The 70,119-nt window shown below is 52.5% G+C and overlaps 2 protein-coding genes across 2 annotated transcripts; one reads left to right on the top strand and one right to left on the bottom strand.

Annotated features, from left to right (window-relative positions):
- Window positions 1-11,981: 11,981 nt before the first annotated feature.
- Window positions 11,982-12,896, bottom strand: LOC129131461 (olfactory receptor 14A16-like). The gene has a single exon (XM_054650454.2). It carries the CDS (start codon window positions 12,894-12,896, stop codon window positions 11,982-11,984), a length of 915 nt encoding a protein of 304 aa, XP_054506429.2.
- A 12,559-nt stretch (window positions 12,897-25,455) lies between these two features.
- On the top strand, window positions 25,456-38,012 carry LOC129131480 (ciliary microtubule associated protein 1A-like). The gene is made up of 5 exons (XM_077182682.1): window positions 25,456-25,655; window positions 36,047-36,159; window positions 36,513-36,634; window positions 37,055-37,192; window positions 37,917-38,012. The coding sequence occupies exons 1-5, from the start codon at window positions 25,456-25,458 to the stop codon at window positions 38,010-38,012; spliced, it is 669 nt and encodes a 222-aa protein (XP_077038797.1).
- The last annotated feature ends 32,107 nt before the right edge of the window (window positions 38,013-70,119 follow it).

The following is a 70,119-nucleotide window of genomic DNA, read 5'->3' as shown; positions in this document are numbered from 1 at the left end:
TTGGTCTCACAGGGCCCCACAGTGGCACAATGGTCCCTTGGTCTCACAGGGCCCCACAGTGGCACAATGGTCCCTTGGTTCCATGGCCCTGTGCTGCTGCATTCCCCCCTCCCCTTCTCAGGCTGCCCTGCCAGCTGAGAAATGCTCCTTGGGGCTCGGCCTTGGCCAACAGCCCCTGGGCTCAGCTCCTCTGCAGGTCATCACCAACACTGTCTGCTCCAGGCTCTGCTGCTGCCCAACCAGCTCCTGCTTTCTGTAGGAGCAGCCCTGGGAGCTGGTTTTGCGCCCTCAGTGGCACAAGATCCCTGTTCTCACCCTGCCAAAGAAAGCTGTTGGTGCCCAGTGCGGCCAGGATGAGCCATTGCTGGGACTGAAGCCCCTCTCTTGGGGCCCTGCAAACAGCGCTCCAAAAGGAGCCCTTGGAGCTCTCCTGGGCCAGCGACTCCCTCTGAGTGGGGCCTCTCCCAGCCGGGAACTCTCCCGTTTGCTGCACTCGGGGATCCCCAACAACGACGGAGCCTGGGCCGATCCCCCCACTCCTCCAGGCTCAACCCTTCACCCGCTGGGGAGATGCCAAAGGATCCACAGGGAGCATTTCCTGCCCTCAGGGGAATTGCTCCCAGGTGCCTTGCACTGACTCTTTGTGTCTGTGTGCACACAGGAGTGCCTGTGCTGGGGAAATGTGGCAGAAATGCTGCTCTCTGAGGAGTGTGAGTGCCATGGATAGCTGAGCCAGTCAGGCCTGTAAGTGAGGATAAGTCATGAGGTCTAAGGGAAGTTAGGCGCTGTAGGATCACAACAGATCTTTGTTTCCATGAGGCCCAGTGATATAACAATGGTCTCCTTGGCTCCACAGTGGCACAATGGCCCCTTGCTTCCATGAGGCCTTGCAGTGTCAGAATAGTTTCCTTGTTTCCATGGGACTGAAAATGCCACAATGGCCCCTTGGTTCCATGAGGTCACAGCGTCTCAAAATGGCTCCTTGCTTCTATTGGGTTCCCCAGGGTCACAATGTCCCCTTGCTTCCATGGGGACACACAGTGTCACAGTGGCCCCTTGCTCCCATGGGGACACACAGTGTCACAGTGGCCCCTTGCTCCCATGAGACCTTGCAGTGTCACAGTAGTTGCCTTGGTTATACAAGGCCCTGCAGTGTCACAATGGCCCCTTGGTTCCAGTGGGTCCTGAAATGTCATAATGGTCTCCATGGTTCTGTGAGGCGCCACAATGTCACAATGGACTTTGGTTCCATGAGCTTTTGTACTACCAACAACAGTCTCTTTGGTTCGATGGTGCCACACAGTGTGACAACTGCCCCTTGGCCTGCCAACACTCCATAGTGTCACAATGATTCCTTGCTTCCATGAGGCCTTGTAGTGTCACAATGGCCCCTTGGTTCAGTGAAGCCTTTGGTGTCACTATAGTCTCCATGATTCCATAAGGCCTTGCAGTGTCACAATGGACCATTGGTTTCACTGAGCCCCACAGTGTCACTGTGGTTCCCTTGGCTCCACAAGGCTCTGAATTGCCTCAATGGCCCTGTGGTTCCATGATGCCCCAGAGGGTCACAATGGTATTCTTGGTTCCACTGGACCCTTCATCCCATGGAGACCCACAGTGTTCACTATAGTCCCCTTGACTCCATGAGGCCCTGCCACGCTGTTATGCCTCCTTGGTTCCAGTGGGTCCCAAAGTATCAGAATAGTGTCCATTGAGGCCCTGCAATGTCACTGTGCTCCCCTTGGTTCCCCAGGCCCCCACAGTGGAACAATGGACTCTTGGTTCCATGAGGTTCCTCAGTCACAATGGTCTCCTTGGATCCGCAGTGTCACAGTGGCCCCTTCACTCCATGTGGCCACGCTGTGTCACAATGGCTCATGATTCCATGAGGCCACAGATTTTAACAAGGGACCCTTGGTTCCATAAGGCCTTGTTGTGTCACAATGGATTTCTGGTTCCATGAGCTTTCACACAGCCAACAGCATCTCCTTGGTTCTGCAGTGTCACAATGGACCCATGATTCCACAAGGCCTTGATGAGTCAGAATGGCCCCTTGGTTCCAAGAGGTTTCTCAGGGTCACAATGGTGTCCTTGGATCTGCAGTATCCCAATGTGGTGTATCACAATTGGTTCAATGTAGCCCCAATGTGCCAAAATGGTTCCATGGGGTTCTGCAGAGTCCCAATGGACCCTTTGTTCCATGAGTTTACACAGTCTCACAGCTGACTCCTTGTTCTGTGAGGCCTTGCCATCACCAAGTCTCTGAAATATCAGAATAAGGCTCCTTAACACTAATTTCCAATTTAAGAGGGTATCATTTATTCAGGCCTGAGGTCTAATGAGGGATAGCCCCAAATCTTATGTGGACATGTAATTCTACCAGCGTTGCTAAATGTGTATCACAATTTACCCATTACCATAAAATCCACCCCAAGTTCCCAGTTTCAGTCTTTTTTTCTGCCACGACATTCTTGAGCCAGATGTCTTCCTGTCTTCCAACCATCCTTGCTGCGAAAGCAGCCCCTGCATGCCTTGTTCCTGTGCTAAAAGTTCACAGGCACAGGAAAAATTAAATTAACCCTTTTGGTATCGAGGCCAAGGCTTTGTGTGGGCAGGCAGAGGAAGGCAGGAGGCAGAGCTGTCAGCAAAGGAAGGGCCCAGCCAGGTGGGGCAGCCAGGGGATGCCGACAGCCTGCAGGGACAGAGGCGCAGGGCAGGGACACCGTAGGACAGCCTGGGCTGCACAGGGCACAGGGATGGGCAGCAACTGCAAGGCAGCCCTGACAGAGCCAACTTGAGCAGCACTTTGGCCATGGCAGACACAAAGAGCACCAAAGCCCCAGAGGCTCATTAAAGCCCTTGTGCTGTGTCTGTGCTGCTGAGCTGGGCCGGGCTCCTGGCCCAGAGGCAGCTCCTGGCAAGGGCAGCAGAGCTGCAGAGAGACAGCTCTGGCCAGGAGCAGCTCCTGTGCACAGCCCAGCAGGGCTGGGGCACTGCCAGGGCCCCTCAGGGACACCAGCAGGGCACAGACAGAGCTCCCAGGGGCTCAGCACTGGCAGGGGCTGTGGCATGTCCCAGAGGGGGCTGTGTCACAGCAGCTCCTCTGTGGCTGTGTCATGGAGGCACAGAGCAGCTGTGATGTCAGCAAGGGGCTGTGTGACAGCACAGAGTGGGCTGTGTGAGGTCACAGATTGGGCTATGACATCACTGAGTTTGTTGTGTGAGGTCATTGAGCAGCTATGGCATCATAGAGGGGATTCTGTGACATCACAGAGCATGCTGTGACATCATGGCATGGCTGTATGACATCATAGAGGGGGCTGTGAGGTCAAAGTGTGTGCTGTGACATTAAAGAGTGTCAGTATGACATCACAGAGAAGGTTTTGTGGCATCACTGAGGGGGTTGTGAAATCATAGAGATGGCTGTGACATCATAGAGTAGGATGAGGGGCCATAGATCAGACTCTGCCATAATAGAATGTGGCTCTGTGACATCAGAGAGTGGGTTGTGACATCACAGGGAGGCTGTGTGACATCACAGGGGCTGTGTGAGGTCACTGGGGAGGTCACTCTGCCCCGGCCCCCCTCACAGTTCCCCCCAGAGCAGTCCAACCCTGCTCGTGCACAGCGGGGTCCCCTGTCCCCCCAGGTCCCCCTGCCCCCGGCCCCGCAGCCTCCCCCAGAGGATGTTCCACGAGATCGACCCCAGAGCCTGACACGGGGACGGGGGGCCGGGGCCCTGGGGGTGGTACAGGGGGACAGGGACCCCCCAGCAGTGTCCCCATGTCCCCCAGGGCCAGAGCCTGGGCCAGGGCTCCTTCACCCTGGTACCAATGAGGCCTTGAGAGCACTGAAAAAATCCCCAGCAAGGGAGCAGCAAAAACCAGATTGAATATTAAGGGACAGCAGCACAAAGTTCCTTGGCAAGAGTCACTCTGCTCCTGACTGGACACTTCAGGCACACCAAAGAAACAAAGCAACAACAAAACCAAACCAAATCCTGGCAATCAAACCAGAAATGAACCAAGAGCTGTCCCTGTGTGTGTATGAGACACAAGGACAGTGAGGGTAAAAGGAATATGGCCCAAAAGCTTAACAGAGCCCAAACTTAATAGGACTTAACATAACCTAAACTGATACCTTTAACTTCACAATTTAGCAAAAGAACAGCACTTAACAGTATTTAACCTAACTTTTAACTGATGACTTTGCAATTTAACAGAGGAATAACATTTAACTGTATTTAACTCCGCTTATAACTTATATTAAATAACTTAGCAAAAGAACAACTCTTCACAGCATTTAACTTCCCTTAGACCTCATGACTTATCCTCACTTACAGGCCTGACTGGCTCAGCTATCCAAGGCACTCAAACCCCTCAGAGAGCAGCATTTCTGCCACATTTCCCCAGCACAGGCACTCCTGTGTGCACACAGACACAAAGAGTCAGTGCAAGGCACCTCTGAGAAATTCCCCTGAGGGCAGGAAAAGCTCCCTGTGGATCCTTTGGCATCTCCCCAGAGGGTGAAGGGTTGAGCCTGGAGGAGTGGGGGGATCGGCCCAGGCTCCGTCGTTGTTGGGGATCCCCGAGTGCAGCAAACGGGAGAGTTCCCGGCTGGGAGAGGCCCCACTCAGAGGGAGTCGCTGGCCCAGGAGAGCTCCAAGGGCTCCTTTTGGAGCGCTGTTTGCAGGGCCCCAAGAGAGGGGCTTCAGTCCCAGCAATGGCTCATCCTGGCCACACTTGGCACCAACAGCTTTCTTTGGCAGGGTGAGAACAGGGATGTTGTGCCACTGAGGGAACAAAACCAGCTCCCAGGGCTGCTCCTACAGAAAGCAGGAGCTGGTTGGGCAGCAGCAGAGCCTGGAGCAGACAGTGTTGGTGATGACCTGCAGAGGAGCTGAGCCCAGGGGCTGTTGGCCAAGGCCGAGCCCCAAGGAGCATTTCTCAGCTGGCAGGGCAGCCTGAGAAGGGGAGGGGGGAATGCAGCAGCACAGGGCCCATGGAACCAGTGAGACCATTGTGACCCTGGGAGTCCCCACAGAACCAAGAGACCTTTGTGACACTCCAGGGCTGCATGGAACCAAAACTCCAGGGTGACACAGAGGGGCCTCCTGTCATCAATGGTCCATTGTGACACTGTGGAGCCAAAGGACACCATTGTGACACTGCAAACCCCCAGGGTCCAAAGGTCCATTATGACATTGCAGGGCTCATGGAACAGAGGAGTCCCGTGTCATTGTGGGGCCTGGGGAACCATGGAGACCATTGTGACACTGCAAGGCCTCATTAAACCAAGGTGTCATTGTGACACTATAGGGCACCATAAAATTAAGGGAATATGGAACAGGTTGGGCTACTTTGGCCTCTTGGTCTCCCTTACGGATCCAGCTATCCATGGCATAGTGAGGGTCTCTTCTCATCTGCTGCTGAAACACTGGGGCTCCATGCTTTCCTTCCTATGGAAAAGAAGTGTCCTTTTTGGCCAGATGCCCATGGCCAAATTTGGGTTCCACCTCCAACATTCCCTGTTGTGACAGACTGGAGGAGATTGTTAGCTGGAAACATTTCATGTATGGGGTATGAAAGGGCAGGTGCAGCCTTGCCCTGCCCTGTGACCCCAGCCCTGCCCTGCCCTGGAACCCCAATCCCCCCAGAGCCTCTATCCCAGCCCAGCAGTGGCTGCCAGTCCCTGGCACAGCACAGGCAATGCTCCACAGCCACCTCTGCAGCCCCAGCCCAGCTCCTGAGGGACCAAATGAGCCCAAGCCCCACCTGGGGGAAGGGCCCAGGATGACCAAGGGGTATTGAGGGCTGACCACAAGGCAAGCACACATCTTGACCCTGCATCCTCTTGGAATTTCCATCGGAACAGCACTGGAATCCAGGAGCTGGTGGCTGTGTGTGTGCTTCTCTAAATCTTATTTGTCTTTTTCTTATTCCCTCTTCTTGCAAAATTGGAGTAACTTAAAATGGAACAGGCTTAGAGTTTGTGAAGTTGAATGAGCAAAGTAAATGTTACGAGAAGTGTTTCTTGTTGAATAAATGTTGTAATAAACCTTTTGCCAAAGTTTCTCTGATTTTCTAAATTTGCCAGTAAAGTTCCTGTTTTGTTGCTTTGAGCTCCTGACAATCCCTTGTTCATATTTCTCCAGCACATCCAACTCAGAGGACACAAACAATTGTAATTCCTTTTAAATGTCTCATTGAGAGAGTTGTTTGGGGGATGGGGTCAGGGCTTGTGTGTGCTGCTTGGCCCAGCCCAGGCAGGGCTTTCCCAGCCACATTCCACACTCCATTGCCCAGCTGGAGCCGCTGGTGCCTCTGAGTTGTGCTGCCCCAGCCCCAGGGACGCTCTCCTTGTCTGCCCATTCCCCCACGGTCTCTGGGCAGGGATGGCCTCAGTGGGGGCTGCTGACATCCTCAGCAACTTGGAGGCTGCTGCTGAATTTCCCTGCTCCAGAGGCTTGTTCAGCCTTCAGCTCTTCAGTGCAGGAATTCAGTGTCCCAGGGCTCATTAACAATCAGAACACCTGAACATGACAAGCCTCTGGGAATCATTTGATTTTAATTTTTACTCTTTTTTGGTTAATTAGACAGATCTCAGTAGTATATCAAAAGCGAATGCAATATATTTAAAAAGGCTGTGAGAAAAGATTTTTCAGGTCCTGTTTAGGTTTTTTCCCCCGTTAATTCATTGACATGAGCAATCTCCAATTGACACTGAATCCAAGTACCTCCTCATGCAGTCTGAATAGATATGAAAATCAAGACCCTTCATGGCTGACAATCAATCAGACTCTGTCCCTACCCCCACCCCACCATTTCCCCCATCCAAGCCCTGGCACTCAGAGCAGCCTTGTGCAAATCTCAGCTCCCTCCAGCCCAGGCTGCACCTGCAGCTTTCAGCTCCTTGGCTCCAACTCCCACCTGCTTTCCTTGGAGAAGGGGCTGCCCGAGACACAGAGGGATGTTCATTTCTTGTCAGCCAGCAAAGCCAAGGGAAGGAACTGCTCCATCAAATGCAAAAGTCATTCTTCTCCCTGGCTCTGCCCTGCCCCTGATCCCCCCCATTCCTTCATCCCTCCTTTGCCAGGGACTCTCTGGGACAAGGGAGCTCTGCTCTGGCTATGGAGCAAGGTCCAAGTGCAGCCCCTGCAGTGGGCACCACAACTCATCAGGCTTGTCTCCTTTGACGGACCCGGAACTGGTGAGACTCAGAAGCACAGAAAGTTTCTCTTCATGGCCAACAGACCATACTTGAACAGGACACAGTTTAATAACAATTACTCTCTTCCCTGAGCTATGTGCAACATCCCAGCAGCATCTGATGAGTTCAACCATCCAGAAGTGATTTCCATAATAAAATTAATTTCAGACAAATGTTGTTCTGAGATAGATATAAGCACAATTTAGTTCTTGTATCAGGATGCTCATCCTGGTGTAGGCGATACAGCTCCAACAATTCCTGATTTGCAAAGCTGTCAGTGGTGGATGGAGAAGGGAGGTCAGGCTGCTCTTGGTGCTGAGGAAATGCTGAAACCAGCCTGACTCATTTCATCTCCTCTCCTGGCTGATCTCCCCTCTTTCCCCTCCCACCCATTGGCTTTTGTCTCCCACCAGGCCCCCGGTGAAGAGCCTGGCTCTGTGTTCTCCATCCCCTCCTCGCTGGCACTGCCAGGCTGGGATGAGGAGCCCCTCAGCCTTCCCTGCTCTGGGCTGGACAAGCCCAGCTCCCTCAGCCTCTGCTCACAGCCCAAGGGCTCCAGCCCCACCTTGGAGGCCCTTCCCAGACCCTGCTCCAGCTGCCAGACATCTTTCCTGCCCTGGGCAACCCAACCCAGGCCACAGTGACCTGGATAATCCCCGTCCTTGATGTCCTGGTCACACAGCCTGGGCCCCTTGTCCCCATGTCAGGGTCTGGGGTGGATCCTGTGGAACATCCTTTGGTGGAGGCTGTGGCTCCAGGTGGGCTGGGGGGATCCCGGGGGACAGGGACCCCGCTGGGCATGAACAGCATTGGACTTATTGGGAGAAACTGTGAGGGGGAGCTGGGGCGGAGTGACCAACCCAGTGAGCTGACACAGCCCTGCTGGGATGTCACACAGCCCCTCTGGGATGTCACACACCCCTCTGGGATGTCACACAGCTCCTCTGGGATGTCACAGCCTGCTCTGTGAACTCACAGCCCATTCTCTAATGTCACACAGCTGGTCTCTGATGTCAAAGCCAAATCTCTGATGTCACAGACTGCTCTGTGATGTCAGACCTCTGCCCTGTGGTGTCACAGCTGGCTCTGTGATGTCACAGAGGCAGTCTGTGATGTCATAGCTGATCAATGACCTCACATTACCCACTCTGTGATGTCATAGCCCACTCTGTCACCTCATGTTACCAGATGATCAATTGTCTACACCAGGTGAGCTGACACCTGGAGCTTGTTCTCCACAACCCCAGGCCTATGGAAACCACACAAGGCCCATTGTGTGAGAAGGGGAACTGAAGTTCAGCAGCCTCAGGGTCCTGCCAGCTCAGCCAGGCCCACTGGAACATTGGGGTTTTCAAGTTTTCAATATTCTGGGTAAGAAAGAGAGGCAGTAACAAAACTTGTACACAGGAATTCGGAAGGCAGACTTTGGCCTGTTCAGGATGCAGATTTGGGGAGTACCAAATCAGGTACTGATTTTTTTAAGGGAAACAGCCCTTAAAAATAAATGGGGTCCAGGAAGGATGAACACATTTCAAGAAAGTAATCTTAAGGGGGAAGGAGCTGCCTGCTCCAGTGTGGCAAAAGATGAGCTGGTGATGAAAATGACTGTCCTGGCTGTCCATGGAGCTTTTGTGGGAAAAGGGGAAAATGGACTGACAACTCAGGAAGTGTTTGAGGATATCATTAGGTTACGCAGAAAGAAAAGTTGACACTTGAAAACTCAATCAGAACTTAACCTTTCAGCTTCTGTAAAAATATAAAAATGTTTTTTAAAAAAAATTTATAGCAAAAGGAGGGAGAAGGAGAACCTCTACTCTTCATTGGATGCAGCGGGGAATATAGTAACTAAAGATAAGGAAAAGGCTGAGCTACTTAACACCTTGTTTCTCTCCAGCTTCAATATTAGGACAGGTTGTCCTCAGGACAAGTGTTCTCCTGAGCTGGTAGATGGGCACAGGGAGCAGAACAGCCCCCTGGAATCCAGGAGGAAGCAGCTGGGGACCTGCTGAGCCACTCAGATGCTCAAAGGTGTATGGGATCAGATGGGATCCATCCTAGGGGGATGAGGGAGCTGTGGATGAGCTCCCCAAGCTGGTCTCCATCATTTACCATCAGTGCTGGCTCAGCAGGGAGGGCCCAGAGCACTGGAGGTGCCAGTGTGAGCCTATCCCCAGGAAGGGCTGGAAGGAGGAGCTGGGGAACTCCAGGCCTGTCAGCCTGACCTGGGTGCCCAGCAAGGTTATGGAACAGATCACCTTGAGTGCCATCACAGGGCACCCACAGGATGGCCCAGGGATCAGAGCCAGCCAGCTCAGTGGATTTAGGGCTGGCAGGTCCTGCCTGACCAACCTGGTCTCCTTTTATGCCCAGGTGACCCACCTGTGGATGTGGGAAAGGCTGTGGATGTTGTGTGCCTGGACTCCAGCAGAGCCTTTGACTCTGTCTCTGACAGCATTCCCTGGAAAAGCTGCAGCCCATGGCTTGGGCAGGTTCCCTCCTCGCTGGGAGATTTAAGAGCTGGCTGGAGGCTGGGCCCAGAGAGTGGTGGGGATGGTGCTGCACCCAGCTGGTGCCCAGGCACTGGTGCTGTCCCCAGGGATCTGTGCTGGGCCCAGTCATGTTTAATATCTTCACTGATGGTCTGGGTGAGGGGATCGAGTCCAGCATTCACAAATTGCAGATGGCACCAAGCTGGGTGTGAGTGTGGATCTGCTGGAGGGTAGGACAAGAAGACCCAGCCTTGAGCTGCACCAGGGGAGGCTCAGGCTGGACAATAGGAAGGAGTTCTTCACAGAAAGGGTGAGTGGGAACTGGAATGGGCTGGCCAGGGGGGAGGTGGCAGAGTCACTGTCCCTCTCCAGTGGCACTCAGTGGCATGGTCTGGGTGACAAGGCAGTATTAGGGCATTGGTTGGACTTGATGATCCCAAAGGTCTTTTCCAGCCTATTTGATTCTGTCATTCTCTGATGATTGGGACACTCTGGGACCATTGTGACACTGCAGGGCCTTGTGGAACTAAGAGGACCATGGTGGCACGGTGCAGCCCCACAGAACCAGGGCTCCATTGCTGTGCTCTGGGGCCAAATTGAACCAGGGAGTCACCGTTGACACTCTGGGTCCTCATGGAAGCACAGAGGCCATTGTGACACTGCAGGGCCTTGTGTAACCAAGGGGTTTCACCATTTTGACACTGCAAAACCAAGGAGACCATTGGGAGACTGCAGGGCCCAGTGGAACCAAGGGGCCATTCTGACACTGCGGGGCCTCATGGAACCAAGGGGACATTGTGACACTGCAGGATCCTGTGTAACCAAGGGGCCACTGCGACACAATGGGGCCTCAAGGAATCTGGAAGAACGCTGTGACACTGTGTGGAAACAAGGAGTCCTTTGTGACACTGAGGGGACTTGTGGAACCACAGAGACCATGGTGACAGTGTGGGACCTCATGTGGCCATGGGGCCATTGTGACACCCTGGGGCCCCATGGAACCAAGGGGACCATTGTCACATTTTGAGGCCCCACGGAACCAAGGAGACCAGTGTGACAGTGCAGGGCCTGGTGTAACCAAGAGGCCACTGTGACACTGAGGGGCCCCATGGAACCAAGGACATCTTCGCAAATGTCACCAAGCTGGATGTGAGATTTGATCTGCTGTAGGGTCGGAGGGCTCTGCACAGTGACTTGGACAGGCTGGATCCAGGGGATGAATCCAACAAGGTGAGGTTTAACCAATCCAAGTGCCAGACCCTGATATTTGGCCCCAGTGCTACAGGCTGGAGACAGAGTTCCAGGACAGCAGCCAGGCAGAAAGGGACCTGCAGGGACTGATGGACAGCAGGCTGGACATGGGCCAGCAGTGTGCCCAGGTGGGCAAGAAGGCCAATGGCTCCTGGCCTGGATCAGGAATGGTGTGGCCAGCAGGAGCAGAGCTGCTGTGCCAGCACTGATCTGCCCCCAGCTCTGCACACAGACATTGCTGCTGCATCTCCAGAGAAGGGAACACAAGGGGATCACTGCAGAAAACATTTCTGGGAGATCCTTTAGTTCCTTTAAAGCCACACGGAGTGCAGCCCCTCACCGACACAATCAGTGGCCACAGGGAAGATGGAGAGAAACAAAATGAGAAATGGCAAAACCAATGGCTTTTCTTTTTGGACAATATTAAAAAACTGAAACATGGGGAAAAAAAGACCAAACCCACAACCAAACCCAAAAGAATTATCAAAGGTGATTTATATTACATGGCCTGTCCCTGCTGCAGCCCCGGCACTGCCACCCCCAGGGCTGTGCCCGGCCCCGAGAGCACTCAGGCCCTGCAGCAACACCAGGGCCACCAGGGCAGCGGGGCAGGGCCACGGCAGCAGCACTGGCAACACCAAGTGCTGCTGCTGCTGCTGCTGGGCACAGCTGCTGGGCCAGCACTGATCTGCCCCAGCTCTGCACACAGACATTGCTGCTGCAGCTCCAGAGAAGGCAACAAAAGGGCATCTCTGCAGAAAACTCTGCTGGGAGAGATCCTTTAGTTCCTTTAAAGCCACCAAGAGTGCAGCCCCTCATTGACACAGTCTGTGGCCACAGGGAAGGTGGAGCGAAACAAAATGAGAAATTGCACAAGGAATGGCTTTTCTTCATTGACAATATGAAAAATGTAAAACAAAGGAAAAGTAAAAGTGAAAACAAAGGAAATGAAACCAAGAAGAAATATCAAAGTTGAGTTTTATTACAAGTGATTTGCAGAAATTGGCCAGCATTTTAATGTTTCCAAAACCATCAAGTCATCAGTCTCCACACTGCAGCCTTGAGCTCCTGGTTCCTCAGGCTGTAGATGAGAGGGTTCAGGGCTGGAGGCACCACCGAGTACAGAACTGACAGGGCCAGATCCAGGGATGGGGAGGACATGGAGGGAGGCTTCAGGTAGGCAAATGTGCCTGTGGTGACAAACAGGGAGACAACAGCCAGGTGAGGGAGGCAGGTGGAAAAGGCTTTGTGCCGTCCCTGCTCAGAGGGGATCCTCAGCACGACCCTGAAGATCTGCACATAGGAGAAAACAATGAACACAAAACAGCCACATGATAAACAAAGGCTAACTACAATGAGTCCCAGTTCCCTGAGGTTTGAGTGTGAGCAGGAGAGCTTGATGATCTGTGGGATTTCACAGAAGAACTGGCCCAGGGCATTGCCATGGCACAGGGGCAGCGAAAATGTATTGGCCGTGTGCATGAGAGCATTGAGAAAGGCAGTGGCCCAGGCAGTTGCTGCCATGTGGGCACAAGCTCTGCTGCCCAGGAGGGTCCCGTAGTGCAGGGGTTTGCAGATGGACACGTAGCGGTCGTAGCACATGATGGTCAGGAGGGAAAGCTCTGCTGAGATGAAGAACATAAAGAGAAAGAGCTGAGCAGCACATCCAGTGTAGGAGATGTCCCTGGTGTCCCAGAGGGAATTGTGCATGGCTTTGGGGACAGTGGTGCAGATGGAGCCCAGGTCGCTGAGGGCCAGGTTGAGCAGGAAGAAGAACATGGGCGTGTGCAGGTGGTGGCCGCAGGCTACGGCGCTGATGATGAGGCCGTTGCCCAGGAGGGCAGCCAGGGAGATGCCCAGCAAGAGGCAGAAGTGCAGGAGCTGCAGCTGCCGCGTGTCTGCCAATGCCAGCAGGAGGAAGTGCCTGATGGAGCTGCTGTTGGACATTTGCTGGGGCTGCACATGGGCACCTGTTCATGGAGAAAGGACAGTGAAGAGTTAGAGGAGACACCTGTAACGAAAATCAAAGCCATTTCCCATTTACATCCTCTCTAGCATACATGGACTTTCTTTTGTGTTTAGGAGTTCTGAGGTTTTCATTTTAATCCTCCCCCATGTCTCTCCTTGTATTCTTGGATAGCAGAAACCCTCAGCAATTTTGCTGCCCTGCGTAGAAGAGACTGAATTCTCTTTGGCAAGATGATGAGTGCAGAGTGAGGGGCGATGGTCTGTCACTTCATTCCCTTTGGAGTTTCTCTGGGCTTTCCCTTTTCTCAAATGGAGAATGTTCACACTCCCACATTTCTCTTAAAAATCCCCAGGTACTGCTGAGGGCATATGGATCCACCACAGCTCAGCTCCACATTTGTAGCCAAGGACTCACGTTGCTCATTTCACCAACCCAGCAGCATTTTCAGTGTCACAACACCTCTGCCTTTCCCCATCAATCTACTAACTCAGAGATGCTCTGGGAAAGGTTTGCACCCTGGATTGAGGCTCCCAGCTTGGACTGAAATCTCAAGGAGATGTCCAAGTGTCCTTCTGATGGCATTGGTTTGTGGGAGATGCAGCTCCTTCCCTGGCTGCACTGACAGCATTGCCCAGAGCCGGGCACTGGGGACAGCGTCACCCTGAGCCAGCTGTGCCCCCTGCCAGAGCCCCCAGGGCCGGGCAGCTGCTCCCAGCCCTGTGCTCTGCAGAGGGACCTGGGCCCGGGGCTGCAGAGCTGCCCCACGGCTCTGCTGCAGCTCTGCCTGCACAGGAGGGGCTGCACGCCTTGGAGCCCCGGCCCTGAGGGCAGAGGCTTGGCTGGGGCACAGGAGGGAGGGGGCTTGTTCAGAGGGAGGGGCTGCACTGCAGGGGCTCCTGTGGGCATCTCTAAACTCTCCCTGCCACAGCATTGCTGGAGTTTGTTTTCTCTCATTGCCTGATCTTCTCTCTGCTTCCTGCAGATTTTCCTCCTGCAGGTGTTTCCCTGTGCCTGATCTCTCTGTGCCAGCACTCACAGAGCCCAAATCTCTGTGCGCTCTCCTTGGCCCTACAGAACCCTGCCTGTTTGCAGGGCACTGGCTGGGGGCAGGTTCTGTTTGCAGCTTGGAGAAAGGACAGCTCAGACTGAGCCTGATGGCTCCAGCAAAGTTGATGCTGCTGCAGTCCATGGGCAGAGTGGCTGAAAGCACATTAGGGATCTCCTGTGAACCTACTGATCACTGAAAGCAAGAGTTCGGATATCTGAAGCTCTTGTCAATATTCATAATTAATAATTCAGAATTACCTTTAATATGTATCCCCTCTTCCCTGCCATTCTCCGGTAGTAGGAAGCTGAATTCATAATCTTAAGAAATTTCCTCATTTTTTACAAAATCCTTGCCCTGGAAATATTCTATGACTGATCAGAACCCCTCAGCATGTGAGAGTTTCATGAGCATTTCACCTCCCCGGCACCAGAAATACCCAGAGTTGTACTCACAGGCTCTGCAGGCATTGGGATGTTCCAGCTTTAGGAGATGGCTCCAGGAGCTGCAGCTGCATTGTCCTGCAGCCAGAGGTTCCTGTGCCAAGGGCTGGCAGTGATTGTGCCCCAGGCACTTCTCAGCCCCTTCCCAGCCCTGACTGATTGAAGCTCTCTGTGCCTCTGTGCTGCGCCCGGGCTGGCTGCAGGCAGTGCCCCAGCCCTGCTGGGCTGGCACAAGAGCTGCTCATCAAGAGAAATGTGCTTTTGAAGCTCTTCTTGGTGAGCAGGAGCTGCCTCTGTGCCAGGAGCCCAGCCCAGCTCAGCAGCACAGACACAGCACAAGGACTTTAATCAGCCTCTGGGGCTTTGTGCTCAGGCCCTGAACATCAGTCCCTGAGAGGCAGCTGAAGAAACCTCTGCAGAACTCCAAGGCAGAATCCAACTCCAAAGTTTCTTGGACTTTTAATGGGTCCCAGAGAGGGACACGACTGAGCAAGTGTCCCCAGACCCCAGGCAGAGCAGAGAACTGCAGGCAGTGATGACAGGTGGGGACAAAGAGAAGCCAAGTCTTGGTGCCCTGGGGCACAGCAGGGTCTGTGCCAGCAAGGGCTGGGAGGAGACACCTTGTCCTGAGGCCCTGGGGCCTCCTGGCACAGCCCCAGCCAGGCTGGGCACTGTCAGTGCCTTGTGCTGCCCTCTGCATCCCCCCCTAGCCCACATCCCAGTGGCCTCAAGGATCTGCTGCAAGGAGTCCCTGGGGAGCCTTGGCCAGGAATGGCCCTGGGGGCTCCTTCATGCTCCCTGCAGGGACTGCAGGTTTTTCAAAGGACTTTGGCTTTGGCTCTTGCCTTGGAGTCTCTGAGAGGTTTGTGCAATCCTGGCCTCCAATTATCTGCTGTAATTAGTCCCTGGAGAGGCTTTGTCAGTAACAACACTCAGTGGGGTCATTAATGCTTCAAGGTACTTCAGTTATTTTAAGGTACTTTTCGTTTCCCTTTTCATACAAATTCTATGAAACGTTTGTGCAATCATGGCCCCAATTATCTGCTTTAATGAGTCCCTTGGGAGCTTTGTACTGACACTCAGTGGAGTTCATTAATGCTTGGAGATACTCCAGGTTTTTAAGGTAGTTTGGATTTTCCTTTCCACACTGAGTGTCCAAGAGATTTTTGTGCCATCCTGGCCACCAATTCTCTCCTCCAAGGAGTCCATGAGGAGCCTGTGTTGGGGATGGACCTCAGTGAGACCTATTATTGCTCTGAGACACTTTGGAGTGTTCTTCTTACTTTGACTCCTGGAAAGGTTTGTGCCATCTCCTCCCAGGCCCTGAGGTTCAAGGGCTCAGCTCCAAATGCACCACAGGACTCATTGGGATCAAGCAAGTCCTGACAAACCATGGCTCTGCCTTGATTTCCCTCTGCTCTAGTCCAGATGATCAGGAAGGTTTCTGTAGTGGTTTTGGTGCACCAATATGAGATTTCTCAGCCAATGCATCAGTGTTGTGGGTTCACTGTTGGCTAATTACCAGTGCAGTCATTAGAATATACTTACTCATTTCCTCCTGTGTGGTAGGATTAGGAGAAAGGCAAAGTAGGCTTAAAACTTTAGAAGGTTATAAAGAAAAGTTTATTAATAGTAACTAAAAGAAACAGTAGTAAGAACCTGAACAAAACTTACCACTACAAACAACTTTTTCTTACTTACTGAGAATGTAAAGGGGCCAAACCTAAATTTGCAGTCAGTTTACCACATCTTTCTTCAGTTCCCTTAGGGAGAGGAGTCTGTCTTTCATGCTATGGAGACTTCTCCATAAGAAAACAGTTCTCTCATGGCTCTTAATTGCCATGAACAGCAGCCACCTAGAAAATCTGCAATAGTGAAGTCACTCCCATTTTTTCACAGCTTTTCCCACAGCTTTGTTTATGGGCAATGTCAACTTATGTAGTATTAGTTTAAAGATCAGCTGTTGAAGAGCAGAGGTTCTCTTCTGAAATCTGTTTCTGAAATCATCTTCATCTCTGGGAACAGAGGTCTTCTCTCTGTGAGGGCACAGGGTCTCATCACTCTGCTCTCTTTCGATGTTCAAACTTCTCATTGGATCACAGCTACTTCAACATTTGCTTACTTTACCATGGAGGCCTTTGGTGAAAAGTCATCTCCCCATACTTTTCAAGGGATTATAGGGAAAAAGAGAGTCTGATGTATCAATTCCATCCTTCTCCATAGCTTTACAAGAGGATTTCAGCCCCAAAATCAAGGCATTTCCTAATCTCTCACATCTGGGACTCAACTTTCCCTTCACTGACCTTGGTATCTTCATGTTGCTCCTCTGTGTGCCTGCACTTTGTCCTTTTCTCTCACTGGAGGGAGGATGGAAGCACTGAAAGAGTTCATCTCTCACCCGGGGCCTGCAGATGGTTCCGTGACCCCGGCCGGGCTCGGTGCTTGCGGCCGGAGCTGTTTTACGATGGAGGTTTCTGCAGCAGCTGCGCTGGGGCTGTGTCAGGATGGGCCGCACTGGGGCAAGGCCAGGATCTCAGCAGCCAGGCCAGAGCACAGCAGCAGCACGGCCGGGGGCCGATGGCTTCTCCTGCCCCTGCCCGGGGCTTGCGGCTGAAGCCCAAGGGTGGCAGAATCTTGGCCGAGCCGGCCCGGCCCGGGGCTGCTCCTGGGGCCCGGCGGATCCTGGCTGGGCCCGGGCTGGCGGCGGGGCAGGGCTCAGCAGGGCCCAGATGTTCCCAACTGCAGCCATGGCCCGGCCCGGCCTTGGCCCCGCGGCCTCCCCTGCCCTGCCCGGCAGCCGATGGGGCCTGGCGGGGTCCCTGGGAAGGGGCCCGGCCCCACGGCAGGAGCCGCCCGTCCCGGCCTGGCTGAGACGGGGCCGGGTCAGCCTTGTTACCTCTGTGCCAGCCAGAAGGGAAAGAGACCCGCCCAGGCTTGCCCATCTTTAACATGTGTCTTCACAGAGGCGTGTTCAGTTTCCTTCGTGGTTTAACAGATTGTCAGTTCTCAAAGCTAATTACTGATTGGCTTTTTGTCAGACATGGAAGAAAACTGCTATCAACTTCTTCTAGGACATCACTTCCGTGATGCAAAACCACCACAACTGCACAGAGCACAGAGCTCCTTTGTCCATATGTAGTGCTCATGTGCCCGAGGTTTCAAAATACCTCCTTGGGAGATCTCTGGGCCCTCCCCAAGGTGTTTTCAAATGAAAACATTCAGCTCAGTGTCTAAGAAAATCACCAGAGGACAGGACCAGCCTGACCTGTCTGTCCTGGCTACTTTTGTCTGGGATCAGTCCTTGGACATACAGACTTGAGAGGCCAAATTCTAATTTTGGCCATGGTCCCTGGACATGAAAGCTTGTTCTTTTCCATTGGAAGGAAGGAACAGAGCCCCAGTGTTTCAGGGGCAGATGAGAGGTGGCCACCGGAGGACAAGGCCAGACAGAGCAAGCAGGATTTTGTTCTGAGTGATACCCTTGCATATAGGAATTGTTTGAGGGAGAGTTCCAATTTTGGCAATGGGCATCTGAAAAGGGGGACGGTTCTTTTCCATAGCAAGAAAAGCAGGGAGCCCCAGTTTTCCAAGAGCTGATGAGAGGCAGCCCTTGAAATCACAATATCAACCAGACCTGTCACGTGGCACCTGGGAGGCCAAGCCAGCCAGACCTGTTCCATGTTCCCTCAGTTCCATGGGACCCCACAGTGTCCCAATGGTCCCTTGCTTCCATGTGTCCCTGAGGTGTCATAATGCCCCCTTGGTGACATCAAGCCCTGAAGGGTCACAATGGTCTCCATGGTTCCATCAGGCCCCACAGAGCCATAATGGTCTCTGGGTTCCATTATGGGAGCCCCGCTGTGTCACCATGGCCCCTTGGCTCCATGGGCTCCAGTGGTGCCACAATGATCCCCTTGGTTCCATGAGGTCCCCACAGTGTCCCACTGATCTCCATGGGAAGGAAAGCACCCAGCCCCAGTGTTGCAGGGGCAGTCACCAGAGGCCAACGCCAGCTAACCTTAATGGTATTGGCAGATTTTACCTGGGAGCAACCCTTGGATATACAGAAATTTAGAGGTGGAATCCTAATTTCAGATATGGACACCTGGAGAACAAAGATGGTTCTTATCCATAGGAAGGAAGGCACAGAACACTGATTCAACAGTGACATTTGGGGATCTGTGGGGGTTATTGGGGCTCCTTTCTGAACCTCGTAACCCAACAGGAGCTTCTCTAATAAACTTTGCCTGAAGCTCCCACTGTGCCCATGGCAGGAACCCCTGTGAGTGTCTGGGACATCCCGGCCCTTTGGCAGCCTGGGGACTCCTGGGATGTCACCGTGGAGCCCCCGTGAGTGCCTGTGACAGATGGGTGCCTTTGCAGCCCAAGGTGCCCTGGGATGTCACCATGGAATGGCTGGGACTGCCTCTGACCACAGGGCTCTTTACCATCCCCAGAAAGCCCTGGGAGGTCTCCATGGAGCCCCTGTCTCTGTGTGTGACATTCCAGCTCTGGAAGAGCCTGGAGACTCTTGGAAAGTCCCCATGGAGCCCCTCTGAGGGCCTGTGACAAATCTGATCCTTAGCAGGCAACCATCACCAGGCCGCTGTTGCTATGGTCAGTTTCCATGGCAACCATCACCAGCCCCCTGTTGGTATGGTCAGTTTCCATGGCAACCATCACCAGGCCCCTGTTGCTATGCTCAGTTTCCATGGCAACCACCACCAGCCCCCTGTTGCTATGCTCGGTCCCTTGGCAGCTCCATGGAGACCCCATGCCAGGGGTGGTTGCCATGGACACCAGCTCAGGCCTGCAGCCAGAGCCCATTGCCATGGCAACCATTGGCAGCCCCATCCCCAGGCTGATGGGATCCCAGAAGCACAGAATTGGCTGAGCTGGGAGGGACCCATCAGGATCCTCCAGTCCAACTGCTGGCCCTGCACAGGACACCCCAACAATGCCAGCCTGGGCATGGCAGCGCTGGCCAAACGCTGCTGCAGCTCAGAGAGCCCTGGAGCTGGGACCCTTCCCTGGGGAGCCTGGCCAGGGCCCCAGCAGCCTCTGGGCAAAAACCTTTTCCTGACATCCAACCTGAGCCTGCCCTGACTCAGCTGCAGCCGCTCCCTCCACTCCTGTCCCTGGGCACCAGAGGGAAGAGGTTCCCACAGCCCCAGCCAGGGACCCGCTCCCAAGGCTGCTGCCATGGCCACCAGGGCTGCCACCAGCTGGGATGCTCGCTTTCCACGGGCCGGGCTTCAGGAATGGGATTCCCCAATTTCCTGCTCCTGCTAAAACCGCGCTGCCCTCGCTGCCCTCCCGCCTCCCATGGAAAACACAAAAGGCAAAGATCCCGGGCTGGGATAAGAACAATTTATTGGGAACAGCAACCAGATAAGGAACAAACAGGAATAAAAACAATATTGTCAACAGAAAGGATAAGAAAAACTATTTACAGGGAAAAATACAACATCAAAAACTGTCTCTTCCTGGCCACATATTTCATCCGGTCTGGAAAGGACACCCTTCTCCTCTGGGAGAGAGAGTCCCTTTCCTGCCCCTGGCAATGACCTGAGGTGGGAGCGATTGTAATGACAGGGCCATGGCCAGACCCTCACGTTCTTCCATCCCACATCATGTCATTAGCAGGGGCAGGAAAAGAAGCAGGTGTCTTCCCAGCATGGATCACAGGGAACATGGATCACCAGGGCTCTGACCAACGTGGGGTCTCCCATGGGGGATGAAGCTGGAGTGGTGCATGAAGCTGTTCCTGCAATCGAGGCACTTGCAGGGCTTCATTTACTGGTGGCTCCGTTGGTGTCTGGTCAAGTGAGAGGTCTGTGTGAAGCTCTTCCCACACTGGGGACACGCGTAGGGCCTCTCCCTAGTGTGGATGCGCCGGTGGGTGATGAGGGTGGAGTTGTGCTTGAAGCCCTTCCCGCAGTCAGGGCAGAGGAAGGGCCGCTCCTCTGAGTGAATTCGCTGGTGCTGGAGGAGATCTTAGCTGATCCGAAACCTTTTCTGACACTGGGGACACTCGTAGGGCCTCTCCCCAGTGTGGATGCGTTGGTGGGTGATGAGGGCAGAGCTGCAGCTGAAGCCCTTCCCACATTCCCAACACTCATAGGGCCATTCCCCAGTGTGGATCATCTGGTGGCGGATCAGGGTGCTGCTCTGCCTGAAGCTCTTCCCACACTCCAAGCACTTGTGGGGCTTCTCCTCATTGGGAAGCTGCCCATGGACCACCAGCTCTGAGCTCTGGCTGAAGCTCTGTCCACCTTCCTGGCTCAGGGTGGGTCTTTCTTCCTCAGAGCACACTGGGCTGGGTTTGGAGCCCCTCCTCCTGCAGGATCTCTGTGGTTTTTCTTCCCCATTGGATTCCTGTGCCATGGAGCTGCTCAAAACTGCTTCTTCCACGAGGTTCTGCCAAGGGGATTTGTCCTCCCTGGTCTCCATCCTCAGCTCCTTCTCTGGGGGAGGAGGGACAAGGAGAGGATGGGATTTGCCTCCATGCCACAGGGAAGGGGAAGGAGATCCCCAAGTGCATGCCCAGCAGGATGGGGTTGGCAACAGGGTTGTCCTGCAGCCGGGGGCTGTGCTGGGCTGGGAGATGGAGCAGGAGAGAGGGGGAAAGGGGCACTGACTTCCTCCTCACCTGCCTGGGTGTCCCAGGGCTCCATCCTCTTCCTCGCAGCCTCCTACTCCATCCAATCAAAGTTTGGGAATGAGAAATCCTATTTTGGGAAGAAAACAAAGGGTGCGCAAATTGTCTTTTGTACTGGTTTGAAGGCAAACCTGGGGGAGGGTCTAAGCCAGAATTGCAATTCAATAAGAAAATGAAGATCAAGGCAATGATACAGAAACACTGCCTTAAACTGACAGAGTCAGGATATAACCTGACACCCTGTTGCTGCTCAGGGTGGTGCCAGCAGTCCCATTAAATGGTGGCTGCAGTCCTGTTGGAGTGATGAACGTGATTCTGTCGAGGCAGTGATCCTGTAGAAGGGTCTGGTCTTCCTCTGAAGGTCCAGTGGTGATTCTGGAGGTCTTGTCCTCTGGGAATCCAGTAGGCAAGCTGCTCCTGGTGTCGCAAGGCTCAGCTTATATCCAGGTAGGAATGCTTGGTTCCTCCCCCTGGGCAGAGCATCCCACAATGGGATGATGGAATTTTATCAGAACTGCAGTGACACTCAATGGCCCATTCCCAGAAGATCTCTCCCCTGGAGGGCGTTATCAGGGCTGAGTCATGGAAGAGATAAAGAGCACTGCCCCACCTGTTTATAGCAGTTGATGAAGATGGGGATTGAAAACATGCATTTGGTTCCATCTTACATTGCAGCCTGAAACAGTGGGGGAATCCCTGCTCAGGGGGTGAACACCACCCCCCCTTACCCAAACTGGCTCAGGTGTAAAACCCCCACCCCAGGAAGGCCACACACACAGGGGACAATGTCACACTTGCCCTGCCCCAGGGGAGGTGTCTGTCCCTGTCACTCCCTTGCTCTCCCCCCTTTTCTCTTTCTTTCCATCTCTCTCTCTACCTCACATTTAATGTTCAATAAAATCTACCTTGGATTTGGTCTCATTAGCACCTTAATTGGGGCAGAGGCATCTCTCTAATAATTTTCTTAACCAGATTGCCACATTATTTTGGCACAGTGAGATCAGGGAACTGTTCTCTGGCCCCAAATGCCTTTGACAACAGCATAGGTCCCTCCTCTGAGGAGGTTGTGGTTCTCTCTGGAGGAACTCTTGGAAACTTGGATGCAGCTTCCTGTGAGAAACTTACGGGAGAACTGATGAGGAAAATGGCTGTTGTGGGTGGCCAGTGTAAACAAAATATTTTAGTTGTCCTTCCTTGAAAAGCTTGTTAAAATCACTGGAGGAAAGGGAGCAAATGATACTCGCAAGTTTGGCAATGTTCATTCACTCCAAGTTGAGGAACACAAGGCTGCAAGAAGTCCCACAAGAAGCCCAGCTCAAGTAGCTAAACTCCCAAATAACTCCTGAATTCCCAGGCTTGGGGGCTTTGTCAAATGTGAGAATCATTATTCTCTTCATCCCTGTCACCTTTCTGACAGCTACACAGAGCTTCCACTTCCTTTTAATAATCTGTATTGGGCCAAATTTCCACTTTTCTTTTATTGCAATCTGCCAGCAGCTGAGCTGGAGCTGTGCAGGAACTGATGAAACTTGGAATTGCCACATCACTGCTTGGGTTGTCAGTTTGTTCATGTATGGGATTTGTTTGCACTTTCATCACAAGTTACTTGTGGGAAGAGCAAATATTCTTCAAAGTGATTTATGCAGAGCTAAGTTTCATTTCTGCCAAGTTTATTTTCTCCAGTGCCCAGGAGATGCTCAAGGGGTCTCTGTGCCTCTTGTCCTGGGAGATGCTTGGGAGGGGCTTGGGAGGGGTGTCCCTGTCCCTGTCACCCCAGGCCATTTCCCTGGGGGTGTCCCTGTCCCTGTCACCCCAGGCCATTTCCCTGGCGGGTCTCCCTCCCTCTCGCCCCTGTGCCAGGGGGTGCTCGGGGCAGTCTCTGTCCCTCTCAGCCCAGGGGATGCTCAGGGCTCTCTGTCTCCTCACCCTGGGGGATGCTCGGGGGGGTCTCCATCCCTCTGGCCTCAGGCAATGCCTGTGCAGGGCTGGGCACCAGGGGCTCTGTGTCCCTCTCACCGCTGAGGCTGCTCGGGGCTGGGGGGGCTCTGCCACCTCCTCACCCCTGGGGAGGCCGGGGGGGTCTCTGTCCCTCTCAGCCCTGCTGTGACCCCACCCAAACATCATCGGGGTCATAGGGACAGAGACACCCCAAACCCCCAGAAGGGCTGAATGTGGGGGTTTGGTTTGGAGCTGAGGATTTAGGAAGGGGCTGGAATTGGGGCTGGGATTGGAGTTTGGACTAAGATTTGCATTAGAGCTGGGATTGGGGTTAAGGCAAGACATGGGATTGGCTTTAGGGCTGGGGTTGGAACTGGGTCTGGGGCTAGACGAGTTTGGAACTGGGATGTGATTAAATACAGAACTGTGAGTGTGTCTAAACATGGAGTGAGATTGCGACCAGGATCAGGGTCAGGTTTGGGACTGAGCTCACCCAGAGCAGGACAGGGGGGATGTCACTGTGGGATGTCCCTGGCATCATCCCAGTCCACCTCAGGCGCCTGCAAACATGGGGGGCAGCTGGGTGCCCCAAGATCCAGGTGCTCCCACCCTGCCCCTCAATACCAGGCGAGCATTCCCTGAGGGCAGCCCTGACTGTGACCCTTGGGGCTCTGGGATCAGCCCTCACATCCCTGTGGGAGCAGCTGCAGACAGGACAAGAGATTTTGCCCCCCGCTTCCCTGTTGGTGGATGAAGCCCAGCTGCCCTTTTCTTCTGGTGCCTCCTCCTCTCCTTGGCCAAGCACCACCCTGGGACAGGGGTGAGAGGGAGGGAGACCCCCCCCCCCCCCCCCCCCCCCCCCCCCCCCAGGCATTCACTGGGGTGAGAATGATGAAGACCCCCTGGCGAATGGCCTGGGGTGAAAGGAGCAGGGACACCCGCTGGGGAATGGCCTGGGGTCACAGGCTCAGTGACAACCCTCCCAAGCCTCTCACAAGCATCCCCCAGGGTGAGAGGCACAGAGAGCCATCGAGCCATGAACCTCCTTTCACCACACACTTGCAGGCACGGGTCCTTTCACAGCTTTGCTTCCCAGGTGTCATGGTTTGACACTGGCACAATGCCAGTGCCCCCATGAAGATACCCTCTCCCTGGTAGCTGCTGTGAGATGTGACCAGGAATAAGCAAAGCAGGCTCCTACTTAGGAAAGAAAAGAAAACAGAACTTTATTAACTACTCTACAACTATAGATAAAAAGGAACACACACACACAGGGAAAATGAAAACCTCACAAATGCATTTCCTCCTCCCCCCACCAAATTTCCAACACAATACATTTATTCCTCAAATCACCAACTCCTGGTCTAGCACCATCCTTCAGACAATCAATCCTCAGTTCATCAAGAGGAGAGGAGTCCTTCTTGTACTATGGGCTTCCCCTGGCTGGAAACAATGTCGAAGCCTTGTGTGTTTCAGTGTCACTCGTGGCACTGCCCAGAGTCCATCTGCTGTCGTGACCTCTTCCTTTCATGTCCAGTGCTCTCACCACTGAACACAGACCAGAGCTGCTTCTAGGGTTGTCTTTTAAGGATGCTCTGTCCCGATCCAAAAAGGGCACAGTCTCTCCTTTGGGACACCTGTCCCCCCCCTATTTTTTCACCCCCTGGGGCCGAGGGGCACCAACACTGAACCCTCTTGGTTCTGTGGCCATTGCCTCCCCCTAGATGCAGTCTCTGTGTCACAAGGAACATGGTTCTGTCCATAGCTATACAAAAAGAGTCCAGCAAAAGCCACTCCATCATCTCTTCCCACTAGGATTCTTCTCTACTCTTCTACTATCTCTCGCTCGCCCAGACCTCTCTCACACTTGCACATTTCCTTCCTCATCTTCCACTCTATCTTCTAGGAGAGGTCAATGATCTGTAAAAGGGCTTAAAAGCTCCTACAAGTGGCCGGCTGAACACCCCCCTTCTTCTCCTTCCCAGCCGTGCTGCCGGCACAGGCCCACGTTTATCAGGTTTCAAGGTTACAGTCTCAGGCAGCGGCTCTCTCTCCTCTCTCTCTCTCTCTCTCTCTCTCTCTCTCTCTCTCTCTCTCTCTCTCTCTCTCTTTGTGTCGCTCAGGTGTGGCTGCCCAATGGCTCCCTCTCTCTCTTTCTCTCTTCTACCCTTCCACCCCCTGGCTCAGGCCTACCTCTCCCAGCCACATGGCTTTTCCCCTCCCCCTGCCCAGCCAGCAGCTGGGCCGGGGCAGAGACCTGAACTCTTTCCCGCTGGAAACCCAAAAGGACCCTCCCAGGGGAGAGCTCTGCTTTTAACCCCGTGTTCTCAGAGGCGTGTCCATGTCCTAATGGCCAGGTTAAATGCCAATATTAAAGCCGGAATATCCATTGGCCCAAAACACAGCATCCCAAAAAACACATTTCCTGTCAAATCACCACACCAGGTCATATGGCTCATGATCCCACCAAAGACAGAGCCCCCGCACACTCATTTGCAGGCAGCAATGCTCCCTCCGCAGCAACCTGCTCACCAGGTGCTCGCTACTTCCTCCAATCATCCATCACCAAGACTGGGAAGCAGGTGGCTCCATCGGCACTTGTGACAGCACGTCCCAAGAGCAAGAGTTTGGTCACCCCTGGACCCAGTGAGTAGCATTTCTGCAGCCCTTCATCCAGGCCAGACAAGCAGGCCTTACTGTTGCCCTGTGCCACTGGGGCACAGAGCCCTCTGCTCACGCCCTGAATGGGCTTCAGAGAGTTCCAGATAGAAAAGAAGCAAGACTGAGCACCTCCTCCAGCTCCTCCTGACTTCTCCTCTGTGCCTTGCACTTAGGCTCCAGCTTCACTTTTCTTGTCTCCTTCTGTGTCCCAGGTGACTACACTACAGATGCTGCCAGCAAACGCGTCTTCCGTGCTGCAGCGGCCCATAGGCTGGCATCCTGAGCCAAGGGTTTTAGAGATTTCCAAACACCAGGTATGGAACTTGGGGAAACAGACGCTCTTCCAGCCTGCGTGTCCCGCAGGGAGTATCTGCAGCTTCTTCAACAGGCCTAGCAAAAAGCCTGCGCAGCAAGAGGCAGTGTGCGCTCAACAAGCTTTGTGCCGTCCCACAGGACCAACTTCTCCCATCTCACACAAGAGCCGGCATCTCTGCTTTCAAACAGCCAAGGCACACCACATGCAACAAAAGCCAGAGGCACTGGCATGAGGGGCAGGATAGCCTTCCTGCTCCTCACAGCCAGCTTGGCAGGCTGACTCTCTTCCACTGAATGCATTGCACCCTTTCCCACAGGGCTGACCTATGCTGTCTTCCTATTCCGTTTCCAGCTCCTGGCACCTACAGCTTGCCCAGGATTCTGGGACTCAACACAGCATACACTCCTGCTGAACCATGCTACTTCATTGTTGCGGGTCGTTTTGTGCTTGTTCTGTTCTTCCCCATTGTTATGCTGAAGGGTCCTGTCCTGATTCAGTTAAATGTCAATTCCCAAACCCCTCCCCAGTTTCATAGTTGCGATATGTATCCTTTTGGTTCTCCACCCCCGGTGTCCTGCCTGTCACTCAGCACCCCTGCCTCTTTTTCCAGAAACTTCTGGCCAGAGTGTCAGGTGATTGGCTCATGGACCGGGGCCCCTCCCTTAGTTATGTATGATTGGTTTTGTCATTATGTCAGTCTTCAATGTATCCTTCCCTTCTCGCTCCTGATTTGTTACCACCCTCCCCTCCCACGTTCCTTATAAACCGAAGTTTTCCCCTCCTCGGGGCTCTCAGCCTCGGGATTCATTGGGAGTGCTTGGTCCCTCTGGGGCCTAATAAACCCGAATGCACTGAGAGACTGAGAGACGCCTCTTCTTTCTCCTGCAGGTTGGAGTTTCAGCGGCCAACGTCCACAAGGCAGTTTATTGCCTTAGGTGTGGTACCTGACTACGAGTTGGTGAAGCGCCCCATCAGCTGGAGACGGGCTGGTCACCTAGCCTGGGTGTTCTCTACCAGCCACACCGCTCCAGTTCTGGCGCCCAACGTGGGGCCCCTCTGGACTGCTCCTGACCAGCACAAAGGTCAGTGGAGTGCCTAAGGACACTGTTCGCCGGACCCCACGGACAGGATTCGTTCAAATCCCATTTGGCCGCGGAACTACCCCAGGGTAGAGCAGACCCCGTTTTAGGGGTGGCGCTCCCCGGGAATCAGAGACGGTAGCTCTGCTCACCCGAAGAGTCGTCTCGTCCACAGGACCCCGACGTTCCAGTTTTTCGTTGGCCACTGCTGGATTTCGTAAGTTTTTTTCTCTTTCTCTCTCTCTGTCCCTCTCTTCGGTGTTTTGTCGCCACCCGTCTCTCTATTTTACTTCGGACAGGGGCCGGTGGGTGGCTCCCTTATTCTTTTTCTTTCAACTTTTGCTGGAATGGTGGGGGCTTTGTAGCAGCTGCCATTGTGAATATCTAAAGTATGGGTGCAAAGTTTTCGGCAGCCCAGAAGGGGCTTTATAACCACGTTGTGGGTATCCTTATTGGGGGGGGGGTTTCCATGTTCAGAAATCTGAAGTTAAAAAATTAGTTGGTTGGTTACTTTCCCAGTTCCCTGAAGTCTCTCCTGACTTAATCAACGACCCTGCTTTTTGGCAGAGGGTGAATAACAAGTTACTGAGCTTGATTAAGTTGGGAGACACCTCGCTCTCCCAATTCGCCTTTTGGATCCATCAAATTCGGACTATTCTAAAAGCAAAAGGGAACTCGGGAAAGCCCCCTGTTGGCTCTAGTTCACGCCCCAGTTTGTCCTCTACCCCTGCCCCTAACCCTCTTCCCCTTCCCTCTCGACCTAAAACCGGGATTCTGAAGGGAGCATCTCGCACCAGCCCGGCGCAGGGTGTCCACCAGTCCCCTGGGTCCCCTCGGGATCCTCGGCCCCCCCACCCTAAGAGTCCTGGCCAGACTCTTAGGGGCTCCTCTCCTTCCCTCCCTGCCCCAGTCCCGAAGTCCCCAGTTAAGAAATCCCAAGTTCGTTCCCAGCTCCCTCCATCTCCCCAAGATGGCTCCTATGGAGCCCAAGATGGAGGGGACCTCGTGGCTGAGGCGGGAAAATCCTCTCCTTCTTCCCAGAATCCCTTTTTTCCCAGTTCCAACCCCTTCCTGCCTTCCGGCCCCTCTCAATGGTCCACCCCTTTGTCCCTCCTCCCTCCTGGTCCCTCCTCCTTCCCCTCCAGTTCCTCCTCCGTGTTAGTCCCTGCTATGGCTCCTCCCACGGTACCTCCTTTTCCACCTCCTGTTTCCCCTGTTTCTCCTCCCCCTGCATTTAATGAAGTCCAGGCCCCTGACTCCTCCTCCTGGGCGGGCACTCCCACACCAGGCCATCCTGCCCAAGTTCCTTGCCACGCCCCTGCCCTCCTCTCTTCCGGTTCCCACGCTCCTCCTTCCAGTTCCCACGCTTCGGGGTCCGGGGTGGGGGGGAACAGAGAACCGAGAACCGGGGCCCGCCGCCATTCCATCCGCGGCCCCGGACTTTTACCATCCAGAGGGAGAGGGTAGGATGCGTAGGCAATGGGTCCCATTTAGCCAGGCGCAGATTAAAGATTTGTGCAAGGCCCAGAAAGATTTTGGCCGAGAAAGTGAATATTTCCGAGGGCTGTTGCAGGCCACCTTGTCGGAGGCCGACATCACCCCCTCTGATCTCAGGCGCCTCTTCACATGCCTGCTCAATCCAACCGAGCAGGTCATGTGGGAGGGGGCCTGGAGGAGGGAGGTGACGGAGGCTCTCCCTTCATTGTGGGAGCAGCCACGCACGGGCCTGGATGCAATGGGAAATGTCATCTCCATTGACCAACTTTTAGGGACTGGGAGCTGGGTGTATGGTCACCTGCAGGCGGGTGCCATCCCCTCGGAGGCCCTCAGAGAATCCGCCAGGACGGCAGAGAAGGCGTTCCTGGCTCTGCCGGGGGCGGCCCCCCTCCTCTCGTATTCTAAGACTTTTCAGGGCACCAAGGAACCATTCATAGACTTCGTAGAGAGACTCCACAAAGCTGTAGAGCTGCAGGTGGGGAGTGAGGGTGCCAGAAACGACATCTTGAAGGAAGTGGCATCCGCGAACGCAAACACTACGTGCCGGGACGCCATCTTTAGCCTACCAGTACACTCTCCCCCCACACTGCAAGCTATGCTAGAAGTCTGTGCCCGGAAAGTCCTGATACCACCAGCCAGAGAGTGTGAGAGGAGGAGCAAACCGCCACCCCAAATTAATGTAGCAGAAGATTCGCCAGAGGACGCCTTCACAGAAACATCACACCGTCCACCCGCCTCCAGATCCACCGCTGCAAAGGCCTCCCCATGCCACCTCTGCGGGAAGCTAGGGCACTGGATGCCCGATTGCCCCCTGCGGAAGGAATTCTATGAATTTAAAAGAGGGCAGGGACTTCGGGGGAAGGCCCCGCCAAAAAACTAGCTTCAGAGTGCAGCTCCCCCCTGTGCAACGACAAAAATAAGGCGGGCCATGTATCATCTAGCAGGGAGGGGAAAACAGGAGGACCGCCACCTGCCGCCAACCAGACTGACTCAAAAACACCGGACATGTCATGTTTACTATGCCTCCAACCTAAGCCAATTCTAACCACCTCTTCTACTTCTAGGCCTTTCAGGCTGCAGCTCACGGAGCCACTCCACCTTAAGGACTCCGATTTCCATCTAGCGACGGTCTGCCCGGAGTGCCCAGAAAACTGGGGGCGGATCAAGTGTAAGTACGTTGTCGTCGGAGACACAAAACACACCCCATTAGAGGTGAACATCGTCCCGGGTCTCCTAACATCGGACCCGGGACAGTTCGCCATTGGACTGTACTGTGTCCATCCCCCCTCTTTCTTGCCCAAAGGACAGGTGATTGCGCAAGCAATCCCTGTTCCTGAGCTGACTTGGGTCCCGGGGTCCTCCCCATCCAAAAACCAGGGCCCAACAGTACCTTGGGCCCAAGTTTTGGGGCAAGAAAGACCACGCATAACTTGTCACCTTTCGAAAGGGGGGGAGCAGAAGCCACTCCAAGGCTTGTTGGAAACGGGGGCAGATGTGACGATCATTCCTTCCCGGGAATGGCCGTCACATTGGGAATTGCAGGACGCGTCGGGTCACATCCGAGGTGTCGGGGGTTTACAATTGGCTCGTCAATCCAGGAGCACCGTACAAATTATGGGGCCGGATGGGCAACTGGCTTCAGTACGCCCATTCGTGTTAGACTATACGGAACCCCTGTGGGGGAGAGACCTCCTTGCCCAGTGGGGAGCCCGAATTGACCTTCCAGCGGCTCCCCAGGTTTTTCGGGCAGCGGCCACTGAAGAGCGCCCTACCTGGAAGCTGAATTGGAAATCTGATAAACCAGTACAGGTAGCACAGTGGCCGCTCAACAAGCAAAAATTAGCGGCACTCAATGAGCTCATCAAGGAGCAGCTACTGAAGGGCAACCTGGTGGAGACCATGTCCGAATGGAACTCCCCAGTGTTTGTCATCAAGAAACCCAACAAAGACAAGTGGCGGTTCCTTCACGACCTCCGTCAAATTAACAACATCATTGTTGATATGGGGCCTCTCCAACCAGGGATGCCGTCCCCAACGATGCTCCCCCAAAATTGGAATTTGGCTGTCAGTGATATAAAAGATTGCTTCTTTCAAATTCCCTTACACCCGGATGATGCTCCGCGTTTTGCCTTCACGGTTCCTGCCATCAACCGTGAAGCCCCAAGCAAGCGCTACCATTGGCGGGTCCTTCCACAAGGAATGAAGAACAGCCCAGTGATCTGCCAATGGTACGTCGCTTCCTTGCTGTCCCCAATCCATACAGTTGCAGGGGATGCCATCATTCACCATTATATGGACGATATTTTGATTTGTGCTCCGACCGATGACCTACTTACCCACGCACTTGACCTGACAATCAATGCATTGATTGCTGCAGGGTTCGAGCTACAGCAGGACAAGATTCAGCGGATGCCACCTTGGAAGTACCTGGGTCTGGATATAACAAAGCGGACCATTGTGCCGCAAAAATTGGCTATTAAAACTAATATAAAGAACCTGGCGGATGTCCATCAACTGTGTGGGTCCTTAAATTGGGTAAGGCCTTGGCTAGGTATCCCAACTGAAGACCTATCCCCCCTTTTCAATTTATTGAAAGGGGGAGAGGAGCTTAGTTCTCCAAGGTCCCTTACCCCAGAGGCCCAGACAGCGCTGGAGAAAATCCAAGATTCTATCTCGGCCAGGCAAGCTCACAGATATCAGCCGGGCCTGCCATTCAAGTTCATCATTTTGGGTAAGCTGCCACACCTCCAGGGTGATTTTCCAGTGGGACCATACTATCAAAAGCAAGGACCGAGGCTCGGGGGATCCCCTCTTAATCATAGAGTGGGTTTTCCTCAGCCATCACAGGTCCAAAAGGATGACACAGCCATCTGAGCTGGTGGCAGAATTGATCCGAAAAGCGAGATCCCGGATCAGAGAGCTGGCAGGTTGTGACTTTGAATGCATACACATTCCTATTAAATTTGACTCGGGCCATCTCAAAAGAAAAATGTTTGACGATCTTTTTGAGATTAATGAGATGCTCCAACTAGCTTTGGATAGCTACACTGGCCAAATTGCAGTAGATCAGCCGGCCCATAAACTATTTAATCAGGATGTTCAATTTACTCTAACAACAAAAAGGATTCAGAGTAGAACCCCTTTAAACGCTCTGACAGTTTTTACAGACGCATATGGAGCATCCCATGAGTCAGTCATGACTTGGAAGGATCCTCAAACTCAGCGGTGGGAGTCAGATGTCACCGAGGTAGAAGGATCACCTCAGGTTGCTGAGTTGGACACTGTCGTCAGAGCTTTTGAGAGGTTCTCTGAACCATTTAATTTGGTTACTGATTCAGCGTATGTAGCAGGTGTAGTATCCAGAGCCGAAAATGCCGTATTGCAGGAGGTGTCAAACATGCCTTTGTTAACTTGCTCTCTAAGCTAGTAACTTTAGTCTCCCACCAAGAGCAACCTTTTTATGTGATGCATGTCAGGTCACATACCGATTTGCCGGGGTTCATTGCAGAGGGCAACAGGCGTGCTGACACCCTTGCCACTCCAGTTGAGGTCTCCCCGCTCCCTGATCTGTTCGGTCAAGCAAAGATCAGCCACCAGCAGTTCCACCAGAATGCCCCTGGCCTTGTTCGGCAATTCTGCCTCACACGCAAGCAGGCCAAGGCAATTGTGGCTACATGTCCCCAGTGCCAGTCCCACCAGCTCCCATCAATACCTCTAGGAGCTAACCCTCGAGGATTATCCAGCTGCGAGGTGTGGCAGATGGATGTGACACACATCCCATCATTTGGCCGACTCCAGTTTGTTCACGTTTCTGTGGATACTTTTCTCCGGCGCAGTCTATGCCTCTGCCCACACAGGGGAAAGGGCAGCGAACTGTGAGAAACACCTGATACAGGCGTTCGCTGTCCTGGGCATCCCCAAGGTGATTAAAACAGACAACGGCCCAGCGTACAAATCCAGGGAGCTGCATAGCTTCCTGCAGCAATGGGGAATAGAGCATAAGACCGGCATCCCCTATTCCCCGACAGGTCAAGCCGTGGTGGAGAGGACCCACCAGAGCCTAAAAAGAGTCTTAGAACAACAACACATGGCAGTGAAGGTGGAGTCCCCCCACATCCATCTCTCAAGGGCGTTGTTTACCATCAATTTTCTAAACTGCTCTTTTGAAAATCTTAATCCGCCCATTACGAGACACTTCGGGAGACATGAGCAGCTGCAGCCTAGGGCCAGGCCCCCGGTCCTAATTAAGGATCCGGAGACCTGGAAAACGGAGGGGCCTTTGGACCTCATCACCTGGGGGAGGGGATACGCTTGCATGTCCACTCCCTCAGGGCCGAAATGGATACCAGTGAAGTGGGTCAGGCCCTTCTGCCCTGAGAAGGTGCAGGTGGTTGAAGAGGCAAAACAGGTCGAAGAGGCTTGTTGGCAGCGGCGGCGGAAGTCCTTGGAGTTGGAGTCAGACCATCCCTAACTCTCTCCCTAACACAGGCAGGACCACGTCCAGAATTATTTCTCATACTTGCCTCTTTTGTTTGTTTCAGTTGCTCCCCATCAAATATGGACCTGACCCTCACCACGGCCATTTTGACAGTCATCCTCCTTGGGACCCTCACACCACCAGCGGGCCCGTGGATCGTCCCCCAGCCCAAGGCCAACGTATGGTGCACCCTCGCAAGCGCCCTCGGCCAAGAGCACATCTGTTTGGACATGGGGTCAGCAGAGGACCCGATGTCGTCTTGCCTCATGGGGATCCCTCTCTCTCCCAATGAGCTTCCCTCTCCTTTCAACTTTACCCTCGCCCCAGTTGTATCTGGAACCCTTTCCCCCTCCATAGATATTAGAGATGTCTGGAGGGACGGGATCAAGGGGCTGGTCCCTTTGAGTTCCGAACCTCCAGAACTCGATTTGCTCGGTTCCACCAACGCCCCCATTTCTTTCTTGTTTCATTTTGCCCCACACCCCTGGGACAGTAGGTACACCTGGTTGAAACCATCAAAAATCGAATATGAGGCTGCCCAGTGGTGCAAAATGGCCGTTGAAATACCTCTTGCATCTACCCTGGGCAGCAAACCATTGTCCCTACCCCGGGGGATCTTTTTTATTTGTGGAGACCGAGCATGGGCAGGCATCCCCGCTCGCCTGGTCAGAGGTCCTTGTGCTTTAGGGCGGCTGTCGCTGCTTACCCCCAACATGACTCAAATTTGCGATTGGAAACTGAAGAGAGTCCATCCGAATTCGACCCGATCCAAAAGAGATCTTAAAGATCTCGATCTGGATTGCGACTCCCAAATTGAACATTGGTCGAAGCCTAAAACGGTGGCCATCACCCTGTTTTTACCCTGGGTGTCAGTGGCCAAGTCTCTAGGCGAATTGGCCCGCCTAGAGTGTTGGGTGGTCAAGCAAGCCAACTTAACATCAGCTACGCTTTCGGACCTCCTCTCAGACGAGGAAATAACGAGGAAGGCGACTTTGCAAAATCGCGCAGCGATTGACTTTCTATTATTATTACATCATCATCGCTGTGAAGAATTCGAGGGCCTCTTCTGCCTGAACCTGTCATCACGGGCCGAGGACGCGAGGGTGGCCATCGACAAGATGCAGGGCCTCGTTCATGAAATAAAACAGCAGACGTCGGACTGGCTGGGGGACCTCTTCACAGGATGGGGACTGTCAAGTTGGGCAGGGTCCATTTTAAAAACGATTCTTTCATCCCTCCTAGTTTTGTTTGTTGTTTTAGTCGCCTGCTCCATCGTCTGGAGATTGGTCAAGAGGCTTATAGCCACAGCGACGGCAATCCCAGATGTGAGCCGGGTAGAAGCCCCAGAGGAAGGCGGCAAAGACTGGGACTCCGTCTCCTCCGACCATCAAAGCTCCGAAGACTTCTACCCTGGCTCAGGCGATGTGGAGCAGACCCACTCTTCAGTTTGAACTATGTTGTGTACCCCTCCTGTTCTTTTCTTTTAAAACAAAAAAGGGGGAGATGTTGCGGCTCGTTCTGGGCTTGTTCTGTTCTTCCCCATTGTTTTGCTGAAGGGTCCTGTCCTGATTCAGTTAAATGTCAATTCCCAAACCCCTCCCCAGTTTCCATAGTTGTGATATGTATCCTTTTAGTTCTCCACCCCCGGTTGCCTGCCTGTCACTCGGCACCCCTGCCTCTTTTTCCAGAAACTTCTGGCCAGGGTGTCGGGTGATTGGCTCATGGACCGGGGCCCCTCCCTTAGTTATGTATGATTGGTTTTGTCATTATGTCAGTCTTCAATGTATCCTTCCCTTCTCGCTCCTGATTTGTTACCACCCTCCCCTCCCACGTTCCTTATAAACCGAAGTTTTCCCCTCCTCGGGGCTCTCAGCCTCGGGATTCATTGGGAGTGCTTGGTCCCTCTGGGGCCTAATAAACCTGATTGCACCAAGAGACTGAGAGACGCCTCTTCTTTCTCCTGCGGGTTGGAGTTTCAGCGGCAAACGTCCACAAGGCGATTTATTGCCTTAGGTGTGGTACCTGACTATGAGTTGGGGAAGCGCCCCATCAGCTGGAGACGGGCTGGTCACCTAGCCTGGGTGTGCTCTACCGGCCACACCGCTCCACTCCATGAAGGGGAAGAGGCAATACCCGAGCTGTTTTCAAGAGGTGGCAAAAGTGAGCTGTGCTTCTGTTCTCTGACAGCAGCAGCAGCAGAAGCTCAGCTGCTCTGCTAAGGGCACAAGGGCCCCAGTGCCTGCCCTTTCCCCACATAACACACGCTTCCCTGCACCTGCAGCAAAGCACAAGAAGCCACAGGGCCTCTGGCTCTGCTACTACCAGGAACACCCACACCTGAACCCCCCCATTTTTCCACCCCCGCAGCTTTGACACAGTACAGCTGTGCAAGTGTGAGAGAGGTTTGGGCAAGCGAGAGATAGTGGAAGAATAGAGAAGAATCTTAGTGGGAAGAGATGATGGAGTGGCTTTTGCTGGACTCTTTTTGTACAGCCATGGACAGAACCCTGTTCCTTGTGATACAGAGACTGCATCTAGGAGGAGGCAATGCCTCAGAACCAAGAGGGTTCAGTGTTGGTACCCCTCGGCCCCAGGGGGTCAAAAAATATGGGTGGGACAGGTGTCCCAAAGGAGAGACTGTGCTCTTTTTGGAACGGGACAGAGCATCCTTAAAAAGACGACCCTAGAAGCAGCTCTGGTCCGTGTTCAGTGGTGAGAGCACTGGACATGAAAGGAAGAGGTCACGACGGCAGATGGACTCTGGGCGGTGCCACGAGTGACACGGAAACACACGAGGCTTCAGCTGTGTTTCCAGGGGAAGCCCATGGTACAAGAAGGACTCCTCTCCTCTTGATGAACTGAGGATTGATTGTCTGAAGGGTGGTGCTGGACCAAGAGTTGGTGATTTGGGGAACAGATGTATTGTATTGGAAATTTGGTGGGGAGAGGAGGAAATGTATTTGTAAGGTTTTCATTTTCCTGTGTGTGTTCCTTTTTATATATAGTTGTAGTGTAGTTAATAAAGACTACACCACGGATCCTGCACACAAACACGTCTTCCATACGGCACCGGCCAATAGCCTGGCATCCCGAGCCAAGGGTTTTAGAGGTTTCCGAACACCAGGTATGGAACTTGGGGAAACAGACACTCTTACAGCCTGCGTGTCCTGCAGGGAGCATCTGCAGCTTCTTCAACAGGCCTAGCAAAAAGCCTGCGCAGCAAGAGGCAGTGCGCGCTCAACAAGCTTTGTGCCGTCCCACAGCACCAACTTCTCCCATCTCACACAAGAGCCGGCATCTCTGCTTTCAAACAGCCAAGGCACACCACATGCAACAAAAGCCAGAGGCACTGGCATGAGGGGCAGGATAGCCTTCCTGCTCCTCACAGCCAGCTTGGCAGGCTGACTCTCTTCCACTGAATGCATTGCACCCTTTCCCACAGGGCTGACCTATGCTGTCTTCCTATTCCATTTCCAGCTCCTGGCACCTACAGCTTGCCCAGGATTCTGGGACTCAACACAGCATACACTCCTGCTGAACCCTGCTACTCCATGAAGGGGAAGAGTCAATACCCGAGCTGTTTTCAAGAGGTGGCAAAGGTGAGCTGTGCTTCTGTTCTCTGACAGCAGCAGCAGAAGCTCAGCTGCTCTGCTAAGGGCACAAGGGCCCCAGTGCCTGCCCTTTCCCCACATAACACACGCTTCCCTGCACCTGCAGCAAAGCACAAGAAGCCACAGGGCCTCTGGCTCTGCTACTACCAGGAACACCCACACCTGGAGCCCCCCATTTTTCCACCCCAGCAGCTTTGACACAGTACAGCTCACTGCCCTTAAGGGCAAGAATCTCCCCTCATCCTCTGGCAAATCTACCTGTCTTCCCAAGGAGCCCCTGTTGCCAAGGCTCCAGGCCTCCCACGCTACTCCTCTGGCCAGCCACCTAAAGCAGCACAGTACTCATGGACAGCCAGCAAGAATCCACACTGCCTCTTGTACCCACCAACCTCATTGCTTCTCTTGCAGACGCCAGGTCCTGCGGCACTTGACAAGGTGGATCTGGATGTCTACAAAACCAGGGCTCCCAAGTTCTCCATGGGACTAAAAACCAACCTTCCTGGAAAGGGAGCGTTTCCAGCTCCCGCGCAATACACCCTGGGAAAGGTAAGGCAGTCAGCCCATCAATGTCTTTTGCTGCACAAGCTTCACTTGAGGACATCTCTGGAGAGTGAGGCATCATCTTCACGTCTTTTCTTCCCAATTTCCTCTTCCAGTTGTGTCCCAGGGTGACTTTATGATGCTTGTATCCCCATTCATGTGTTCTGTTAATGTTGGATATTATGTTCTGTACCTTTAAGACTGGCTCTGAAGAGGGAAAGTTTTGTTTTGCTTTTCTTATCAGCCTGGCGGGACACAGAGACTGCAGCTTTTGCTTTTGCTGCTTTTGCTTTTCGCTTTGCTCTCTCTCGCTTCTGCTTGCTTTTACTCATTAGCTAGTTTAGCTAAACTGTCCAAATTTCTTCCTGGACCATTTCTCCTTTCCTTTTTCTGACCATTTCGAACCTGCTCCGGACTGGGACCTGGGAAACACCAAGAGTCTGCACCTTCTGGCCTGCAGCAGCTGCCCCAGCACCAGAGGGGCTGAGAACAGAGTGACCACCCCCCAAGAGAGACTTTCTGAATTTGTCATATCTTTTCAGAGTTGCCATCCGGTATTGTTCATTTTGTGTGCTGGGGGGTGCTGTGCCTGTTAAATAAACAGGTTCTTTCCACTTCTCTCTGAGGAATCCTTCCCGAACTGGTTGGCGGGAGGGGCCGTGGGGGTTTGCTTACTGGAGGAGCCCTAATTTGGAAATTCTCCTCCAAATTTGCCCTAAACCAGGACAAGTTGGCAGTAACCAAGGCCTGGGATCCTGCCTTCAGTTTTGGACTCCAACATTCTCTCTTCAAAGCTTCTTTAATAGCTGAAACACATCTTGATTAAAGAGAGACACCTGAAGAGATTTCTTCTGTTCCTCCTTTGCAGCAGGGTGGGGTTCGGTGTGCCTTGCTGTAGACCACTGGCTTCACTCTCTCACGTCTATGCCTCAGTCAAAACACGGCAGCATGAAGCTGAGGGGAGAGCAGTGAGGTAACAGCGGGAGCCACGCTGGCGTCTCCAACACCACCCTTTCACCTAAGCAGGGCAAAGCACTGTGAAAGCTTTCCAGCCCTGCCTTGCACACTCAGCCCATGCTGGCCCATGCTGGCCTCAAAGACAAAGCCCATCTCAGTGTGCCCCTCTGCAGTGCACACAGCTGGCACCTGCCCAAGGGGTGCCCACAAACACATCTGCCCTGTGTGAAATACAAAGCTGAGTTTCATGTCAGGTACAAACAGGCGACATGTGTATTTGTGAATGAGAAATGTGTGGACATCGACAATGGGATAGTTGTGAATTCTAATAATAACTGAGGAAAATAAAGCATGGAAAAAGGCCTTTGAACCTATCTTTTGTTTGCAATTCACCCTGGTTGATTTAGGAGCATTGGAATTAAGGTGTTAAGGATGTTGCTTTTTGGTTGCATTTAATCCATAAAAAAGCTCTGCAATAATAACCTTTTGAAGTATATTTTTAGAATATTACTTGTATCCTTGAAACTATAGCTTTGGAATATATATAAAGGAAATATGCTTATCTCACGCCTTATGGAAGCAGAGAAAAACAGCTTGAGAAAGGAAGATCAACATCACCTCAAGGATTTATGGTTTCGACCAAAGGGAAGCTAGACATCACTGTTATGAGATTTATAGTCTCTGCAATTAAAAGGTGGACACATCTGGGGAGCTGGACTCCACCAGATGGGATTCGTCTTTCTTCTTTTGGAAACTGGACCGCCACCATCTGGGATCCTCCTTTGAAAATACATCCTGAGAAATTAAAATCACAACAGTGTATAGAATTGTGATGTAATAATTTGGAAGAAAAATTGCTGATGAGTAAAAACTGGAAATAGAAACTGTTGAAAAAAAAAGCTGAGGAGTACCCCTATAAATACCTGTAACCATCAATTATCAGTGTGCAGTTGGAGGGAACACTTCCCCCACTGTACCCAGCGCTGTATTGCTCATACTTTACCATATGAAATAATAAATTGATTGCTGCTTGAATATTGGCCTAGTCAAGCTTCTTATTCATAACAGAGCTCAAAGTGCTGCAGGTGAGGTTTGGGTTCCCTTAGAGAATAGTCAGGGGTGGCGAGCACTGGAAGATGCAGCTGCAGTCCCCATCCATGTCCCTTTCAGTGCTGCCTTTAGGGTGTCTGCAGCCTGGATCCAGAGCGCCCTGGGGGGATCCTGCCTCTGCCTTTGCACTCAGGGTGAGGATGCCCAGCAGCCGCTGAGGCCGGCAGTGGGGACCAGGGCTGGGGCTTGTGGCCTGGCAGGTGTGGCTCTGGGGGCTGTGACACGCCAGGGCACGGGTCACTGTCACTGCCCTCCGGAGCCCTGGCTAGCTCTGTGATGCTCCAGGGACAATGGCAAGAGAGGGGAACTGGCTGGGTTAGGAACTGGCTGTGCCAGAACCTCTAGGCCAGCTGCCTAGCAGTAGAGACCCCAGGAGGACCAAGTGAAGGAGGCAGAGGAGGCTCTTCTGTGGTGCAAAATGCAGCGAATTCATTTGGAGAGGCGGTGGAAAGCACTTAAGAGAGCACCCCCAACGAAAAATAGAAGTTAAAAGAAGCCCCAGAACCCCTGTGCACGGGTTTTTAAAATCTTTCAAAACGGGGGGTGGACACCATATAGTAACCAATAAGCGACCCTCGGGGTGTGGTTTTGAGGGCTACAACAAATCAGAACAAGGGGAGGAGAGAGGGTTGGGACAGAGATTGGAGCTTGGGGTGAGGGACAGGGAACTTTCTGGAACTAAGGGTAGGGTTTGGGCTGATGGATGGGCCAAAGGGGCCGGGTTGTCTTGACAGACAGGGAAAAATCTGGTCAGGAGGGAGGGGATTCCTTGAGGGACACTTGGGTAGGAGGGCATAACACAGGGGAGAAACTGACTGTAATAACTCGGGGAACACTTGAACATAGCACAAGCTAACAGAACATTTGGCTCAGAAACTCACACACCGCAGCACAGACATTCAGGCTTTCAGCAGCCGAGAGGTGGCACTGTCAGAACCCGCGGCAGCTGCTGAAAGCCATCTCTCTCCTTCAGGCTCTTGCTGGGTGGGAAGGGGCTGCGAGCTGTGGGGGCTGCACTCCCCCTGTGCTGGGAGGATGATCTGCACCAGGGGAGAGCAGAAAGCTGCCACGGTGAGCAGAACATGCTCAGAGCATTACAGTTCAGAGAATGGCACTGCCCCTGAGGGGCAAAAAGCTTCAAAGCATAGAATTCTGTGCAGGACCGTTGCACAAATTTTCTCTTCAAGAACGTGCCCATTTTTGTATTCTGTAGATGAATACTCTGAGTTTTATAGAATACATGGGGTTTTTTCTTAAGGGTTTTGGGAGAACTCTCAAGTTTATTTCTATCTGCATTTTACATCCAGCGTGTGTACAGGTTTTTAAAATTGTTCTTTTGTAAATACTTAGGGAAAAAAATACCCAAGCATTTTTTAATCCTTTGGAATATTGTGATTAATATTTTTAGAAAGAAAACCTTGTTGAACATGGTTCAAATGTGAAATCACAAAGAAAAGAAAAATAGCATAAAAGTCTTTTTTAAAAGGGTGTATAATGAGGACTGCAGGACTGAGTAATTCCTCCAGGGGCAAATTCTTCAAGAACGGCCAAGATACTTCCTTAAATGAAGGGAAATATGACCTGAAGCCATACAAAGTACAGCCAAAGCAAATGAAAACCCTTTGGAAAAGAGGGAATTTTGCCCGTGATATCAGTCTGTTGGGATAACTGAGGGATGCCCATCATCCGTGCACTGCATTCCTTAATATTTGTAGTGTGTTTTCTCCCAGTTTCTGTGAAGTGAATAAGAAGCTGCAGTTGTTTACCATTAATTTAAGCTCCTAGGGCAATTACCAAGCACCATAAATGTTTTTTTGTAGCTGAGCAGGATTGAGTTTCCCAAATCTTCTACAAAGCAGAAGGGAACCACACAGTTACTTGTGCTAATGTTAATGAAGGGTTTCATGAAAGCAGGTGAATGAGAGCATTGCATTATAAAACTTCCACATTCAAGGAAACGGGAGTGCACTTGGAATAAAGCATATGAGGCTAGATTAACATCACAACAGGATAAAAGAAAATTACTTGGCAGGAAGTGATGTAGGGAAAAAAAAGCCATTTCTGATACAAGTGCATGCATTTGTAAGCTAAAAGAGAAAAAGAAGGGCAGAGATAATAAGGAACGAAGATTTTAAAATTGCACTGTGCAGAAGAGACACACGAACTACCAGTGTGAACACAGCTGAGAGATTCAGCTTGGAGATGGATTAGAGTGGAATCCATTCACCGAAGGTCTCTAGTGCACACGAGTGCAAAGACTGAGGAAAAAAGGAGAAAAGTTTAGTTTCTGAAAGCCATTTAGATTCCTGGAAGCATTGTCTAGAGATCTAAAATCTAAAGCCTCAGAGAATCTGAACCTAAAACATCCCCAAACATCTCAGGCGAGAACCCCTGAGTAGTGGCTCCGTCTGCTGTGTGGTGATGCAGGCGAGAGCAGGACTGCCAAGTGCTGAGGCAAAGGAAGGAAGGAGTGGACACGCGTTTGGATGCCCAGGCGCTGTATTTGACCCAGGCGGGGCCAGTGACGGTGTCAGGTAAGAACCATTAGGGAGGCACCTATAAAGGGGAAAGGCGTAACGGACGGGGACACGAGGGACCAACGAACAGAACCGGGGCGGGGCGCGAGGGACACAACTGAACCAATAGGAACGGCCTGGGGGCGGGAAAAGGCTCAGGGGACAAATCATATGTTAGGTGAAGAATGATTGACATAGAAGATTCTCGACCTGAGAGGGGACGGTTACAATGATTGACAGGTAACAGGTGGAAGGAATGAACCATTACAAGGGAGAACATGGGGGGAACTGAGGGTCAAACCAAATTCTTAACTTATAAATTAACCAACTTTACAATAAACCCATAAATATAAAACAAACAATGCTACACACAGTACATATGTACTGTTCTGCTGCTGTTTTAATTTTCTACCACATCCATAGGTTTATGATGGTTAAGAGAAGGGTCAATTTTTTTTAAATTAGAACTGGTTTGCTGAGGAAGCTAAAATCTAAGGAGCTGTTGGTGGTTCCAGATTTGTCCGTCACAAGAAGACATCTGACTCATGATGTTCTCTTTCTTTCTCTGTTTTGGTGATGATTTTGGTAACAACTTTGATACCAGATTTGAGTGTCCATCAGGCTCTGTGAGATGCATTTTTGACTCCTGCCACTAGCCATTCTATATCAGGCTGGTATGGCATTTGCTTTAGAATGTTAGCGTCCCGTCCAGTTTGGAATTTGGGTGCTTGGTGATAGCCATCATGTGCATTCTGCAGCATCTCTAGAGAAGTTCTTGTGTGGTGCAGCTGGTGTCACATCCACTTTTGGTTGTGAAATTACAAATAGAGAAATTAGTACCATTAGTAGTTTCATTAAAAGACTCTATTGGAATAGTTGTGCAAGCATATCTCACACAGGCACAGCCCCTTCCCACATAACACACCTGTGATAGTGCATGGGTAACTGGGCTCATTTCAAAAATACAAGTGCTGCCCTCAGCATGCAGACACCCATCCTCTCTTTCAAGCACCGCATTTTTGCACACAAAATTCAGTGCATCCCTTGGTACACATGCTTTGATACTAAGAGTTTGCCAGCTTCTAGTTTTCTTGTTGAAAATGGCCCAGACATTATGCTGAATGGGTCTGACAGTTACGTGAGTTCTTATAACTCCAAGGGCCAAAATTGGAATGACACGGTATTTTGTTGCATTCTTAACGGTTAATACAAAAGACTGCAGGGTTCTGTTCATTCTATGTGAAATTGGCCAATTGCAACCAAGTGTGGAAGTCTTTTTCAAATTGCTTTGTGGTTTCATTTTTAGCCATGATTTAGTTCATTCTTGTGGCAATTTCCCCAGCTCTCCTTTTTTTAAGTTTTCCTGAGATTACAGACCATAGCCACACACAGCTGAGCTTGTATACATTAAAATGCTTAAGAAATGTCACCCTGTAGTTTTCCCATAAAGCCACCAACTGCTTGAAAATCCTGCTGTGTATTGTTGGCCAGGGTGCTTAATAGGTTAGCTGCCAGGCTTTGGGTATGGGCAAGTGATAGCAGGGTTGATCTGAGAGGAGTTTGTATCTGTCCAATATAAGAGCTCACAATGCTTACTTTCCTGAGTAAGACTTCTTGATCAATAGAATTTAATACTCCCAGTTCAGACCCAAGCCATTACCTTAAGTCTTTTTTACACCTATCATTTGGTGTCTGGGAATGCATGCACAGCTCCCATTCTTTTAGGCTTTGCTGTATGAGTGGGCAGTATTGCTGTTTAATTTTGGAGACATTAGCATATATCTTTACCTCCAGCTTTTTCAGAGGGTACTGTGGATTTAGAGGCAACAATTGTTCATTTGTTTGTCTTACCCCAGAGTGAAAGACTATATTATTTCACACATGGGTCCCGTTCTACAGAGTTGTTTGCTGATGTAAAGTTGGTTTTTTTTGATTTTAATTTTAAATGTCTGTTGTGTGACCCATTCCGTTTCGCTCCTTGTCGAGTACCCAAGGCATGGTAACTGGTTTCTTCAGATACATTGCCTGCCTGTAGGCAAGCATTTCAGAAACCTTCAGAAACCTTGCACTGGCCCCTGGTAGTATTACAAAGGATAACTTACGAAGTTCCCACTACAAATAGTTGAGTATTCTGAGTACCTCAGCCCATAAGAGGATGCAGCTGTGCTATTGGATTCCATGCATATCTGGGTTGCCATCACATGGTCATGAAATTGGACATGATATACCCTAACAGGACAATTGTGCTCCTGGCTACCCCTCCAGCTTGATTGGTTACTATTTCTGATGGCCTGGAATATCCCAAGAATGAAATTCAATTCTCAAAAGCAGATCCTGTATGAGACCTGTTCCATGTACTGAGCGTACAAGCAGGACAATTTCTAACTCTAGTCACACAAGAGCTGCCTGTTGGAAACAATATTTGTTGGGTCAGATTCCTGGCGGGCTCAGTTCCTGGATCTCTGTGTGATGATGGTCCTCCCACCCCACCTGTGCGCCGCAGAAGAAGGCAACTATCTTGTGCTAGGTTATAGTCTCCCATTTTAATTTGCATAGTGCAAAAATCCTGATAGGATTCACATGAAAATGAATTCACACACTGCTTGTTAGAAAGGTCGCAGATGCGCATGATCACTCGAGCAATCTGTTCTGAACGAGGTTTGTGAGTTTCAAATTTACAAGCCACATAGATCCTGCTTTCAGGTGGGACAAGAAAGGCAGGCATGGAGTCAGGTTTTCCTCAATCTTTAACTGCTCGGTCATTAGTCCTTAAAATGGTGTAAAGTGTTTTTACCTTTTTAATCTCTTTTAGCCAGTTAGGTCCTGAATATTTTTGAGTGTTCCATCTACCAGGATCTTGCAGGCCAAGGAGATCATTATGGTAGTGACAGTCATCTGCTGTGGCTTGGATTCTGATTAGAAGTATCAGGAAGACGATGATGGTGTGAAATGCATCTTGGTTTCTCCTGTTCTTTCTGAGATCCACTTTTGGACTCCACTTGCCTTTTGCAAAGCATTTTAATTCTGGAATAATGTATCCAAGAGATGAATGCTTTAAGCTTTAAAGGCTGTGTAAGTGATTAAAAGTACTAAATAGACTTCTTTTTAATTTTGGGATAAGAGGCTTTCTACCTGGTCTACCTGGTCCCCAGGCTGGATTTGTGGAGAGGAGCATCCTCTTGCTCATGTGCTCAAAATGTGTTGGTTTATTTTCTGCAGCTGTTGTGTTAGTTGGACAACGTGGTTCTGGAGATACCCCTCTCCAACTTGTACAGTATCTTCCCCTTGCTAGTTTTGCTTATATGGTCTTCTGTACAGTATTTCAAAGGGATTCAGGTTTTCTTTTGTTCTTGGTCTTATCAAATCCGTTATAAAGCCAAAGGTAGGGCCTGGGGCCAAGGTATGTTGGCCTCTGGTACAGTTTTGACTATCTGTTCATAATTCATCTTTTCCACCTGGCCACTGGCCTGGGGCCAATCCAGTGTGTGTAGGTGCCAGTTGATTTGGAGATTATTGCAAAGTTGCTGTGCAATATTTGCTAGGAAACGTGGTCCTCAGTCAGAGGAGATGTCTAAAGGCACTCTGAACCAGGGCATTATATTGTTTACCAAAATGTTGAAAACTTGGGCTTTATTTGTTTGGGTTGGGAATGCCTCAGGTCATGCTGAGAAGGTATCAGTTAAAGGCAGAAAATATTTGTACCCCCCTTTTCTTGGCAATTCAGAAAAGTCAACTTGCCAATGCTGTCCAGGATATTGTCCTTTGTCTACTGTGCCAAGCTCAACTCTAGTCCTGGTTTGTGGATTGGCTCTAAGACGTTATTTCACACCCTTGGGTTACCTGCTTTACACTAGAGTAAAGGTTGCATCTTACTGTTGTCCTTATCAAATAATTATGTAAGGCATCCCCTTCCCAGTGTATACAATTATGTTCATCTTTAATTAATTTCCATGATGCTCTTTCTGGCATAACTGTCTATCCCTGAGGAGCTGAAAAACCATAATGTTTTCATTCTGCTTTCAAATTCTTTGCTAATTCTAGATCTTTCTGATTATACAACATACATCATTGTCATATTGTTCCTTACCTTTGGGCATTAGTGCCTGAATCTCAGCATGGCTTTGTTCTGCTGCTCTTTTTGCAACCTGTTACCTCTTTTGCGGTTGGTCTCCCCTTTCTGATGCCCTTTTCAGTGCAGAATTGCAACCTCTTGAGGCAGTAGTACTGCCTGCAGCAATTTTAAGATTTCTTCTGAATGCTTCAACTGCTTTCCTTGAGCTGTCAATAGTCCTTTATCCTTCTAAACTGCTTCATGAGCGTCTATTACTCTAAAGGCATTCTTGGAATCTGTTCATCTATTGATCCTTTTTCCTCAGGCTGGTCAGAAGGTACGGGTTAAAGTGATTATCTCTGTCTTCTGAGCTGACTTGTGCAGGGCTTCTATCCCCTATTGCTCCATGCTAATTGTATATCCTGATTTTCACTGATCTGCTCTTACAAAGCCACTCCCATCTGTGTACTGAGATTCTGCTCTTGGAATTGGGGTTTCTTTAAGATCTGGGCAGCTGGAATAAAGTGGACTGAATGGTTTTGATCCAGTCATGCTACAAAGGCTCCTTGTCTGTCTAGTGAATAGTTGGGAATGCTGCTGGATGAACTAGAGAAGAGATTTGTTTTGTAATGCTGCATTGTTCCACCAACTTTGCCTGATATTTAAGGAATCTGGAGGGTGAAAGCCAATGCCCACCCTTTTAGTCAAGAATTGCTGCTACTGGATGTGAGATAAACACAATTATTTGTTGACCTAGAGTGAATTTCCAGGCTCCTTGGATGTCTGAAACAAGAGCAGCAACTGCTTACAGTCAGGCTGTCCCCTACTGACTGCATCCAGTTGTTTTGAAAATGATGCTATTGCTCTCTTCTATGGGCCAACTGTTTGAGCTAGTGCACCTAATGCCATCCCTTGCCTCTCCTAAGAGAAAAGCTGGAAGGGTTCCCAGACATCTGTCCAGCCCAGAGCAGGTGCTCTTTTCAAGTCCTCCTTCAGCTTTTGAAAGGCTTTCTTACGTTGGGGTGTCCATTTCAGGTCTCTGGGATTGTCTTCTAAGAGCTGCTACAGTGGCTTAACCAGCAGTCCACAGCCACTACCACAGTTAATGCAGCATCCAGTCACTCCTAGAAAGGTTCTCAGTTCTTTGGCATTAGTAGGGAGTGGGGTTCCGTGGGTGGTCCCTTTGCCGTCCTGTCTTAGTCCCTGCTGCGCTTGGGATATTTTGTATCCTCGGTAAATGACTTCCTGTTTGATTATTTGAGCTTGATTTCTGGATGCCTTGTATCCACTTAGTCCCAGGTCATTTCATAGGCTTACTGTCCATTCCAGTCTTTTTAAGTTTCAGTGGCTAAAAGTAGATCATCTACCTATTGTAACACAATTCCATTTGTGGACGGGCTTACCCAACTTTCAAGGTCCTCAGCAAAGTGTTTTCCAAATGTGGTTGGACTATTGTTGAATCCCTGGGGCCCTACAGTCCAGGTAAATTGACTTGTCCTTCCAGTCTCTGGGTTTCCCCATTCAAAGGCAAACCGGTTTTGGCTGCCAGGGTCCAAGGGTATACAGAAGAAAGCATCCTTGAGATCTGAAATGGTAAACCATCCATATTCATCTTTTAGTTTGCTTAGCAAAGCATATGGATTTGCAACCACTGGGTGGAGATCTCCAGCTATTTTGTTAATAGCCTGTAGGTACTGAACCAGACTGTAGTTCAAACCATCAGGCTTTTGTATGGGTGAAATGGGTGTATTCTATTCAGATTCACATTCCAGTAATAACCCAAATTTTAGACAATTGTCTATTATAGGATTAGCAATTTTTATGTTTTCCACCTTAAGTGGATATTGTTTAATTCTTATTGGTTATGTTCCAGGTTTAAGTCTAATGATTACAGCTTGTGCTGCTTTGGCCTTACCAGGGGTCCCATCCACCCAGACTTTAAGACAAACCTGACTAAGAACTTCTTCTGTGTCTCTTCTGATTTGGACAAAGCTGTAATGAGAGCTAGACTTAGAACACGATTATTTGTTGGTCATTGACTTTGATCTGAACTCCTCCAGGGCTAAACTACATTTCAGCCTGTTGGAACCTGTTACAACATTCTCATGTCTCCAACAAATCCTTCCTATGAGGCGTTTTGGGGGCATAGGCATATGTAGGAACTGATGTATTCCTACTGTGTTTCCCAGTTCATAAGATCGTGGTTTTAGAAAGGATACCTTCTGCTGTTGACTTGTGGCTCCAATAACATTCACAACTTTACCAGGATCAATTTCTTCCAACTTTAATACAGAATGTGTTGCAGCTGCATTCACCAGACATTTCATTTGCCTCATCTTTTCCCCCAGTTCTCTTTTGACCAGAGGGTTTTCTGGGGGGATGCCCTCCAGCCAACCCTTGCATTGATTCAGTTCTTCAACCACCTTGGCTTTGAGTTGCAGGCAGTCTCTCTTCCAATGCCTTTCTTTCTTACAATAGGCACATTGAGTGGTCCAGAGTTTAGGGATAGGTTTCTGCCCACTCCAGCCATTTCTTTGTCCTGAGTGTAAGGAGTAAAAAGTTGTCCATTTTTAAAAGTTTTAGAGTCAACAAGTTAAACCAATTGCTACTAAGTTAGAGCTTTAATTACTTATTGTTAATAGCTTCATTTTGCAATTACCTCTTGTTAAGAGTTTTATTCTTTAATTACTGGTTGTTAATAGTTTAATTGTTAGAAATCCCCCTTCGTCGGGTATCACCCCTGCTGCTTCCTGGAAAATGGCACCCGGGACTGTGAGGAGGGAGTGACGTCAGAGCTTGGATGCGAATGTAGAAACACTTGGCCAAGTCCAGCAAAGAAACACCCCTCAAACAACGAGCCAGCACTGAATTAAACAATCTAAGTGATGTCTAAGGGTAAGCAACTGAATCCAGGGTGTGCTAAGACCTTTGAACCTCTCACCCTAACCCAGAGATGTCAGCTAGAAAGAAGACCTCAAATGTTAAATCGAAAATGGGAATCTCCTGGTGCTCTGGCGAGGACGGAAGCCCCGGCTCTGCCTGCACACCAGGGGACAGAGCTGCATCCTCCTCCTCCCTGCCACTCCTGGGAGCAGTGGCGGCGGCGTGCGCACGACCCATCGAGCCCCCACCCAAGCTGACCTTAATAAAGGCACTAAAAAGGAGAAAAAATCTCCTGCCCTTTTCATTTATTCCAGCAAGACCTCCCAGCTGATTCCAATGTCTCCTACTCCCTTCTGGCTGGGATGGCTCTGTTCAGAAGGTCTTATAGGATTCCCACAGATCCGGGCTGTTGCCATGGCTCTGGTCTTCTCTCTTTCAGTCTTTCAAGCCCAGAGGCAACGTGCCAGCCCATCATGCTCTGACCTGGAAAATCAAGCCCAGTTTCCCCAAAGAGCTCAAGAATTAGGGACATCTTCTGGATCCAGTGAACCAGTATCCCAAGAATAGCACCAGGAGACACTAAAGACGACATCACTGCTCAGCGCTGCTGGAAGTCCTGGCACAGCTGATGGTGGGCACAGTTTTTGTGGCTTCAGCCCTCTCCCTGCCTGTCCTGTAGACGCTCCCTCCCTCTAGCGCTCAGACACTGCCCATCACCTTTTATTCTCTCCACTATTCTTCCCTTTTGATAGCTCTGCCCTCAGCCTGTCCACCACCATTTTCTCCCTCCACTCTCCCTCCCTGTTGACAGCTCCCTCCCTCCAGCCCTCAGACCCTGCCCATCCCCTTTTTCCGTCCCAGCTCATCCCTTTGCTTTGCCTTCCATTAATGAACAGTTTGGCTTCTTCACTTTGCCTGCATCCCTGTGGAGCTGAAGCAAATCCGAGGCCCTGAGACACACAGGCCCCTGCTGCTGTTCTCTGCCACGCTGTGTTTTGTGCACTGACAAAGAAGAATGAGGGCAGGTAAGGCTGGAAAGGTCCTGTGCTGAAGGTGCAGTTCCACAGCACTGTGCAGTTCCACATCTTGCTGAGCACCTGGGAGTCCCTGAATTTTGGAAGAGCCAACCTGAGTATGCTCTGAACCCAGCTGAGAGGGATTCCATGGCAAGCATCCATGGTGGGCAAAGGAGCTTGGAATGCTGGAAGCTTTCAAGAATAGCTTCCTGAAAGCACAGCAGCGCTCCATCCCTGCACAGGATGAGGAAGAGGGCAGCAGCAGAGAGCATCCGGGCTTAGCAGGGAGCTCTGTCTGTGCCTGAGGGCAAATGAAGCAGCAGCACGGTGCCCGAGACTCGGACGCGCGGCCGTGCCGGTGCCCGCAGCGCTGCCAGGCAGTGCCGGGATCCCGCCTGTGCTTCTGCTCCCCACAAGTGAGGAACGGCAGCCCCAAGCTCAGAGCCAGTCCGAAAGCCAGCCAAGGGAGAGCAGAGGGAAGGCATCCTTCCAGTCTCTCTTGGGCATGGCTGCAAAACAGCGCCTGCTGCTTCTTCCTCCGCCTGTGTTTGGGCTGTGCTGGTGGCAGAACCAGCCAGGTTGGGCTCTGTGTTCCAAAGCCTGTTGGGAGCGGGCGTGAAAAGCGCGGCGTGCACAGCAGAGAGACCTGGAAGGTGCTGGCAAGAGCATCCTGCAGGAACAGGGCTCTGGTCCCTGGCCAGGAACAGCCTGGTTTTGGTGCCGTGAGCGCAGGCAGGAGTTGAGGCAGGTGAAGAGGCCATGGGCAGCTTGTGTTTGTGGAGGGCCTGGGGCTGCACCTCTGAACCTGCACCTGGAAACTCACTTGGGGCAATAGGAATTAGAGCTGGAGTGGCTGTCCTGAAAGGACCTGAAGTCATTCAGCCTTGCCAGCGTTTCTTAAAGGTGTGTTGGTGCTCCCCAGGAAAGCCGCACATTTGGGGAAACACCTTTGGAGGAAAGGGGCTTGCTTCTCAAGGAAAGTGCTTCCCAGGGAGCTCCCAGTGAGGCAGGTGCGAGTGTCCCCCTTTGGCTCTCTGTGCTCCTTTCAGTCCTTGAGGCCTGTTGCACATGGCAGTGGGGCAGGGAGAAGGCAGTGAAGAGCAGGTTTGGCATCTGCCTGGACCTGTGGAAACCAACCCAAGCACCTGCAGCAGGATGTGTAATCCCCTTTGGAGAGAGGGTGGGCAGGAGCATCTGTGTCCAGCCATGAGCCCCAAAGCTCTTTGTGAGAGCTGTGAATTAAAAGGCCTTTGCACACACACTTTTCACATCTTTCCTGTCTGCTGTGTTTCAACTCTTGGCAATATGCATTTGCCTGCTGCTTGGTGGCAGCTGCTGTGGCCCAGGGCCAGCACAGAGCTGGGCTGTGTGGGCAAGGCAGCGTGGAGAGCCTTGGATGATCTTGGTGCGTCCCTGGCCTCAGCAAAGGCCTCCCAAGGTGTCCTGCTCATTGGCTCTCCCTGTGCATCTTGGAGAGAACAAGGCAGGCATTTCTGGCAGCTGGGCATCAGCCAGCCTTAAAATGGGGGCGTGTGGTGGAGTGAGCCCAGCTGAGATACGCTGAGCGCAGCCCAGTGCTCCTTGCTCCTCTCTGCTGAGCCGGGAGCGTTTGTCTGCTTTCGGGATGGCCCTGGCTGTGTCAGGGCTGCTCCGTGGACACGAGACAGCCGCTCCTGTCCCGCTGGGTCCCAGCAGTGCCTGGCAGCAGCCCTGCACCCACGTCAGGATGCTGGCCAAGAGAGGCCCTGGAAGCTGAGGCAGCTGATTTGAAGCTTTTGCAGATACACACAGGGGATGCCAGCAGCGTTCCCTCAGGATACAGCAGTCCTGAGGGGCCTCCCCAGAGCTGCCTGATGCTGCCCACTCCTTGTGGCACCAGTTGCTTTCCTGTGGGATGTTCTACCTCCCCCAGGAGTGAAGAGGGAGCTGGGGAAAGAGCTTGCCCGGCTGCTCTGGATCCTTTCCCAGCAGCCCTGGCTGAGTGGAGCAGTCCGAGCTGAGCGCAGAGGTGCCCATGGAACAGCCGTGCCCAGGAAGGCTGGCTGGGAAGGATGATCCAGGAACCACAGGCCTGGCAGCCTGGCTTTGCTGCCAGGGAAGGCCTTGGAGCAGACCCTCCTGAGTGCCATCCCACGGCACGTGCAGGGAACCAGGGGCTCTGCTGGAGGCTGGGAAAGCTCTGCGGAGGGACGGGCACAGCTGGGGGTCCTGGTGGGCTGTTGCGGGCTTCTGTGGGGGTGTTTGGGGGGGTGGATGTTGGGCGGCGCGTTGGGGATGGAGTTGTCTGGAAGGTGAGAGGTCTGGGCTGGAATTTGAGTCAGTTTGAAGGCAGCATCTGTGCTTTGGCACAGCTTTGGGGTTGGACGGCAGAAAGAATATCTGTGACTATTTCTTTTACTGGTCCTGTTTCTCCTGCAGGGAACAAGAGGGGAGAGCTGTACTTTATTGGCCACTTAGAGATCTGTACTGGGGGAGGATCGGCCCTTTTGCCATCTCCTCATTTAGTTGGGTTACTGTTGTAACACTGAGGGGTCTTCATTCCTTGAGAGCTTTTATTCCTTAAGAGAATTAGGAGATTATAATCCCTTCATGGAAAACCATTTGCAAACCAAAGAATGGCCTTCCTTTTGGCCTCTCTGTAGTGTTATGTTTTGTAAAGGGACTTCCAGTGGATGATGTTAAGGCATATGTGTTGCTGCTTTGAGATGGGAACAAACTTCAAAATCAATTCCATTCTCTGGGCATTGCTGTTAATTGGAGAAGTTTGCAAATTTTGGAACTACTTGAGCTGAGCAATGGGAATTAAAGCTTTCCTGAAGTGAGGATACTTAAATGTCCTGAGCCCGCAGTGCAGGGCAGTATTTGCTGATGTTTCGAGCCCTTCCTAAAGCTCCTGTGGGGCTGCCTTAGACACCTGTGGCCAGGCATTCCTTCCAGCCTGGGCCACTTTGGCTGGGCTGGGGGCGGCCCCAGGGCAGGCGGCAGTAAGGGCCCTGGGTGGCACGCTGCAGCACGGTCACCGTGCCATGGAACGGAACCCGGTGTCCAAGGGCCCTTTGTGACACCTGGGAAATAGAAGCTTGCCTGGGAGCTGGGAGCACGCAACGGGGCACAACGGGACAGAGCGGTGCCGTGAGGAGCCCCCACACAGCACGCTCGTTCGTGTCCCACCCGGAGCTTTTCCGCAGCCTTGTTCCTACAGGTGACCTTGTGGCCAGACTGTGGGACTTGGTGACTCGGAGCTTTTCCGAGGCATCTCCCATTCCTGCGGCCAGTGCCATCAAGTCCAGACCGTGGGATTTGGTCACCTGAATCATTAACGAGGAGTCTCCTGTGATTTTGGCAGGAGTCCTCAAGACCAGAGTGCAGGATTTGCTGTCCTGCAGCCTTTTTGAAGCTTCCCTGTCGCAGGTGCCTTCAAGGCACAACCGCAATTGTTGCCTTGGCGATATCCTGAGCCATCTCTCTTTAAGGTGCCCTCGAGGCCAGGCTCTAGCATGGCAGGCAGATTCCGCAGCTTGTTCAAAGTGTTTAGGGGGAAAAAAAAGAATGACCCTGGAGCTGCTCCAGCACAACAGCCTGAAGATCTGGAGCAGATTCAGACACTGCAGGGTGGTGAGTAGCAGAGCTGCGCCACAGGGCTGATGGCTGCAGCCAGCTTGGCCCCATCCCATCCCATCCCATCCCATCCCTGGGGACATGCCAATGGACAGGATGGAACAGGGGCTGGGCAGACGCCCCTCAGTGGCCATGCTCCAACCCCTGGGCCATCCTGAGGCTCTCCCTGCCTGGGGAGGCTCCTCAACTCTGGCTGCGCTCGGTCTTTGGCAGATGCAGCCAGGGACCGGACTCAAGAGCAGGAGCCCACCCGTGGCCGCTTCCGCAGAGCAGCGCAGGTACCTGCGGCCATCCTCACCTGGGCCGGGCCTGCTGGCACTGCTCGGCCGGGCCCCACGTTGGAGCAGACCATGGAACGTCCCTCTCTTCTTCCCGCCCTTCCTTCTGCTGCAGACACTGCGGAGGTTCCTGCACCTTCAGTGCACTAAGACCAGCGGCCCCGCGCCCGAGGGCACGGCCGAGCCCGACCCCAGGCCCAGCGAGCTGCGGGCAGAGGCTGCTTCCAGCACAGCGTCCTCTGACCTGGCTGCCAGCTCTGACTGGGAAACCGACGAGGGCTGGGAGGAGGCTGACATGGCCCTGACGGAGGCCATGGCCACCAGCAACACCATCAGCCAGGGCATCCCAGAGACTGAGGCCATGCCCACGCTCACTGTGAGTCCTGGAGCCACTCTGGAGTTTTTTCAGAAGGGTTTTTATTCTCTGCAGCAGCCTGGGGCCAGGGCTGAAGGCCTCTCAGGATCACGTGGCCCCTCAAGCCATGTCTGCTGGGCCCCCTCAGCCCCATCCCAGTGGGCTGGGAAGGCGAGCACTTTTTGGGGGAAGCTGGGCAAGTTGCTCCCTTGGACAGCACTCCAAGTCTTCCCCATGCCGCTTCCTCCAGGTGCAAGCCGCGGTGAGTGCCATGCTGCAGAGACTCACGTCCCGTGAGTCTGTGGACGCCGGGCTGCAAATGGCCATTGTCAGCCTCACCGAAGTACACCCTGCCCACGTGGTGATGAGCCTCCTGCGCTGTGCCCCAATGTGTGACGGGTATGGGGCACAAGTGCCTCGAGAGCTCGGTGCTCACCGGCCCGTAGGGCCCCTCGCCCTGTACAGCCTGTCCGGCGGGGTCTGCCAGATGGGCGGAGAGCACCGGCACCCTCGGGCCCCTCTGTTTCCTGAGCCTGCTGCCATGCTCCCTCCCGGCCCCACGCAGCTGCATGGGGCACGGTACTGACGCACAGCTCTGGTCCCACAGAGCTGCCGCGCTGCTGTGGAGAGCCATGGGCACCTCAGAGGTAGCCATGGAGGAGGTGCTTCCAGCACTGCTCTCTACGATAGAGGAGCAGCCACCGTACGGCAGCTTCCTCTGCAGCGGGGACAACGAGGCCATCCTTGCCCTGGCTGTGAGTTTCTGGAGCTGGCCTACACTGGCCCTCCAGGTCGCCTTCTCAGAAGCTCTCCATGCTCTCCCCACCCTGCAGCTCCCTGCCTGGGCTGAAAGCTGGGCTAGGGGCAGCAGGCCGGGTGCTCCCCGTGCCTCTCCCCCCCGGCCCCCCTGCCTCATGGACACCTCGGCACTGAGCGCTGCCTCGGGGCGCTTTGTCTCTTGCAGGCAACTCTGGTGCTGTGGAGGATTGCAAGCATGCCCGAGTGGCACTATGCAATCCTCCTTCATTCTCCACACCTGTTGGTGGCTCTGCTCTTGCAAATTTTCACCACCACGGAGCAGAGGCCAGAGGATGTGGACACCCAGCTCTTCTGGAGAGCATGCAAGGAGGAACACGACCTTCCCAGCCAGCCCAACAGGTGCCAGTCGCCCTGTCCTTCCCACGCCCTTGCGGCCAGGGCCGGTGCTCCCAGAGTGACCTGGCCTTGGCTTGGCACACAGGTTTGCAGTGCAGACCATGAAGGCTCTGCTCTGCCGACTGGGCTTTGGCAAGAACCTGCTGGCTCTGGAGCACAAGCAGCTCTGGGACACCCTGCTCTGTGCCGACAGCCAGCACTATGCAGCGGGCCTGCTGGCCAGGTGAGATCTCCTACTCCCAGCCGCCACCGCCACCATTTGTGCCCTGTGCCCGGAGTGCCCCACACAGTCCCCGGGGCCTGTAAGCGAGAGGGCCTCGTCACCGAGGGAGGGCCGAGCAGACTGCAAAGGGCCAGGAGAGAAGGATGCCCAGCAGCAGCCGCCACTCAAGGGGCCCATGTCCCCTTGCGGAGTGCTGGGGAAAGATGGGACCTCTGTGAGTCACTCCTGGGAGAGCTCTGCACGCCCGGCTCAGGGCCTTGGTGCCTTTTTCCCCTGCCAGGGAGATGCGCTGTGGCTTTACCCCCTTGTGTCCCCACATGGCCTCGCACCTGCTCAGGCTGCTGGTCGGGAAGCAGCCCCGCTGGCATCTGCCTGCCCTGGCGTTCTTTGTGGAGGTGAGCCTGATGGCCAGCGCTGCCTGGCTGAGCTGCCTCCCAGCTCTCTGGCCTCTGGTAGCTGCAGCCGCCTGGGAGGCTGCCCGCGCCCGCTGCTGCTGCCTGGAGCCGGCCCGCTCCCCTGCCACTGCCCTGTGCCTTTCAGGTCCTCCAGTGCCTGGACCTGAGCAAACACGGTCCCAGTGCCCTGTGGGTGCTATCCCGGCACCTGCCGAGCCAGCACAGGGACAGGCTGCGCCTGGAGCTCAGAGGCCTCGTGGTGCTCAGCAAGGAGCCCTCACTGGTGAGAAGGGGGCAATGGCTGAAGCCGCACTGGCAGCGTGGGGCTGGGGAAGGCAGAACTTTGGGCTTGGCTGGGCTTTGGCAGCAGAGGCAGCTGCTGCCAGCTCTCCCGACTCCCGCTTCAGCTGCCCCAGTGCCCCAAGCAGCTGTTGGTGCTGCAGCCAGTCACAGCTTCACAGCACAGCCTGGTCTTGCACACAGGCCGGAGGAATACGTGGCCTCTATCAACACCTGCTGGAGCTGCTGGCCCATGCAGATGCAGAGATGGTCGGGATGAGCCTCTCTGTGCTCACGCATGTGCTCCAGGACAAAGACCTCGCAATACCCAGCACCACCGCCCTGAAGCTGGCTGAGTCCCTGCTGCCACACTTTGAGAAGGTAAGGCTCTGCGCCCGCAGCCAAGGGCACTGGACGCTGCCTGCCTGGAAACTTCGTGCCCTGTTCATTTTAGGGCCTTTGCCCCAGTGGGCCTGGAGTAGTTGGTGCTTAGGACTTTTCCTTTCCTCCAGGACAACAGCCATGTGCAGCTGCTCTCCATTAAGCTCTTGGGCAAGGTGTTGGAGCTGGGAGTGGAAGAGAGGGAAAATGCTCTCAGGACAGTTGTGAGCCAGAGCCTGCTCCCTCTGTTCTTGCGCTGGCACCACGAGGACGTGCACGTGGCCGAGGTGAGGTTTGGTGTGATGCTGCCGCATCCCTGGCCGGGGGCTGGGCCGCCTCCTGCCCCGGCGCCTGGCGGGCTCCAGCCTCCCCTGGCCTTGGCACAGGGAGCCGGCTGCCGTGTGACTCACCTGGGCTCTGGTGCCACCTGCGGCTCTCTGCTGCTCTGCAGGCATCTGGCGAAGCCCTGCTTTGTGCCGCACGCTTCCTGAGGAGGAGGGATCTCGAGGAGCCGCTGAGGAAGAAGCGGCGGATGATTTTGGCCGAGAGCCTGGTAAGGACAGCCCGGGAGCCCCAGCCGCAGGCTGGACTGGAGAAGCCCCCCCTGCCCCTGTGCTCAGTGCGGGGGGCTGGCAGCTGCGCCCCCCACGCCACTCGCTGCCCTGGGCTGTGCGCGCCGGCTGGGCCGGTGCCGGGCGCAGGGAGTGCCCGACCAAGGGGCAGAGCCCGCGCCGAGCCTTCCCTGCCGCCGCTCCCCGCAGCTGCTGCAGGACGAGAGCCGAGCGGCCGAGCACCTGCACTGGGCCCTGCCGCACCTGCAGAGCCCACAGAAGCCCCTACGAGAGGCGGCCGTCAGGTTCCTCGGTGAGCCAGCAGCCCGGCGCCCCTCCCCGCCTCCCGGCCCGGCCGCTGCCCCGGCTACAGCGGGAGCCGCGCCCGGGCCGCTGCAGCCCCGCCTGCCCTGGGCACTGCCGCCGCCCTCCTGCAGCCGTGCCCTCGGCCGGCAGCGTGCGGCAGGGGCCCGGCACGAGCCCTGCCCGGCAGGAGGGCGTGCGGCCACAGGGCTGGCAGCGCCCGTGTCGGGCAGCTGTGCCACCTGGCGCTGCCACATGCTCTGTCTTAACAGGGGTGGCCGGAGTGCTCATGATGGGGCAGAAGGAGGAGCTCCAGGTCCTCAGTCAGGGTGAGTCAGGGCAGCCGCGTGGCAGGGAGTACCGCCCGGGGGAGTGGGGGGAGCAGCTGCAAATCCCGGCCCCGCAGCTACAATCCATCACCGGGTGCCCAGGGCTCTGCTCCCTGTGTGCACCAGGGGCGGCGGGGGCACAGCCTGGAGACCTTTCGGGGACACGTGGCGGATCCGTGGCCAGCACCTTCTGCCTGAAGCCCTTGTCTCCCGCTCCCTCCTGGCCATGGCGAGAGCCGGCTGGCATGGCCCTGGCAGGAGGCTTTCCTTGGATTCCCTCCATTTGGCTTCTGACCGTGGCTCTGTTCCTCTCTCTTCCAGCTCTTCAAGCCCTCAGGGAAGACGAGAGCCCATCCTGCTTGAACACATGGATTCAGATGAAATTCCAAAGAAGATCTGCAGAACTTTGTTTGTCTCCTGGACCAGATGTACCTGTACCGGCCTCTTTCGATGATTTCCAGTTGGGACCGCCTGCAGCTCCAGGCACGGCTCTGGCTGCTCTCAGCTGAGCCTGTGCCAAGCTCCAGCAGCTCCTGCCATCTCTCTCCCTGTTGGCAGCTCCTTCCCTGCAGCCCTCAGGCCCTGCCCATGCCCTTTTTTACCTCCCAGCTCAGCCCTTCGCTTTGCTTTCCCTAAATAAACTGTTTGTGTTTTTCACTTTACCCGCATCTCCATGCAGCTGAAGCGGCGCAAAACCTGAGCCCGGGGACACGCAGGGCCCTGCTGCTGTTCTCCTCCCCACTGTGTTCCGTGCACGGACAGAGAGGAACAAGGGCAGCTCAGGCTGCAAAGGTCCCTGTCCCGCTGCTCCAGCTGCACAATGGCGTGGAGGTAAAGGGCGTGCTGAGCACGCTGAAGGGGAAAAGGACCCCAGGTTTTCGAAGAGCCAACTTGAGTGTGCTCCAAACCCAGCCGTGAGGGGTTCCAGTGCAGGCATCTGTGGAGGGCAAAGGAGCTTGTAATGGCGGAAGTTTCCACCAAGAGCTTCCTGAAAGCACAGCTATGCTCCATCCCTACACAGGGACAGGAAGAGGGCAGGACAAGAGACCACCGTGGCCTAGCAGTGAGCTTTGGGTGTGCCGGAAAGCAAAAGAAGCAGCAGCGGCAGCGGAGTGGCTGCGAGTCGGGGGCGCGACCGTCCCTGCAGCCGCAGAAGAAGGAATCAGAACTCTTCAGTTCTTGCTCTCAAGGTTGTTTATTGTTTCTCATCTATAAAATTCTTTCTTCTGTCCTGCCGAGGTCTGCTCAGCAGGACAGACAGAGGCACACTGACACCCTCAGGGTGGTGTTATCTTTTATACTAAGAACTACATGTACATTATTTATCATAACTTCCCAATACCTATCACCTATGTTAGACAGTGAGCTTCTACTCTAAACCAATCTAAAAGTGCCACCATCACAGCAGAAGTTGGAGACCAAGAAGAAGAAGGAGAAAGACTGGACAACACCCAGATTCCTCCATCTTGCCTGCTGAACCCCCATTCTAAAAACTCCCAAAAATCTATTTTTCACCCCATGACTAACTGTTATTCTACTTAGAATTTCGTGGCTTGCAGATCTTCATATAAGGTTGGTATTTTTTTTTTTCCATGGGTCAAAATCAAAGTCACAGGGGTCATGGGCTCTGTGCCAGGGTCTCTGAGCCCCTTGGGCAGGGGCTGGAGCCCTGCAGGGCAGCCAGAGGAATTTCCTGGGTTCTGACACTTACCAGTAACTCTGTGTGGGGATTTGCATCCCTTGTCAATAAGCCAAAGGAAAACAATTTAAATGATGCCTTCACTTAGGCCAGGGATCTTGCCTCGAGTCCCTGAAGGTCTAAAGTTTATTTTCTCCCTGAAAATTCCTCAGTGCTGGCTGGAGATCTGTGGATTCATTGAAGCTCTAGGCTGATCTTCTGGCTGGCTCTCCAATTTACTGCCACAAAATCTCCAAAATACTGGAACAAGACTCCTTAACACTAATTTGGTTTAAAGAGGCATAATTTATTCAGGCCTGAGGTCACACAAAGGATACTCCTAACCATTCGTGCACACATGATTTTACAAGTAAGCAATTTACATATTACAATTTACCCATTACCATCAAGCCCAGATTCAGTCCTTGTTTTGTCTATTCCTACATTCTTGAGCCGGATGTCTTCTTCTTCTCTTTCAACTGTTCTTGCTGGGAAAAGCAGTTTTTGTGTGCCTTGTTTCTCTGTTCACAGGCACAGTAAAAACTAAATTAATCCCTTTGCTGTCACATAGCATGGAAGCCTCTCTCCAGCTTCCTTCCCTGAGCCCTCCTGCTCCTGCAGAACCACCCTGATAATGGATCTCCGTGTGCTGGACATGGTGGCTGTCACCTTGACGTGGCCAACACTCACCTGGACGGGCTCCTGGCAGGTGTCCAGGGTGACGTGGCAGCACGCAGTGGTCCCGCTGGTGGTGAAGGACGTCCTCATCTGGGACATGCAGTGGTAGGTGTCCTCCAACCTGCCCAGGTGAGCTTTGAGCAGGGACAGCTCCAGGCCCAGCTCCATGGCAAAGCGGTTGTAGTCCAGGGGCTTGGAGAAGAAGATGGCCACGGTGAAGGTGGGGGCCTCATAGACCAGGACTCCACAAGAGCCGCGGAACAGGGGGCTGGAGAACTGGCAGGTGTCAGAGGAGCCTGGGGGCACGCAGGGGCTGGGGGGGACGGAGCTGTGCCCGCTGTAGAAGTAGGTCCTGGGGAGGAGAAATGGGGCTGTGCCATCAGGGGAGGATGGTGAGACCACCAGTGTCACAGATATCTTTTATGAACAATCCTTTCCTTGGGATTTTTCCTCCTGAGAAGCTGAGAGGCCTCAGGAACAAAATGTAAACATTGATTATCTGCTGCTGTGGAATGCAACAGGTGCATCTGGGATTGGTCTCATAGTGTTATTTCTTATTCATGGCCAATCACAGTCAGCTGGCTCAGACTCTCTATCTGAGACACAAGCTTTTGTTATTCATTCTTTCTTTTTCTATTCTTAGCTAGCCTTCTGATGAAATCCTTTCTTCTATTCTTTTAGTATAGTTTTAATATAATATATATCATAAAATAATAAATCAAGCCTTCTGAACCATGGAGTCAGATCCTCGTCTCTTCCTTCATCCTAAGACCCCTCTAAACACAGTCACACACCAGGAGATGCTGGTGGAGCAAGTGGTAGGTGGTGGAACCAGCAGGAGACAGTCTCAGCACCACTGGGAGGTGCTGGGAGCACTGGGAAGTGCTGGGGGCACTGCTGGGAGGTGCTGGGAGCACTGGGAGACAAGTAGGAGATTGACCAAGCCCTAGGAGATGCTCCCACCGTGGGATGGTGACCCCACCCTGTGCTGGTGTTCACAGGGGTCTCAGGACGAGGCAAGAAATGAGAATGTTGACTTTATGTTTCAGAAGGCTGATTTATTATTTTATGATATAGATTACATTTAAAGAAAATGATATATTAAAACTTAATAAAAGAAGAGAAGAAAAGATTTCATCAGAAAGCTAGCAGAGAATAGAAAAGAATAGAATGATAATAAAATCTGGTGACTGACCAGAGAGTCTGAGACAGCTGGACTGTGATTAATTATTAATTTAAAACAATTACATGAGACCAATCAAAGATGCACTTGTTGCATTCCACAGCAGCAAATAATTATTGTTTACATTTTGTTTTTGAAGTCTCTCAACTTCTCAAGAGAAAAAATCTTAACAAAAAGATTTTTCAGAAACTATGTCTGCGACACGACCCTGTCCTGGTTTGGAATGGGAGGAAAATTCAGGGAAGTGATGCAAAGCTTTTTGTGTAACTGACGGGCTGCTGAACCACTGAGAAGCTGGGCACAACTCTGTGAAACACACACGTTAAAAACCAAAACCCCAAAAACTCTCTCTTTCCTTTCCAATCAACAAAACGCAGCAAACCCCAACCTCAGCCCCCATCTCAACCAAACCAAGCCAAACAGTGTCACCGTGATATTTTATGGAAAATTCCTTCACCAGGATTTCTTCTCCTGGGAAGCTGGGAAGCTTCAGCTTCTCCCTGTTTTGCTGCTTTGGAATGTGATTTGGAGGATTGTTTACCCAGCATGGGAATTGTTTTAATTTAATCACCAATCCCAGTCCAGGTGTGTCAGGACTCTGGTCAGTCACAGGTTTTTATTATTCATTCTTTTCCAGCCTTCTGATGTATCCTTTCTCTTTCTTTAGTGTAGTTTTAGTATATAATTTCTTTTAATATAATATTGAGGGAACCCAGGAAATTCCTCTGGCTGCCCTGGAGGGCTCCAGCCCCTGCCCGGGGGGGCTCAGAGACCTTGGCACAGAGCCCAAGACCCCTGTGCCTTTGATTTAGCCCTTGAAAAAACAATTACCCACCTTTATAGGAAGAATTACAAGTCAGGAAAGTTTAAGTAGATTAATTGTTAGTTTATCACAGGGTGAAAAATAGATTTTTGAGATTTTTAGAATGGGGGCTCGAAGTCCAAAGATAGAAGAATTTAAGTGTGCCTTGTCCTTCCTTCCTTCCTTCCTTCCTTCCTTCCTTCCTTCCTTCCTTCCTCCCTCCCTCCCTCCCTCCATCTTTCAAGTGATCTTGGCATTTTTAGATTAGTTTAAAATAAAAACTCACTGTCTAACATAGGTGATAAGTATTGAGAAGTTATTGTAAATAGTGTACACGTAGTTTTTAGTATAAAAAGATAACACCACACAGTTCCCCATGGTCCCTCACAGGCCCCTCATGGCTCCCTCACAGTTGCCCAAGACCCCTCACAGCCCCTCACTGTGGATGCCATGGCACAGAGAGAGAAACAGCAAGTGTTTCTCACAGCAGCTTGTGAGAATTATTAGCAAGTTGTAAGAATGTGAGAACTTCAGTATAAACAATCTGCAGGTGGCGTTCTTCTACTTCGTCTTTCTCTTCTTCTCAAGGACGGTGTATAAAGAATGTTTTTGTTAACTAGCCAATCAAACAGAATATATCGTATCACTCTATAAAAACCGCACGGTTCTCTTGAATTCAACCTTCTTTTAGTCTTTCTGCAATACTGCCTCCTGCCTGTTCCTGTGTCATTCTGGGCACAAGAGTGACACCTCACGGCCCTTCATGGCCCCTCAGGGCCCCTCACAGCTCAAGGCTCTTCACGGCCCCTGAGCCGCCTCCGGCCTCGCCATTGGCGCCGCTCTTTGCTGCTGGCCAATGGCGGCCCGAGTCTGCAGTGACGTCACCGCTCGCCGGGCAAAGGAAGGCCTGGGGCTGAGGTGCCCCGGGCTGGCCGGGAATGGGGTCCGGGGGTCCCCGGGCTCATGGAAACGGGGGATCCAGGGGCTGGGAGAGGAGGATACCCGGGAAAGGGGGTGCAGGGGGTGTCGGGGCAGAATAAGGGGGTGCAGGGGGTCCTGCAGCTGGGGAAGGAGATGCGAAGGGTCCCAGTGCCCAGGAATGGGCATTCAAGGGGATCCCCGGGGGGCTCCCCAAAGCCCCTCCCAGGGGGCAGCAGGAGCTGGCTCAGGAGCTCTGGGCAGAGAAAAGGGGGTGACCCCGGCTTGGGGGGGACATGGGGGACTCACACACGCTTCCGGGGGAACACGACCCCCAGGGACCCCCCCTCACCTTGTCCCGCAGGGGAGGCCGAGCCCCAGCCCAGGCAGACGAAGCCCCCGAGCCCCGGCAGCATCTTGGGGGGCGTGCGGGGCCGGGAGGGGCAGGATCCGGGAAAGGGCGGCGGCTGCCGGGTTCCGCGGCTGCCTGGAAACCACGAAGGCGGCGGCAGCGTCTGTGACAGCGGCGCGGCCTCAGTTGCCTGAGAACGCGGCCCCGGCTGCTTGTGCGCAGCCTGGGCTCCTGCAGGCGGCTTCACCGGGCGATTCGCCAGGGGAATTGTTCGCGGAGCATTGGCCTCTGCAAAGTTCCTGAGCGTGCAGAGCATTGGCCTCTGCAAGGAGTTCATCAACGTGCAGAGCATTGGCCTCTGCAGAAAGTTCCTGAATTTCCTTTGAAGGTAAAGATTGACTCAAGTTGAACTTTTTGGTTTTGTCTCATCTGCGCTCTGAGAGAGAATGCCAAAGGGAAATACAGGATAATGGGATAATGCCCGTCTTCTGGTGCAGCAGTTCAGTGGTCTGCACTGTCACTGACATGTTTTATGAAAAATCCTTTGGGTTTTTTCTCCTGAGAAGCTGAGAGAGCTCAGGAACAAAATGTAAACAATGGTTATCTGCTGCTGTGGAATGCAACAGGTGCATCTGTGATTGGTCTCCTAGAGTTGTTTCTAATTAATGGCCACTCACAGTCAGCTGGCTTGGACTCTCTGTCTGAGACACAAGCTTTTGTTATTCATTCTTTCTTTTTCTATTCTTAGCTAGCCTTCTGATGAAATCCTTTCTTCTATTCTTTTAGTATAATTTTAATAGGATATATATCATAAAATAATAAATCAAGAGTCAGATGCTCATCTCTTCCCTCATCCTAAGACCCCTGTGAACACCACCACAATGCACAGCTGAGTGGATGAACAATATATGCTCTACTGATTGTGCTTTTTTTTTTTTTGCACTGAAGGAATGCAACATTTTCTAAATGTACTGGTCTATACTTTTTTTTCCTGTCTAGTGGTTGCTTAAAGTGCTTAAAGGTGAATGAGGTCTTTTCAAGTTTCATCAAGATTCAGTGGGTTGTTATCATCTGGTTATTACAATTATTAGAGAGAGGCCTGTGAATTGAGGTGCAAACGAGACCATATGCCAAAATCAAAAGGCTGGATTTTATGTAACAGTAAATAGGAGGAAGAGAGAGAAAAAGGAAAAGAAAAAGAAGCATTGTCACTCATCTGGGAGATCCTGCCTTCAAAATGGCTTCTGGATTCATAAAGAGACCTTGACACCTTGTCTTTTGTCCAGAGAAAGACTGACATCTTTCACTGTAAGTACCCACTGGGCTGTGTTAAGGCTGCAAACTGCCCTGGTGTCCCTGCTCTCCCTGCCCCTGCTTTAGTGCAAGCAAGAAAATGCTTTAAGTAGGTAATAAGCAGAAATATTCTAGTACGGCTACGAAACGCAAGTAATAAACGACACAATTATGAAGGTTTCTTTTGAGGTGAACAGAGAGGGGGAACTGTGGGAATCCACAAAACCAGAGGGTTTTGGGAAAGCTGCAAAAGGCAGCCTCAGATACAGTAGAACTGTGATTAGAGCTAAGCAGCTGCCATGAGATAGGTCAGCAGAAAAATTATTTAAAAAGTAGAAAAGCAAGGACAAATAGAACAATGGTCTTTGTATTAAGGCTTGTCTAGAATAACTGCCTAAGCTACAGAAAAGTTTATCTAGCAAGATATTAGGAGGGTTAAGGCTTAATAATGGAGCTCTGTACATTGTGCTTTAAGGCTTACAAGCAGGTATTGTATTCAAAATAAGCAAGCATTGTTTTAACCAAAGGTGCGTGTGCTTATAGTGGTTGGATAGAACTACTGTCAATGTGCTTTTGCTTTGTGTGATTGGTCAAGAAACTTATAAAGGAAGTTGTAACATTAAGTTCTTGGTCTGCTGCCTGGGATGTGAGCTGCTGGCATCTTCCCATTGTCATAACCATGTAATGAGAGTGATGCTGGAAAATAAAACAGCTCAAGGCAGTTCCACAGCAGCCCTGTCCCGTTTGTGATTTGTAAGTAGCCCCCTGCTGGTGTCAAGACCAAGCTGCCCTTGGGCACCTGAGCATGTTGGGGGGAAGCTCAAACTCTGCCCAAAGCCCTGTGAGACAGGGCTGGTCCCAGCTGGAAGAGCTTCCAAAGCAGCTGTTCTCTCCCAGCTCCTGTGTGGGCACAGATCCAGCCCTGCAGACACAGTGTACAGCAAAGCAAGTTATCTGCTGCAGCACGTCCAGAAGAAAATGTCTCAGCACCTTTGTGTCCCAGATATCTTTTATGAAAAATCATTTCCCTAGGATTTTTCCTCCTGAGAAGCTGAGAAGCCTCAGGAACAAAATGTAAACAATGATTATCAGCTGCTGTGGAATGCAACAGGTGGATCTTTGATTGGCCCATGTTGGATGTTTGTAATTAATGGCCAATCACAGCCCAGCTGGCTCAGACAGAGTCCAGGCCAGAAGCCTTTGTTATCATTCCTTACTCTTCTATTCTTAGCTAGCCTTCTGATGAAATCCTTTCTTCTATTCTTTTAGTGTAGTTTTAATATATTATATATCACAAAATAATAAATCAAGCCTGCTGAACCATGGAGGCAGATCCTCGTCTCTTCCCTCATCCTAAGACCCCTTGAACACCATCACACCTTTGTTCTGCAGGATGGTGGAAATCTTCCTGTGCTGGGAATTGTCCCCTGATTTTGGTTTACCATGTGTTGATGGTATCTCTCCCAAAGGAGTTGGCTTCTCTTGAAAGCTCTGGATTGGTAGGAATCTTGAGGGCTGTACAGTTCTTACCTGCTCCCTGGAGCCAGGGCCACAAATGTCCCTTGGTGTCTGGAGCTCACTTGACTGAAGATGCCCCAGTGCTGAGGCTCTGTCCAGGAGATCCCTCTGTTTTCTTCTCTGGAGGGGTCTGTGAGCCCAGAGAGAGAAAACAAATGCTAATTAACAGAGAGAACTACAACTTGGACACATTCCTGTGCTCCTCACTCTTGGTACAAGGTTCCTTTCTTGCCTCTCTTGGACTCAGCCAGCAGTGCTATCTCCTTGCTGTGAGTTCTCAGTGCTGTACAGGGATGGAGTCAGGGCAGTTCTGAGAGCTCCTCCCCATTCTTTGAAAAGGTCACTGCCTCAATCCAATGAACCTAAAGAGGAAAGAAATGCCCAAAGAGCAGAAATCCCCAACCATGTCACATGCAATCACGGAGAAGCTGATGGGACAGAGCCATGTGGTTGGAGTATGTGTATTGCACTCTGTATTGTTAATTTATTGGTGCTGAGTATTTCAGCAAGCAACTTGCAGGGCTTCCAGGACTGTCCTGGGCAATGTGACCACAAATTGTTCACCAGTGCCACTTGTTCAAGCAAAGCCTTTCTGAACAAGCCCAACTCTGAGGCTCTAGCTGGTTTATTTTTGCCTTTCAGCTGCTTCCCTCGAAGTTCCTGTGGGAGAAGTTTCTCAACATGAAGAAGAAGGCCAGCACTGGCGGGAGTTTTCTACCCAGAATTGGCCCATGTGTAGAGCTGGGGAAGACTGGTCCAAAGGTAGCCTTTTCCTGCTCTTCTCCTTTCTGTTTGATGGGAAGTTTGAAGAGGGTGTGTGCTTGTGACAGGCTTGCCTCCAGCAAAAGACCTCAGTGTGCAGGTCCTGTTGTCATTGCAAACTGCTGTTAGAGGTGGGCTGGGAGTCCTGATCTGCACTCAGCCAACACAAATAAGCTCTGCTGAAGCTGCCTAAGTGTAGCTGCCATTGCTGAAACAATGGGGGGAAGGCTGGGCACACAAAGGCACAGCATTGCCATGTGCCATTCTCCTGCTGAAGGAGCCACCTCTTGCTTTGGTGTGGTCACCATCAAATGCTCGGGGTCACAGGATTCCCTCTGGAGTGGCAGCGTTGGCCTTGGAAGGCCGAGGACCTGCAGTAATTACTTCCGCTTTAACAAAACAAATTGCCTTTATGCTTTGGGCTGGAACAATGTGTTGGGCCCTCAGGGGGTGTTAGATTTTGCAGGCTGCCAGATGTACAGGGGACTGGCCCTGGGCAGAGGGGAATGGATGGGCTTTATCTGGATCAGTGCCTTCTTGGAGGTGTGTTTGAAGCTGCTTTTCTGGCAGGACTGGCTCAGTAGAAAGCACAGTCCCAACGGGTAGGTGACTGAGGTGGGCTGTTGTTATGAATGAGGTCCCTATATGTCTAATTTAATAAACCAACATTAGAATTTAGCAGCAATTTTAATTTGGCAGCAATTTTATATGAAATCATGCAATCAAATCTAATGAAGCAGATACAAAATAATTTGGCAGTGGTTTGGATAAAGCATAAGCAAAACCAGTCAGGATACAGGGGGGGTTTTCTCACCCTGCCTCCCATTCAAAAGATAAAGAATCCAAAGACAACTTCTAGACTGGATGCTAATACATATTCATCAATAATTTCCTGTGAATCTCCTCTTTTTTTTGATTCTTGAAATCTATGTCACTGGACTGCACAGTGCATTCTCCACTTGCTTCTAAGGGGTCTTTTGGTTTTGGTGGTCGCTTCCCACGAAGGCTTCTCCTCATCATCACTGTCCTTTGAACAAGCCCACAAGCTGCACATGCACCCCAAGTCTTGTGTTATAGAAGCCAGCATTATATTCCAAAAAGAAGCCTTATGATTTCATTGATAGCTGGAATCATCCCAATTTTGTCCATGTCAAGGCCAATTCTTTAATTATCCTGAGGCCTATTGCCTTTTGGGATGTTACTTATCTCAAACTACATCCTGCATCCTGTTTTCTCATGAACATCTGAAAACATCTGTTTTGTGTCACTAATTCCATATCCTTTTCCTCGATTACTTTTTAACAAATATTTTCTAAAAGATTTAAAATATAGTTACAAGTGTTAGCACGAATCAGATTAATCTATCACACTGTTGAGCAAGAAATTGGCAGCAAGAGGCATGTAAGACACTGGTTAAGGATTGCCCAGACAAAGCAGGGGAGAGTTTTCTCCAAGCAATGCCTCTGCTCCAGAATCATTTGCTGTTGTTTTGGGCCCGTGGGTCCGCCTCGGCGGTGGCGGTGGTCCCTGGCTTGCGTTGTTGAAGCCGTCGCCCTTCCTTGGCCTTAAGCCGGGGACCCGCGTTGTGGTGGGCAGATCTTTTTGGCCTAGTTTTTTTTTTTTTTTTTTTTTTTTTGCGGGCCCGGCACCCGACGGAGAGCCCCCCCTGGACTGGTCCTGGGTGAGGTGGCAGCGCCTCGCCTACCTCGGTCGTGGCCGGATCGACTGAGCCGCTTCTGCCGGGTGGGGCCGGGTTTGCCGCGCCGGGTCCGTTGCTTTTTGTTGAGGCAGGCGGAGTTGGGGGGGCGCCCGCCAGGCCTCCGCTGGCCTTTTTAGTTTTCTCTCGCGGCCCTAAGCCGTGGCACCGAGAAGCATTGCGACGAAGGCGCGAGCGGGATGCCGGTGGGTTCGTCATGGGGAGGTAGTGAGGCGCATACCTCGGTCCACCCCTGGGCCCCCGGCCTCGCGGCCCCCGTGGCTAGCACGGGTTGTTGTGAACGTGCCTCCTTGTGCCTTTTTTGTCGTGCTGTCCCCCAGCTTTTTTTTCCAGAAGGGAAAGCCAACCGCCGCGAGGCCGGGTGAAAGCCGGTGGCCCGTGGCGCCAGGTCGGTGGCACTTTTTCTCGCACTCTCGGCCAGGTTCCCCGGGCCGGAAGCGGGGGGGCGGGGGGGCTGCTGAGTCCCCCCCCACCCAGCGGGGGCCGGTCCAGTCCCGCCGTTGCCTAGCCAAAAGGGGAGCCGTTGTTGGCCGCGGGCGGGTGGCGGCAGCCCCCGCGCTCCTCTGCTGCCGCGAGCAATCCGATCCGCAGGTGGGCCGGGGGGCCGTGGCCATTGTCCCAGGACCATGGCCGTGGGGCCCTTGTCGCCGTTGGCGTGGCTCCTTCCCAGAGCCGCGCCTGATCGATGTGGCTTTTCAGGTGGCGTCGGAGAGGGCCCCCGGCAGGCCGGCTCTCCTTCCAAGGCTTCTCTGTCATGGGGCAGAATGGCGGTGGGGGTTCAGTGCTTGGGCCGGGTGGTCTCCTTTCCAATTCGCTTCCCATGGCAGGCGAGGTGTCGCCCCTCCCGCTGGCCTGGGGAAGGGCGTCTTTACCGTCCCGAGCTGTGTGACGGCCGCGTGGCCCTGTGAGCCTTCAAGTGTCCTTAAAAAACCACGTGAGGTGCTGGTGATGGCCCCGGTCCAGGTAGTGCCCATGTGGGTGCTGGCTGCGAGCAGCGCCAGGTGGCGGTGCAGCTGGAGCTGAGCAGCGAGAGAGAAAAGAGAGAGGGCGAAAGTGCCTGAACCCGATGCGGCGTGGATGTGGGGGAACAGAGCCGAGTCTCAAACCGGGACGCGGGCCCCGGGAAAAAAGCGAGAGAGAGAGAGAGAGAGAGACGAAACCTCGTGCTCCATCCGAGTGGCGAAAAGCTGCGCAGTGGTCCCAGCTCCTTGCCCGAGGCATCGCGCGAAGGGCCGGCTGCTGGGGTCGGCCGTTGCCGAGGGGTGTCCCTTGCGCGTGGCGCCGTTCCCCATCCCAGGCGATGCTGGGCTGCGATGTGGCTGGCCGCTGTCCCTGCAGCCACGCCCGTCGCCGCCACGCCGCCACCCGCCGCCGTGTCTTCGACCGCGATGCTGCTCCCGCGGGTCGGAGCGGCCAAAGGAGCCCGGGGCGGTCGGGGTTTGGTGCAAGGCGAGTTCGCCGCCGGGCCGGGCGCGTCTAGGTGCTCCGTCCGGGCACTCGCGCGATGCTTCGTGGCGCTGCCGTGGTTGGCAGCTACTTGGTTGATCCTGCCAGTAGCGTATACTTGTCTCAAAGCTTAAGCCATGCATGTCTAAGTACACATGGGAGGTACAGTGAAACTGCGAATGGCTC

This window comes from Agelaius phoeniceus, chromosome 8 (genome assembly GCF_051311805.1).
Source record: "Agelaius phoeniceus isolate bAgePho1 chromosome 8, bAgePho1.hap1, whole genome shotgun sequence".
In the NCBI taxonomy this organism is placed as follows: domain Eukaryota; kingdom Metazoa; phylum Chordata; class Aves; order Passeriformes; family Icteridae; genus Agelaius; species Agelaius phoeniceus.
The sequence above is the reverse complement of the archived record's forward strand: the minus strand, read 5'-3'. Positions and strand labels throughout refer to the sequence as shown.

What these genes read in the sequence shown, in the direction of transcription:
- LOC129131461 (XM_054650454.2), bottom strand. Translation starts at nt 12,896, where the DNA reads ATGTCCAACAGCAGCTCCATCAGGCACTTCCTCCTGCTGGCATTGGCA.
- LOC129131480 (XM_077182682.1), top strand. Translation starts at nt 25,456, where the DNA reads ATGGCTCATGATCCCACCAAAGACAGAGCCCCCGCACACTCATTTGCA. An exon ending in GTCACCCCTGGACCCAGTGA is followed by an intron (nt 25,656 to 36,046) that starts GTAGCATTTCTG and finishes ATATAGTTGTAG; the next exon opens with TGTAGTTAATAAAGACTACA. An exon ending in CGCAATACACCCTGGGAAAG is followed by an intron (nt 37,193 to 37,916) that starts GTAAGGCAGTCA and finishes AACCAGGACAAG; the next exon opens with TTGGCAGTAACCAAGGCCTG.